The following is a 72,089-nucleotide window of genomic DNA, read 5'->3' as shown; positions in this document are numbered from 1 at the left end:
CTTATTTAACTTATATGCAGAATTCATCATGCAAGAGGCTGGACTGGATGAATCCCAAGCCGGAATTAAGATTGCCGGAAGAAATATCAACAACCTCAGATATGCTGATGACACAACGTTGATGGCAGAAAGCGAGGAGGAATTAAAGAACCTTTTATTGAGGGTGAAAGAGGAGAGCGCAAAATATGGTCTGAAGCTCAACATCAAAAAAACGAAGATCATGGCCACTGGTCCCATCACCTCCTGGCAAATAGAAGGGGAAGAAATGGAGATTTTACTTTCTTGGGCTCCATGATCACTACAGATGGTGACAGCAGTCATGAAATTAAAAGACGCCTGCTTCTTGGGAGAAAAGCAATGACAAACCTAGACAGCATCTTAAAAAGCAGAGACATCACCTTGCCAACAAAGGTCCGTATAGTTAAAGCTACGGTTTTCTCAGTAGTGATGTATGGAAGTGAGAAGTGGACCATAAAGAAGGCTGATCGCCGAAGAATTGATGCTTTTGAATTATGGTTCTGGAGGAGACTCTTGAGAGTCCCATGGACTGCAAGATGATCAAACCTATCCATTCTGAAGGAAATCAGCCCTGAGTGCTCACTGGAAGGACAGATCGTGAAGCTGAGGCTCCAATACTTTGGCCACTTCATGAGAAGAGAAGACTCCCTGGAAAAGACCCTGATGCTGGGAAAGATGGAGGGCACAAGGAGAAGGGGACAACAGAGGACGAGATGGTTGGACAGTGTTATTGAAGCTACGAACATGTGTTTGACCAAACTGCAGGAGGCAGTGGAAGACAGGAGTGCCTTGTGTGCTCTGGTCCATGGGGTCACAAAGAGTCGGACATGACTAAACGACTAAACAACAACAACAATCCCATATATTTTTCTCAATGTTTTATAAGCCAATTGCAGATGATCCTTATGGATTGTTTCCATAAGTGCAAACTGGCATCATGCATGTTCTTCTCCCTGTAAACCTGACACACACCAGGGAGCACAGCCCAAAGCCCTTGGATTTCAATTAAGATTCAGACATCACAATGATACAGTCCTCCTAATCCTTCAGCAAAGGTATGTGTGGTTAATCAAATGGCAGTGCCTCAGGCTCCCAGATGCTTTGTTTAACATCAGCTTAGTGCCAAATCTCCTGGGGCCATTGCTTACCTGTTCAGAATGGATGGCATGCCTCCTACTCTCATGGAGAGCACAGGCTAGAATCCTATTATTAGTGAAGGGAGGAAGAGAGAAAGCTGAGATGCACATATCTTGTGCCACCTAATGTAGGGCTTTGCCATTACATTTGGAATTCATGCTTCCCTGGCCTTCCCCGCATTAGTTTAGGAGAGAACTTAAGCCCTTAAATATATAGGCAGAATGGCTCAGGAAGCCTATCTATCTAATCCCTCCCTCTCTTTCCAATTCATCTTTCTTTTCTTTTCTTTTTGAAAATAGTTTTTATCTTATTTTACAAAACAAAGGATTATAACTGTACCAAATACATAACCATATATTGAAATTTCTCTGAATCTCCCAACTTCCCGCCACCCCCTCCGTGGGTCCAATTGTCAGCATCTTGAACTGCATATTAACTCTCCATATTATCCACAGTATTTGTTACATTACAAGTGTTATTAAAATCCTGCTAATGTTTTTATCTGCGTACAGTGGTCTCCTAAATAAACTGTAAATTTTCCCCATTCTTTCTTGAAGTATTTGTCTTCTTCGTTCCTGAGCTTTCCGGTCAGTTTTGCCATTTCGGTGTAATCTATCAACTTAGTTTGCCATTCCTCTCTGGTAGGGACTCTTTCTTCTTTCCATCTACAATTCATCTTTCCATCATCCTTCTTTCTATCTGTCATTGATCAAGTTTTCCAGTCTATTGATCTATCTTTCTAGAATTTTGTGGTTTTTGTATTGTATTTTTATGTTGTCAATTGCCCTGAGATCTTACAATGAAGGGCAGTATACAAATTTTAACAACAACAATTAAAAATTCATCTATCTATCTGCACTGGGATTCAATAAATAGGTAAAAAGTTGCCTATCTAAGCAGTAGGAAATACACAATGATTTATATGATCCATTTCCTCTGGATGCCTCTAGCATAAATAAAGCACAGCATCCTGAATCTATAGTTTCAAGAGGTCCCCCCACAACTGCCAAAGGGCTGATCCTGGAATTTTTCAGCACTTGGCAAAGAGGACATTTCAACCTGCCTGTATTGGCCTTGGTGTTGTTTTTCATTAAATTATTGGTCTAAAACCAGTTTGGTTTCATGTGTGTTTTAGTCTCTAATGTCAAATTCCCAGCCTAACCTTGTAGCCACTCTTTTTGGGTGGTGCTACAACTGCTCATTGAACAAAATTAGGGCTCTAGCAATTTCTAGATTGAGTTATGTTCCCCCCTCTCCATTATTCTGTATCTGCATATAATCTTGGGGAATATCTGTAGCAATTAATGTTAAATTGGTTCCTTAACAATAGAAGAACCTCGTTGTGTAATCATGACGGGTTTGTCAACAACGTAGCAGGGTGTTAAGTGTTGGGTTTTTCCCCTGCTGATAGCTGATAATGTCAACTTGTAAATGTTTTATAATTACCTCATGAATTATTCACTGCTGACTTAATAACCTTACATTTTATGGGATTATGGTTTTCCGGGGAAAGAAAAAAGTGTCAACCTGGGACTCAGCTGCTGGGATGAGAAAATGCTGAAGCCTGATTTATTTTCTGCTGGTGCTGGAGTTCTCCTTTTTTATTCATTATTTTTAGAGGCAATGCAAAAGAAAATATTTGCAATGGAATGAATGAAAAAGAGCAGAAAACAAGTGGGAAGTACTGCTTTCGCTATTCTTTTAAATCTGAGATCACAGCTCAGAATATGTCATCCATTGCTACGGAGGCTGAAATGTCTGTTGTTTTTATTTTATTTTATTATTTTATCCATTTAAAAATATTTCTTGGTTCACCTTTCTGAATAATACTCTTTCAAGGTGGCTTACAAAATTATAAAATGCAGCAAAAGATACCAAGATAAAAACTATTACAACTTCCCACAGTAAAAACCAGTAAGACCAATTCGATCTGCAGAAGCAGCAGACAAAAGAAGCCAAGCCAACATGAATATTAATCACCAAGGGGCCACCTGGAAAAGATGTGTTTTCACAGCCCTGAAATGAATGCAGCCTGCTGGACAGTTGCTGGAACTTGCTGGAGAGTAACTGGGAAAGAATTCCAGAGCCATGGGGCCACCACAGAAAAGGTCCTCTCATTTATGCTTTCCTGTCTCCTCACACAGGTAAAACAGCTGGAAATGGTGCCAGAATGTTGTTTTCCCTGAAGGGAGGACTGCTCTTTGTTTATATGAAGAGCACATATTTTGATTGCAAAAGGCCACAGATTCACTCTGTGGCATCTCCCAGTAGGGTTGAGAAACTCCCTTGTCTGGGACCCTGGAGAACTACTGCTCAGGAGAGACAATACTGAGCTAGATGGTCTGTCTTGGTTCAAGGCAGCTTCTTAGATTCCCATTATAGGTTGCCTGATCTGTGCTGGAGCTTTTGCTTCTGTGATGAGCTTCCATGTCTCTGGGAAACATTTCAGTGATCCAGTGAATCCCAGACACTGATGTTTAAAGGGGCTAGTGCAGACTGCTAATAATATGAGATTTTATTTTGATGCAATAGTGATGAGGATGGCTAAATAATTCATCTGAATTTATTTAAGATGATATAAAATACCAGTTATTATTGAGTTTTCTTTTCTTTTCTTTTTTTGGAGGGAAAGGAATGATTGGTTTTGTTGCAACTCTTCTCTTATCCCTTTCTTATTTAATAACCTGCTAAATGTTTTGGATGCATTTTCTGGGGGTTTTTTTGGGGGGGAGTAGTGTTTATTATTGCTTTGTGAGCCTTAAAATGGAAGCTGGAGTCAGTTTGATAAATGGATTGAAAGTGTGTCAAGTTTCACTAGGGTCCCTGTCAAAAAGTCTCTCTGCTGCTGAAATCCTTGGTTTTTTTTTCTAATAGTATACACAGCAATTGGGCATCAAGGGAAATAACTCTGTACTTCTCCTTGCATAGCACACAGCTTTCTAGTAGGGGGTATCAATGACCTTTTGGGGGAATCAATTTTCACATTATTTCTTTTCCTGCCTAGAGATTAGGCAGATTATTTCTTTTCCTGCTTGTTTACGGGGGTGGGGGTGGAGAAACATTGTGTAATGTTACACACAAGTGGGTGCATATGCTATATATTGACTCTGGTTCAAGTTATGGGGAGTAGAATAAAGTTTGTTTCACATGTTACAGCAGGGATACGGATTTTGGTCAACACTTTCCCTCATCACTGACTATTGGTCATGGTGCCTGGAGCTGATGGGAGTTGGAGTATTATGTTTTTATATATTGCAGAGGGAACCACCCTGTGGTTGCTATGTAATGAAGGATGGTCTATGAATTTGATTCATATACACCAGGAGGGTCACAGGTTCCCCACCTGTGTGCAAGAGAAAAAGGACCTCATATGTCTTCTTCTATGGTGGCTGATGCCCATTGGGACTGGAAGAGCAGCAAGCAGAGAAGGGCAACAGGAGGTGGAGCCAGAGCCAATGACAAGCAGAGCTGGTACCAATGGTACCAACACAATAAACAGCGACAATTTGTTGTTGGCAAAGGACAGCTGGACCTCATTACCTTCAGTAGAGTAGGGCCTCATCAAACTTAAATCCGGCCCTGAGGGGAACTGGAGAATCCAGAATTTGAAGCAATATACATTCAGTAACTCTCTGAATATACTCCCCCCCCCCCACAAGTCTTTATTTCTCCTAACCAGATTCTGCAAGGAAAGAGAGGCAAAGATTATGTGAATATTCAGATGAAAAATCCAGGTCCTGAGTGAAATACTATATTTGGCAGAGCCAGGCACACCATGAGCCGAGCAGGGGAACAGATAAGGAAGGGCCATAACCCTTGGATGCTTTGCATCAAAATGGTCATAGGTTCAATACCTTATGAGAGCCAGTGTGGTGTAGTGGTTAAGAGCGGTAGTCACGTAATCTGGGGAACCGGATTCGCATCTCTACTCCTCCACATGCAGCTGCTGGGTGACCTTGGGCCAGTCACACTTCTTTGAAGTCTCTCAGTCCCACTCACCTCACAGAGTGTTTGTTGTGGGGGAGGAAGGGAAAGGAGAATGTTAGCCGCTTTGAGACTCCTTAAAGTGAGTGAAAGGCGGGATATCAAATCCAAACTCCTCCTCCTACTCCTCTTCTTCTTCTTCTTTTTCTTCTTCTTCTGTCTCCTGGTTGATCTTCGTGAAAATTTCTGCCCAGTATCCAATGGACGTGGATAAAGAAAGCAACTGACATCTGAATGGTGCAGCTCAGACAGTACAGCATGAGATGCTTAATCTCAGGCTGTGGGTTCAAGCCCCACGTTGAACAAAAAGATTCCTAGATGACCCCCCCCATGGTACATTCCAACCCTTTGATTCTATGAGCAAGGCTTTTTAAAGGGTTGGTCCTTGCAGAGGTGGGGGTGCCATTTGGGTTCTGAATTGGGCTGCAAAACGTCTTCGGGTACACTGATATATGGTTGAATTAATAAGACTTGTGAAATGTTACTTTTTGCCTCAGAACTAAAGGTGTCAAGGTGGCCACACATCTGGATCCAGACTCAAGGTGCTGTGAATATAAAAGTTTCTTAGAGATCATGGCACCACAAAAGCCCTCTTCAGATGTTAGGAACTGTATGCTGTATGAGGTGTGGGGTCATGCACATCAAACAGGGTTCCTAATTGAGGAGAGGTTTGTAAGTGCGTTCAGACAAACATGCTTTAAAGGCACCCCTCAGACCTCACCACTTAATGTGGTAATGGTGTGGCTGAGGCTCCCCCCCCCCCAACACCATGTTTCTAGAGCATTTACACATTTATAATGCCTGGAGAAAGTAACAGATGCAACAAATAACGGGTGTCTTTTTTAAAAAAGCATTTCAGGTAGGGATTATGGCTGAAAGGGCACACAGAGTCCAGTTATTTGCAACAGAGTTTGAAAAAGTAATAGACTCATGCATAATGGGAAGCAGTAATCAGGAAATGTACAAATTCTGATTCACCCTATTATAGTGGCAAGTGACTCAGAAGTGATTGCACCCTTGAATTAAATTTCCAATCTCAATTATTTCTATAATTCAGCAATATTGGGCTAGAAAAATCTAATCTGTGACTCAGTGAAGGGCTGCTCATTAGAAAATCAGCTCCACAATTAATGCACGGCTCCTTGTTTGAAAATATTAGAATATATTAGATATAGCATCACCCACAAATGGAGCAGAGAATTGGAGGAATAAAAAAGGTTTGAATATATTGAGGACGTGTGTGTGTGTGTGTGTGTGTGTGTGTGTGTGTTGTGGGAAGGGAAGTTACTGATATTCTCATCTGATAAAGTTTATTTTGGAATTGAACATTGATGCTCCTTTGTTTGCCTTACATAGCTTGCCTCAAGCTATGAGCCAGTGTGGTGTAGTGGTTAAGAGCGGTAGACTCGTAATCTGGTGAACCGGGTCCGCGTCTCCGCTCCTCCACATGCAGCTGCTGGGTGACCTTGGGCTAGTCACACTTCTCTGAAGTCTCTCAGCCTCACTCACCTCACAGACTGTTTGTTGTGGGGGGAGGAAGGGAAAGGAAAATGTTAGCCGCTTTGAGACTCCTTAGGGGAGTGATAAAGCAGGATATCAAATCCAAACTCCTCTTCTTCAATAGCGAGAATAAGATTCAGTGGGCTTGATCCCATGTACAATTTTCACTGAATGGTTTGGGTTGATATTAAGGCCCAGCAACTGGTTTCCACTTTGTTATCAGTAAAATATCTTCTGCCCATCCCTACTAGCCGATTTGGTTAAGTCCTTTGGAGTGGATTGGAACTGTTCCGTAAATCCTCTTGGTGTGTTTCCTTCCTACTTTTCAGTTGCAACTGGAATCAGGAATAAAGAGGCGAGACACAAGTGGTGCATTGAACTAGGGTCACATTTCATTAAGAACACCTGCAGGAAAATGAGAAGTCTGGGAAGCGAACTTAAACCTCAGCACTGTGAGAGCTGAACCCTGGCTGTTGCAATGAGCATGACAAAGCATAGCCCCAAAGCCTGGGCCCCACCTTGTGGTGAGTAAGGAGACCTGCCTGTCCCATAACTCTTGAGACTGTGAAGCTGGAGAGCCTCAATAACATTTTATAGTCAAGCTAAAGGGCCCACAGCCTAGAACTGGAAACAGGCTTCACCTTCAGATGTGCCTAAGGGTGCTCGCCTGTTCCCTTATCTAACATTTTTTTCTTAACATTCCTGCCAAACAATGTGATTTAACAGCACTCATCCCTAGACCCCTACTGCCCCCTAGCACAGCGTAGGTAAAACAACAACCATAGGAGCCAACTCCCCGGGGCTGAGATCCCTTTGCCCCCTAATAAAATATTTGTTGGGGCTGCCCCACAAAGTTGAAAGGCATTGCCATTCAAATGGTGTGCATGCTCTGCTTCTCTGCTTCTTGTGATCGATTATGCAGGGTAGGGCCTAATTGCCCCCCTCACCATACATTATTCAAGTTGGCACTCCTGACAACAACGAATACCCAGCTTGGCCACTTGGTGGGCAGGCAAAAATTTACTACTTAGTTCTGAGGAGGAGGGTCGGCTGGGCAGGTGTAAAACTATGGTCAAAGAGGCCTCTAGGGGCACTGCCAAAGCTTGTTTAGGGTATGTTAATATATAGAGGCCGTTTTTCAGCCTTTTAATTTGAGGCATGAAGTTCTACTTAGCAGTTTCTGAGTGTATCCATGATGACTCAGTGAATTTTGGAGGAAGAAAAGCACCATTCAGAACATATTAGGGAAGAATAATCATGGTAAATAAAGGAATTCTGCTGGTTTTCAATATTTTTACCAAATCTCTTTTGGTAAGGGTACTTTAGATATTATTTTGTTAAAAACCCAGATGAGTCACCCCTGCTGCCCACAAGTTGGCATTCAGATGAAGAAACCTAATGAGAGAGGCAGGAGGTCGTGGGTCACTGCACACACCAACTTCTGAGATCTTAGAGACACATTTTCCAGAGTCTGAGATCAGAGATGTTGCTGCAGGCCAATAGCTATAAATGCCTGCCTTGTGCATTACCTTTGTTCATTTAAGCAGACAGTCAAGGGCTACTGGACAATTCATGTGAATAAAATACATTACATCTGAACTGCCTCTAAGGAGAAAAATATCACGTAGAAAGGGGCAAGGGGAATCAAAATGAAACCAATTAGCCTTTCAGTTTTGTGCATAGCACATGAGTGACCTCCAGTGGTGAAGATGTTGTAGTGATATTTGTACTCCACAGAGCTGGTGAAGACAATGCGGATAAAAAAAATCACTTGAGGAGATAATGGTTTGGTTTAAGACAAGTACTCAAACCTGGCAACTTGGCCAAAAGAAAATCAAAGGCTAACAATACATCAAATATGGTGTGTGTGTGTGTGTGTGTGTGTGTGTGTGTGTGTGTGTGTGTGTATATATATATATGTGTGTGTGTGTGTGTGTGTGTGTGTGTGTGTGTGTGCAGATATGTAGTAACAGACATAGCTACAGTGGTGCCCTGCAAGACGAATGCCTCGCAAGACGAAAAACTCTCTAGACGAAAGGGTTTTGCGGTTTTTGAGCTGCTTCGCAAGACAAATTTCCCTATGGGCTTGCTTCGCAAGACGGAAACGTCTTGCAAGTTTGTTTCCTTTTTCTTAACACCGTTAATACAGTTGCGACTTGACTTCGAGGAGCAACTCATAGAACGCGGTGTGGTAGCCTTTTTTGAGGTTTTTGGTGATTTTTGAAGCTTTTCCAAAACTTTTCCGACACCGTGCTTCGCAAGACGGAAAATTCGCTAGATGAAAAAGCTCGCGGAACGAATTAATTTCGTCTTGCGAGGCACCACTGTACTCCTCTGTAAGATCACCTGTACAAACTTTGGGGCTTTGTACCACAATCCTATGCCTTGTCTTACTTTTTACTGCATCTGACAAGTGAACCTCTGGGGTAAAGCTGATCACCACTGCCCCACAACTGATGCACCCCTGTCCTTTCCCCACCTCTCAGTTACAACTGCATGCACTCCAACATTTACCTGATGAAAACAGGGACATCCTATTCCATACCCTCCAATATTTCTCTGATGAAAATAGGGGATGTCCTATGGAAAAGTGGGACATTCCAGGATCAAATCAGAAACTGGGACGGCTTCTGTAAATCCGAGACTGTCCCTGGAAAATAAGGACAATTGGAGGGCCTGCAATTGGTGCAAGTTTATGTGGGCCTCCCATACGCTTGTGGGTCAAAATGGCTCATAGCATACTGTGCAGGCAGGAGGGGACAGGCAGTTAAACAGGAGAACAAGCTGGTTTCTCAAGTCCTTCCAGCTAGATTCATTGTCAAGGTTTCATACAGGCAAGGATTATGTGTTCATGGAAGGAAGAATCTTGCTACTTGGGCAGTGAATAGGCCTGGCAACTATTGTACCATGTCATAAAACCATAACAAGGTCAGTCTGGAAGATGCAATTGTCCTAAGGTGCCCCCCCCATGTTGTTGAACTACAGCGTCCATCCTCCATTGCTATTTGCAGTGTTGACTGGGCCGATGAGAGTCAGAGTTCACCTGCACCTAGAGCAAAAGAAACAACGCAGCAGCCGTGTAATTTAAAAGAATGAAGGGTCTGAGAGCTCATTCATAACAATAAAAATGGAAGGGTAGAACAGCAGCTACAGTATGAACTTGAAATGGATGGCATTTATCTTCTGAAATTCTTGACTTTCAGGAATGCTCAGAAGGAGGGGAAAGCAGGTTAAAAAGAAAACAGAAAGAAAGACTATTGATTGAGAGAGCATGATGCAGACACGCAAGTGGAGCTGAATTGCTTTTCTTTTTTGCCAAAGCAACTTAACATAGGCCAAGGCCCTCATTTTCTATTGACTGGAATAGTGTTTTACAAGTGCCCCTTCTGTCTGGGAGAGATATGAAATTTATCTGTAATTAACCTAATTTGGAGTTCAGCATGGGGAGAGATAATGAGCTGGAAATAACAAAAGGATACAAAGGAGGGGAGTTGCTAAGAAACGGATCCACTTGCCACAGCCGGGACAATCAGAGGAAGCAGTCTCCTTCCAAGCTAAATGGCTGAGTGACAGGACTCACATTGTAGTTGACCAGCATGGAAATGGCCTGGACCTGCCAGAGATGATTAGCTCTGATTGGTAAAGGGGAGAGGAGTAGGAAGAGAGGGAGGGTAGGGGGGAGGAGGAGGAGGGATGCTATGGAGAAGTCAAGACAAAAATGGACAAGTCTACTTCTAAAAAGAAATAGCTGAAATGAATACAGTTGATAGCTATGGAGGCTTAAGGAACCTGAAACCTCCCAATGGACTCCAGCTCCCATCAACCCTAGCCAACATGGCTAATGTTCAAAGATGATGTGAGTCTAAAGCACCTTGTCCTATCCTGTATCTGGCAATTGCATATCCAGAATAATTAGACAAGGCTCATGGCAACCAGGGCTACAACTCTCTAACTTTTAACACAACAGAACCTGCAGCAGCTGTAGCACTTTGCAGGATACTCCTAATGAAGGATCTGTCTTTCAAGCACTCCTGCTTTGAATTAGGGGGAGACTGTCAGGAGCTCATCCTACTCTCGAGTAGGACCCTGGCAGAGACACATGCCTGACTGGCATGTTCTCTCCCTCCTGGTCATTCGTTCAGGAGCTTCAAAAGCTTTTTTCAGCCCGAACATCACAGAGACCAATGCCAACAGACACCCGCACACTTAGGGATCTGCAGAGTCTTCACAGCTTGCATAACAGACCTCAGCAACTCAGTATTTTGGCTAATCTACTTTATTTACATATAAACACACACAGAGCACTGCAACATGACTCCCTCTCTCTCTAGCATCAGATAGCAAAGAGAACAAAGGACAATAGTCCCACTTCATGGAGCACAGTAACACAAACAGCCTGTCTCAGTCACTTCCCACTCTGTGGAGTCAAAACATACACCATCATGTGATAGACAACAATCCCATGACTGCAGTCATGGAGCAGGAATTCTAACATCGACAACCATTCCTGTGAATTGGAGGAAGACTGTCCCTCCCACTTGCCACATATTTGCAAGTGCAGATGGAGTCTTCCTGAGTCAATCCTCCCTCAAGCCACATGACTCTGGGTGAGTGAGTCATGGCGGCCCAAAGAGAGTTGCACATTCCTGAGTCCCACAGCTCTGAGTGACAAGCCTTGGGACACCCCCATGCCCTTAAAGGTGCTTCAGAGTGTACCTGTCTCTTTGTGTTACTTTTCCCACATAGCCCTCTCATTGTGACCAATTGACATGCTAAAAAGGATTTAACACCCACTCCACAAAGCACTAATTGCTATGACCCACCAGATGAACAGCGTAGAGCTGATAATAAAACAAAACAAATTTTCTCATCTTGTGCTAATTTGATTAAAAGGAAGAACTCCTACTCAGCCCATATGGGACCAGCTAATCCTACATCATAACCTTAGGCTGGGTGACTGAGTGTGGTGAAAGCTAGAGGCAGATTGGACTTAAATAGTCTGCCTTGGCTCTCTAAAAAGGTAAAGGTAAAGGACCCCTAGATGGCTGAGTCCAGTCAAAGGTGACTATGGGTTTACGGCACTCATCTGGCTTCAGGCCAAGGGAGCCGGCCGTTGTCCACAGACAGCTTTCCGGGTCATGTGGCCAGCATGACTAAACCGCTTTTGGTGCAACAAAACACCGTGACAGAAACCAGAGCACACGGAAGCACCGTTAACCTTCCCACCACAGTGGTACCTATTTATCTACTTGCGCTGGCTTGCTTTTGAACTGCTAGGTTGGCAGGAGCTGGGACAGAGCAACAGGAGCTTACTCCATCATGGGGATTCAAACCACTGACCTTCTCATTGGCAAGCCAAAGAGGCTCAGTAGTTTCGACCACAGCGCCACCTGCACGGCTCTCTACCTTCAGGCAGCATTGGGGTGCAGCATGCAATTAACACATTACTCCTGACATGTGCCTCATCTCCATCTAGGCTGGCTGCTGTTCTGCTCTAGCGTAAACCTATTGGGGCTGGGGGGAAAGAGTGGGTTTGGACTGACTTTCAGATGATGCCTGCACAGGGCTGTGACTACTACCTTGTCTGCAACAAGCTTGTTATTGATTGCTTGTCTAGCAGACCACATAAGACTGTTTTCATATGTACACACTATGTCTTTAAAGCACATTGTTTCCCTCTGAGAATTTTGGGCACTGCAGTTTACACTTCACAGATTTCAATTACCAGCAATGCTTAACATACTACAGTGCCCACCATTTTTTGAGGGAAAGAATGTGCTTTGAATGTGCTTTGGAAGTACGCTGTGTACACAGCCTTGCCAATGCCATGGCAGGAGAAGCGGCGCCTCTGTTTTCCCATTGGTTGCTTCTTAGGGGCTCAGTTCTGCTGCACAACATTGCAATGGAATATAAATGCAGACTAGCCAGCTGCCCCCATTCCTTTGAGTGGAGCATGGCTTGGGATGGGCTATAAGAACCCAAGTGAGAACTTTGTATCTGACTCATTTGCTATATTCTTTGCATAGGAAGCTCCAGCTGGAGGTGATTCTTTTATCCATTTATCAGTGAGCGGCTTTCCTTTTCACCCTGAGAAACGGTACACAAATGATCCAAGGAACTTACAAAACCTGTTTAAAATAAAATGAGTCAACAGTCATGAAAATTTAAGCAAATACATAAGTGATGATTATCACTGAGTTGTGTGAATTGTTGGAACTGCCTAGCAAACAGTGGCATGGCACTTTCCCTACCAGTCAGACCTCTTTAAAGGGGACTTGAGTATTTTTTCCTGCTATTTCTTGCTGATACAATAGAAAAGGTTATCCAGGTAATTGAAAATAGGACTTGAATACAAATGAAGTTTCTCTTATCGTTTGCCAAACCTAGTTGCTTGAAGTTGAAGGCAAGAGAGTAAAGTATTATGAGGCTTGGACAGAATCCCCTATATTTTATGCCATTCATCAGATGAAGGAATAAACTTGAGAAAATCAAACAGACTTAAGGGCAGACATTTTAAAGCTGTGGTCCCCAGCATGGTACCCGTGGGCACTGCCCTTGTTGCCAACAGAGGCCCACCGCTCTTTCCAGTTGTTGTTTTTAAGTGAGGGTTGCTGGGGGGTGGGGGTGGTGGTTATTGGCTGTGAAGGATTGCCTGTTTTGGGATGGGGATGTTTCTTTCATTTTTGTGTTTTATTTGTTATTTGGGGCTGTAGGGGTTTGGGGGTGGGGCACTGAGCATTGGCACTTTTTCTTCTGTGAAATGGCTATTATATGGTGCTCCAAACACTTTATTAGATTTCCAAATGTGCCCCTGGGCCTCAAAACAGTGGCATAGCATGGGGAGGGGCTAGAGGGGCCATGCCCCCAGGCCCCTTTTTGGGAGGGGGCTTAACCAGGTGCTCCCACAACAGGCTCCCATCGGAGCCTGGCTCCAGTGTGCAAGGGAGCTGCCAAGGCAGCTTTCTCGCACCCAGTCACAGCTCGTCTCCTGGGTCAGGTCTGACTCAAGGGAGCAGTGGAAGAGAGTTGGTAGTTGATTTGCCATCTACGTGAGTGAATTACCTCCTAATTCCTGCTAGCTAGCACCCCACACTCCATCTTTCCTTTTAGTCCAGTCCACTTTGGATAGCCCAGTTTCATGAGCTCCTGTAGTAAGGACTTGTTCATACAAAGGGTAGCCAGATGTTTTTCTTGGCCCTTTAGGTGAAGGGTTATCACAGGGCAATCATGTATTGGGAGTCCTCTGTTGGCTGCCTGGTCCAAATCCTAAGAAGACACCTAAGAAGAGAAAGCAAGGGGGCCTTGAGGTTGCCCATCGACTGTGAGAACTTGGACAACACACACAGGTCATCTGGTAACAGCCTTCCCTACTGTGGGAAGATTATTTCTAACACTTTTCACTATTGGTAGAAAGTTAACTTTAAGTAATTGTGTCCATGATTTTGTGATGTTGATTCCCAAATATTTATTATACTGTGGACAGTGTTTGTAATTTTGCTTGTACTTCTTTTTTTTTTTTAATAATAATTTTTTATTGCTTTTTTTCCAAGGTCAGAATACATCGTCAGTAACACAACAAAAGCGGTTTTACAAAGAAAAGAAGAAATTATAGAAGAAAATTCACTTTTTCAAATCAATTTTCATGATCAACCGGACTTCCCCACGTCCTCCATCCCCTGCTTTCTTTACAATAAAAATAAACAGCAAATTAATACCTTATTTCATATGTTTTTGTGTTTTCATTTAATTATATAGTCTGCAATTTATGCTTTTATAAATCATAACTTAGTTTCCATCATTTACCAATCTCAGTACTGAAGCATGTTTTTCCCAAAAGCTTAGCAAATTCTCAACATTCATATAACTTGTAGTATTTTTGTAAATAGTCCTTAAATTTTTTCCAGTCCTCTTCCACTACTTCTTCTCCCAGGTCTCGGATTCTGCTTGTCATTTCGGCTAATTCCATATAGTCCATCAGCTGCGAATGCCATTCTTCCAGCGTGGGTAACTCCTGTGCCTTCCAATATTTGGCTATAAGAATTCTTGCTGCTGTGGTTGCAGTAATTTTGCTTGTACTTCTGAGGGGACATTCAGAAGTTGTTTGGATTTTGTTTTATTGATGGTCAACCCAGCTATTTTCCCACATGGTGGCTTCTGACCACAACATCTCCAGATCCGAGACCATCAGGGCAATGTCATCAGCTAAGAGGTTCAATGGTATTCTATGTCCATTTCTTAATATTTCTTTTATTTTCTGATTAGGTTGAATAGCATTACCCAATGGTTCCATTGATAGTGCAAATAACGATGATAAGATGTGGTCCTTGTTTGATGCCTCTTTGTATGTTCATATTTTCTAAGTCTTGTCCATTCACCCAGACCACTTTGCTATTGCTATCTATCTATCTATCTATCTATCTATCTATCTATCTATCTACAGTCATACCTCGGGTTACAGTCACTTCAGGTTGCATTTTTTTGGGCTGCCGGGCTGCCGAAACATGGATGTACCAGAACAGGTTACTTCTGGGTTTCAGCGGTCGTGCTTGCACAGAAGCACTAAATCATGCTTTGCGCATGTGCAGAAGCGCCGAATCGCAACCTGTGAGTGCGCAGACGCAGGTTGTGAACACTGTGGGTTGTGAACATGCATCCCGCATGGATCACGTTCGCAACTCGAGCGTCCACTGTATATTTAAAAATAGTATAAAGTCATTTCCAAAGTTCAGTTTAGATAATAATTGGAATAAATATTCCCAGTTGTCTTTCCTGGAGCCGGAGCACATACATTTTCCCATTCTCTGTTATAAAGAATGGCAGCATGTTGAGACACAGCCTACAGCCTTTCAGCATTACGTCTGCGGCTCTGGAAATTTCCACGGTACATGTAAGCTTACTGGAAAGTGAGTCACTGATATTAGAAGGACCATTAACTTTTTGCTCTGATATAGCTCACCAAATTCTCCAAAGAGATTTTGCCTTCCACTTTAACCTGCTTAAGGGAAAGCCAGAGTGTAATTGCTACTTACGGTAAGTGATTGCACAGTTCATGGCTGTGAAGCTACTCACCGCTCTGTTCAAAGAAAGTTTCATTCCAGTGCTGTAGACAGAATCCTTTTGGTCACCACAGGGATCCATAGTGGAGAACAGTACAGGTTGTGTGTTGTTGTTTTTTTGGGTTTTTTTTAAAAAAACTTTCCAACAATGGATCTCGTTAAAGGTCAATGCAGTAGTATACCACATCATAGGAAATCTGCCTTATGAGTGTCACACCCAAAATTCTGTCTTAAATAGGAGCACTAACTAATGCAAAACACAGACACACAACACACAACTTTAGAATGTTAAGCCCATCTCCCTATTTATGAACCCAAGACAATATTTGATTGGTTGGTTGTTTACTTAATTTCTATACTGCTTAATATATTGAAAATATTTCTAAGCAGTGTACTGAAGACTGAAGCAACAACAGGCAACTTAAACAAAATATTGCAAAAACACAGTTGCATATAAAAATCTTACAATACAAAGCTACTATGAGTAGGAATAGCTCAATCTTTGTGGACGCCTCAGGATCCTTAGATGCCATTCAGGTGGAGGATTGAAAGACAGATACAGCGAGGGGACACCACGCCAGGGAAACAAAACTTACTAGGTTAGTACCTACTATAAATGATCTCAACAGCTCACTCCACCTTTACAAAAACCATTCATTCCATCATCCTAAAGAACAAACGGAGGAGTCTACCTTTGTTCCCCTCACCACCATATTTCCACATCTTATTGTGGAATGTGGCGGGCTGGCTGTCTAAGCAGGGCGATGCTGATTTTCTGGATTTCCTCTCAAAATTCCAGATTATTTGTTTACAAGAGACCTGGTGCCTAGACTCTCATCCCCCTTACTTACAGGGCTATGTGGCTTTTGCTAACCCTGCGAAAAAACTAAATAACCGTGGCCGACCTAGCGGAGGATTGGTCACTTTTATTCCTATAGAGCAAGGGTACAGGGTGCGACAACTGCAGTGGACGAAGAACAACAATTTTCAGATTTTACTTATCTCCAATAACAGAGGAGGAGATCTTCTATGTTTCAACGTTTATATTCCCCCCGTGTGTACTTCCTCTCAGACAGTACAAATCTGGGAAGATTTGGAGTCATGCTTAGAGAAGGCCAAAATAGAATTTCCTGACTGGAACATCCTGCTGGCAGGTGACTTTAATGCCAGGATAGGCAGCGACATCAATTCGTATAGCTCCAAAACCCAGTTTTTACCAGAGGCAGACTGGTTTATTCCTTGGAGTTCTGATGAAAAGGTCATGAATAAGGCAGGTAATACATTACTGGAGATTGCTTTTAAGCATAATTTGTATAACCTGCATGGTACTTATATGGATAGGTCAGGAGGTTTCTTCTCTTTTATCGGCCCTCGTGGTGCAAGTGTGATTGATCATATCCTGGTCTCTCCAACAATTTTGGAGAGGACACAGGGTCTCAGCACTTTTAACAGAACCGAGAGTGACCATCTTCCTACTAATATATATAAACCAATATCATCATCATCAACCTTTTATTCGACCGTCAGTCAGAAAAAAGTACAATTGTCAATACACAGTTAAAACATCCAAGAAGATTTTAGAGCTTAGCCAACACTAAAACCAATATCAATTCATTTTCCTTCTGACACATCCTCCCATTCAGCCTATGGGTTCTCCCCTAGAGTCCAGACAACAACTGCCACTAGTTTTACTCTGTAAGTTAGGTAAGTAAGTCATGGGCATGGTTGATGTCCAGCCTGGTACACTTCTGTGAGGTTGGAATTCCACAATTCAAGGATTGCCATTCCTTGCACTTCTGAGAATAGTGGAACTACCAAGAGAGTCCCCACTGCAGATTTTAGCACCTAAGGTTGGTAGAGATAGAGGTTATCTTTCAGCTATTTGGGGCCTAAACATATCAGGAACATCTTGGGATGCATTCACACTTCTGGTTTCCATTGACTTTCCAATGAAAAAAAATCACATGAGAGTTTTGGATATAGGCAGTGCTTTTTTTCTAAAGAAATATTAATGTTTAGGGGTACTCTCATTTTGACTCAAGAAAATCACCATTTTATAGTTCAGATTGGGGGGGAATAAATATAGTAAATGGGCAAAAGTACAAAGATTCACAAACTGTTTAGGGGTATGCCTGCCCCCAGAAAAAAAGTCCTGGATGTAGGAAAGCAGAAATATTACTCCAGAACAGCCAGAGTCAGCATCTTCAGCCTTAAGCATCTAGACTCTCCCAGTCATGGCATGACTGTGCCATTTTGCCCAAGCAGTCGAGGTTCAGAGAGGCCACCCCAGCTGTTTGAAGTAACCTGGTAGCCATTCCTCCCCTAGAGAAAAAAAGACAGACCTCTGGATCTACCATTTCCTCTGGTGGTGAGGCAAAAAAGGCAGAGAAGCAGTCGGCTGCATTAACAACTCCAAGCAGGGAGAAATGGGTACCAATTGGAATCATCAGAGTAGCCAGCTGCAGCTTACCAGTTTCCCCTCCTGATTATAATAGTAGACTTCACAGCTTGCACAATTTGAGCTTTCTTTCTTTCTTTCTTTCTTTCTTTCTTTCTTTCTTTCTTTCGTCTTTTTTTGGCAAATACCCACAGATGATCTAGGATGAATGTGATGATCAGAATTGTCATAGGTGACATACCAAAATTGTGTTATATTTTTAAATTGAGCCATTCCGGATGGGCAGTTTTGAAAATTACAGATGGTATGTGTTTCCGAAGCATTTTTCAAATAGGACTGTGAGCAGAGAAGCAAGGAAGCCACTTACTGAGAGGTACAAGGGAGCTTGTTTGGTAAAGGGAAAATAGCTTTTGACAAATTCAGTGAGTAATCTCGTTGCTAGTTCTGTAGGATATTATCTTGAATTCCTTATGGCTCAAAACATGCCAAACTTAAGAAGACTGGGATAAAGAATTGCCTTTGACATCACCATAAAGCAGGAGCTGCTCCATGTTATTGGTGAATCTCTTTTATCCTTAGTTTTAGTAATATGGATTTTTATCCTTGCAGCTTTTATTGTTTGTGAGCTGCTTTGGATGGGTTTCATGTGGGAAAATGGCAAATCATTGGTCACTCGCAAAAGTCTAGTGTCTGTAGAAATCCAAACTTTTGTTGATCTGAAAAGATTCCACCAAACCTGATACAAAGAGTGTGTTTCACAAAGAGTATGGCTGGGTTTACAAAGAAACAATGTGTTCAGGCAGTTGATTTCAGACTCAGAAAGACACCATTTTCCTTTCTCTATCTTTGATTACTCTAGGGCCAAGCTAGACATGACATTAATGATCTGAGTGTGATTAATGCTTACATTTTAAGAAATGAAAATAGCATGGGGAACTGAGAAACATCTGGACCGGGGTGTGTGAGGAAATGAACCTCCCTCCCTCCACTGTGGCCCCAACCAAAACTGTCCCCCTGAAGCTGTTATTTACATTGATAGGGAAACCTCTGTTGCCCTGTTTACACCAATAGCAGCTGGAGAAGGCAGTTCTGTTTCTTGCACTGAAACCAATGAATTTTGTGGCATTTTGCTAGGTTCTGAATAATGTAGACATTTTGGCTGCATACACATGCACCATTCTAACTCAGAGTAGTTGCAGAGTAGATGTAGGCAAAAGATCATAGGCAGGCTGTAGCAGCAAGAGGTAGGCTGGCATCCCCTAGCAGGCAGAAGCAGTAGCAGGAAGATAGATACCAGCAGGTGCCAGGAGCATGTAAATAGGTACTGGTGGGCAGCATAGGCAGAATGCTGCCAGTAGCAGTAATTGATGTACACAAACTCACTTACCGGTAAGTCTTTTGACACAAGGCCCTGCCATCATGGGAAGCGTGGTGCCAGCAGCAGCAATTCTTGGGTTGTGGTCGGGTGGGTACTTTTGACTCTAGGCCCCATCATCAGATGGGGGCAGTGTCATTTTGGCCAGATGCACATAACGTACTCAGTAGTACACCCCATTGAGTTTAGCAGGGAAGTATTCAGTGGTGGTGCTTGCCCACAGACTTTAAAAGTACTTAATTTATGTTGTTCTGCCAGAGAAACCATTGCCTCCCTGCTGCTCAGTATAGCTTTGATATGCTTTGACGAGCAAGCGGTTGGTGTTTCAGATAATTAGAAGTCCATTAGTTGTAACAAAGGAAATGCAACAGGAATTCAGAAGATGGGTAAGGTTGTCAAAACAAATGAATTTATTACATACCAATATAATTTACAATCAGATGTTAATGATATGTTTACATGGAAAACACACACTATTATTTATATATGCTAGTTATTTTGTATCTTTAATCAAAGTATGCAACATAGGGTGAAACTTTTTGGGAATATTACTTTTTTAAAAATCAAGTACTTCTATTTCTTTGGTCCCCACCCACAAGACATTTAGTTTAGAGATGACAAATAAAGTTGGATGGAAGAATTGCAGTAAGCAGCAGGGATGGCAAAGGAGTGAGTCATTGGCAGTGGAGCTACATTATGGCAATGGCACATAATAACATAATAGTAATGTTTCAGAAAGTAGACCGGGGGTATCCTTTATTTTTCAATTAAGTGGTAAATAAGCTGAGAACCTGTCTATTCTGTTTACTGTACCTGATGTCCACACATTAAGCTGAGCACATAAGAGCTTCAGAGATCCTACTGTTCTGACCTAGACATCATGCTTATCTTACAGCAGGGCTCTTCTGGCTTTCCTACTGATTCCACTGACTCTTGATGTCACTCAACTCTAATGGTAAAGGCACACATCTAATCATATTTGCAACCACATTTGTTTTGCCGCTGCTTTTCTCCACTAATTGATTGTAGTACAGAGAGTGTGGGGAAGAAAGAGGATGTCAAGGGATATATACACAGGTTTTTGTTTTTTTTCTGAGGGGGATTTTTCTTGTTTATTTGCTTTCCATTCCATTTTATGCATCAAGGCTGCCTTGCAAATTTGCCACTTTTTTGAAATGGCAAGACCAACACTACTGCAAAACTCTGCCCTTTATAAGGTGCCAGCACCAAGAAAACGATGGGAAATGAGTGCTCTTGAAAGTCTCCCTTTATTTATTTACTAAATTTCTATCCTGCCTTTCATCCTAAAGGAGCCCATGGCAGCAATCAACAAGCAATAAAACAACTAAAACATCTTTAAAAGAATTCCAACACAGATGCAGACTGGGAAATATATCTTTTTTTTAAAAAAAAAAAAAAGCTTGTTGAAGAAGGTATTTTATTGTTGTTAGCTGCCCTGAGCCCGCCTTCGTCTGGGGAAGGCGGGATATAAATATTTATTATTATTATTATTATTGTTATTATTATTATTATTATTATTATTATTATTATTATTATTATTATTATTATTCAGTAGCTGTTCTGTTGGGAGCCACCCAGAGTGGCTGGGGTATTAATAATAATAGGTACCCAAAAGATGACAGAGACAGCCCCAGTATAATATTTAATGTGAAGGAAGTCACATTAAATATTATAAAATATTGTAAGAGGTGCACAACCTGGATCCAACCCATTGTGTATGGAAAAGACAAACTGTATTGTTTATAACTCTTGATGCACTGATTTCATATTCTGAGCCTGATTTTGTGCATTTAGTTTTTCCCTTTTTCTTTTTAAGAAAAAGTCTTCATGGCAGATTCTTGTGACCACTTGACTTTTTAAAATATATTATTGTTGACAAAGAATTGCTCCTGAACATTGCACCTTTTATCTAAAATTTCAAGAGCTGAACTGAAATGGCGTAGAAGAGATTTTTCTGAGAAAACTATTAGGGAGCCCAGCAATTGCACCACACTGATCTCCCCACTCTCTTCCTCTCAGTAACAGGCAGCAATGCACAGCGTTGGGAAGCCAGATTAGCAGTGCACCCCCCCCCACCTGTGCTACCCTGCTGGCTACTACAGAGTCCCCTAAACTAGTTTTTGAGCTTGGCTCAGGAGAAATCCATCAGCTCCTCTATGCTGAATCCCTTTCTTCCACTATGACACTACAGAGCCAAGCCATTCTCTTTCTTTCCCAGTAGAACATTCCCAACCATGGTGTGCTTAGGTTCGCCAGAGATTTGCTATGAAAGAAAAGAAAAACAAAAGAAATCCAACTTTCCATTACATCTTTCCATAACCGACTGGACTTCCCCACGTCTCCCTCACCCTGCTTTCTTTACAATAAAAATATCAGCAAATTAATGTCTTGTTTCATGTGTTATTGATACTTTCAAATAATTCTCTTTTGGGTTCAAAATACTTATTATCAATTTACTTTTGCCCTAAAATAAACACAATATTATTTTAAACTTTAGTCCTTTCATAGTCATATCTTAATTTCCAATATACAAAATCTTATTGCTGGAGCTTAATTTTTCAATTCATGCAAATTATTGGCATTCATATAACTTATAATGTTTTTGTAAATAGTCCTTAAATTTTTTCCAGTCCTCCTCCATTGTTTCTTCTCCCAAATCCCGGATTCTGCCAGTCATTTCGGCCAGTTCCATATAGTCCATCAATTGCATATGCCACTCCTCCAGTGTGGGCAAATCTTGTGTCTTCCAGTGCTTTGCGATAAGTATTCTTGCTGCTGTTGTTGCATACATAAAAAATGTTCTATCCTTCTTTAACACATTCTGGCCGACAATGCCCAAAAGGAAGGCCTCTGGTTTCTTGGGAAAGGTATACTTAAATACCTTTTTTAACTCGTTGTAGATCATTTCCCAGAAGGCCTTCACCCTTGGACATGTCCACCAGAGGTGAAAGAATGTCCCTTCAGCCTCCTTACATTTCCAACATTTATTATCAGACAAATGGTATATTTTAGCAAGCTTGACTGGGGTCATGTACCACCTATATATCATTTTCATAATATTTTCTTTCAAGGCATTACATGCCGTGAATTTCATACCGGTGGTCCATAACCTTTCCCAGTCTTCAAACATGATGTTGTACCCAATGTCCTGAGCCCATTTTATCATGGCTGATTTAACAGTCTCATCCTGAGTGTTCCATTTAAGCAGCAAGTTGTACATTGAAAGGTGCTGTCAGATCAAATAGAGACTGAACTGTTGAACTGCTATAGGTTTCTTGACATTTCCATCTACCTGTTGTTTTCATGCTCCTGCACAGGCCAGACAGTTCAAAAACCACAGTGGCTTATGATCAATCACACAGAAAAAAAGCAGTATTTTACAATGTTGAACTCTGGCAGGAGGGGGAGGGGAAAATATTTTAGGCACTGGAAGATCTGTGATGCTGCCAACTCCTTAAAGCAGCTGACTTTTGATGAAACACTAAGGTGGGGTCTGATGCCTGGATGGGTGCCATTTCGCTTGCCAGCTGGCTTCTTTGCCAGCCATAGACTACTACACTGAGTAATTTCCAAAAGAAGGAGCCTATCAGAACTATGCTCAAAGGTCTATCACAGATGTCTCAGGTTCCCATTGCAGAATGTGTTGTACTGAAGCAGTTGGCTGGTTGATGCTACTGGCTGTGTGAATTGTGTGTCATTTTCAAACCAGTGGGTGGGTTCCACGTTTGCATTCTGTGGGGCTCTGCAACTTGTTGTGTATGCCTGCCATCCCTCAGATTTCTTTGCTATGAATCTGTCAGTTTCACTTCTCTCTGTTTCTCCTTTTTCCAAACTTAGCTTCAATTCTCCACATTTCTGCAGGGATTTGCATTAAAAAAAAATAATCTTCAGGAAACTTAGGCAGAATTTTAAAACATTCCCATTCACCAAGGCATTGGGTGGGTGAAAAACATTGTTTCGGGCAACTTTGAAATTAATAGTTGAGAGGATACTTGGTTTCTTATTTATTTATTTGAAAATAAAATGATTTTTAAAACAATCTTCTTGTGGCTTGTTGTCCTTTGTTTCTTTGGGAGGGAGAGATAAAAATTATAAGGGAGATGGAAAATAGAACTGGGGCACCTAACCCTGCTCCCTCCTTTTTAATCCTGTGGTGTTAACCTTTAGAATGTACTTTGTATAACTAAGCATTTAGCTCTATCCTCAGTACATTGTATTTTATTTTACTGCTGTGGCTAGTGACTGATGCAAATAAAGATTCTATCTACCCTGTGATCCTAGCATAGCTAAAGTACCAGTGGGTATCCATTGTGATGAATGCTGGACTGCTGTTTGGCGAGATTTTATGCATGCAATCAGTCATACATTATTTTTAAATATTCCACTAGATATGTACAAAGAGCTGTAGAAGTCTGGAACTCATAGCAACTGTTCTTCTCCTGCTACTCAGAAAATAATGAGCATCGTTTTTCCCAGTGAAACCCAAAGTGTAGCCCTTACTGGTAAACTGTATCCATTTGACTGCTTAGGATGGAAGGGTCCATTCACGAGTTATCATTCAAAATGTTGCCAGTGCTCCCAAGTCACTGGGATAGTGTAATTTTTAGAAGCCTTGGTGTCTGCAACTCCAAATCGCCTATCAGATCACGAGTTAGCAAAACATTTAAAGGTATAAAAAGTCACATAAATAGTAATTCACAATGAAATTGTGATTTTAAAAAAGAGAATGTTAATGATTGAAGGAAGGAATAGGTTAAAATGGATATAAATGTAAATAACTGAACATATATATTTCTCCACTTGGGGGTAGTAAAGGATTTGCCAGTGTCTGCAGGGAGAAGTAAAGTGTCCAGTGATTATTAGGATCTATGTTTATCTCAAGAGGTATTTTAATAGTGCACTGTGATTTTGTGTGAATTGGAAGTAGAGTTTCACATTTGTTTGAACTTGTTGCCGTTTAGCTGAACTGGTGAAGCAGCATTTCTGAATGCATAAGTTTAATCTTTTCTCTGATAAACACTGAGCTATGTATTAGTAAGATATATGCCTATGTGTAGATACTATGGAAATCTCAACATTCAAATATATGTATATGTATGGGTTAATATGTGGCAATTTGACCATTTCAAGAGTATACTTCAATTCCATTTGATTTTCCTTGTGAATAACCTAGAAATTATGGGATGCATATGATAGAGGGATCACTGTAATTTGAACAAGATGTTCTTCCTTCTCTGAACAGTAGAGAAGAAAGAGAAGGAACACAACCTCTGAGTTTTGTTTTGATGCATCCAATTTATCTACATGTACCAGGACTCTGTTCAGTGAGAAAAACACCTTACACATGACTAGTGAGAAGATCTTCCATTCCTTACCACATGTTGGTGTTTGACACGTCACAGATTTGCCTGTTGACCTGTACATTACACACATAAATGCCACACTTGTATCTGGACTGGTACTATGCTATCAGAACCACAAGAACAAACAATACCAAAGAACTACGGTAATTATGCTCATTCCACAATAGATAAAATAGGTGAATATACAATACCAGAATTTGTAGAGCCAGTGATAGTCTCATCTCTCAATTGACACAGTAGACCCAAATCTAAAAGTGCGCAAACTTATGTACATGTTATGTACCTTGGAGAAAGTCCCAATGAATACAGTGGGAAAACATGCTTCAGATTGCATTGTAAGTATGGGACTCTGTGCTCTGTATTCACATGACTTCTCCCTACTCTGCCTGACTGAAAAAAATAATATTAATGGGAATGCATTTTACTGTAGCAAATATGCAAATCAGAACAAATTCTTTCTGTCCATCTAATGCTACTTTTTCCACGGGGAGTTGTAGCATGTTGTTTATTCATTTAGGCAAACCAAACCTGAGTTTTAACTAATCCAGATACCTGAAGGAGCACCCCTTCCCACCTCAGTCTGAATTTCCCTTTAGATCTTCAGCTGAGGCTCTTCGCCAGGCACCTCCTATACTACATATACTATTCTACCCCAAAGGAGAGAGGGCTCTTTTAGCTCTGGTGTCTCAGTTATGGAGATTTCTAAAGAGCTTTCTTAAAGAGATTTTTTCCAGTCAGGGGCCTAGAAAGGTGGGGGCGGTTCGCCCCGGGTGCCATCCATGAGAGGGGTGACAAAAAGGCACACCGCAGGGGGCTTGCCCCGCCACCCCCGTGCTCGGCAGATCGCCCTGCTGCCAATTCCCCTGTGCGGTGGATCGCCCCACCCAGCGGATTGTGGTGGATTGCCCCGCCCGCCGAATCACCCCGCCGCCACTGCCAATCGCCCCATGAATCACCCTGTGTGGCGGATCCCCCCTCCACCGCAGCTCACCCCCCCCCGGGTGCATGGCATGGCCACCGTTCCAGGCACCCATGCAGCTAACTCTGCCACTGTTAGCAGTATCTACCCTGCAATATTTTAGGCACCAGACAAAGAAGATTTTTATTTACCCAGGCAAATGAACTCATCATAAATTTTAATTGATCACGTGACCTTATCAGTTGCTTTATTATTGTTGTATTGGAACATGGTGTACCCCAACCTTGGTTTCCTGACAGGATGGTGGACAGTTTAGGAATGTTTTAAATTTTTAAAAAAATAAGCAAGGGATAGATTTTAATCACAATAATTACTGAATATGGATAAGGGAATGAGACAGTCATTGTAGTGCAATGAATAAAGTTTCATACAGTTCTCAAAAATGTCCTCTGATCTCTTGAAATGTTTGTTTTCTCCCATGAAAGAAGCTTCTGTCCCATTTTCAGGGTGCTTTAGAAAGTCTTTAGTTTGTATTTATAACACTGGTGAATGCAGGACTGAGCTTACCTTACTGTTGCAAGCTGGCTGAAGGTGCTGTGCATATATATTTATTTCTATTCAATAGGGACATGGGTAGCACTGTGGTCTACTTTGTGGTCTACCACTGTGGTTGGCATTTCAAATCCCCGTCATAGGGTGAGCTCCCATTGCTCTGTCCCAGCTCCTGCCAACCTAGCAGTCTGAAAGCATGCCAGTGCAAGTAGATAAATAGGTACTGTTGCGGCAGGAAGGTAAACAGCATTTCCATGTGCTCTGGTTTCCGTCACGGTGTCCCATTGTGCCAGTAGCAGTTTAGTCATGCTGGCCACATGACCCAGAAAGCTGTCTGTGGACAAACGCCGGCTCCCTTGGCCTGAAGGCGAGATGAGTGCCCCAACCCCATAGTTGCCTTTGACTGGACTTAACCGTCCAGGGGGGTCTTTTATCTTTTTACCTTTTTTCTATTCAATCTTTCTTCCAGCAGTCTCTAACCTCTCTGGATGCTGGTGCTACTTGATCTTAATAGCTCCATGGCATGAGTTACCTCATGATGCCTTTCCCCTGGGGATTAACTGAAGCAGCAGAAGTTGCAGAGAGTGGCTACCAGGTGTCTGAGACTGTTGCTCTTGCTGGTTTTGTTTTTAAGGGAACAGCTTCCTTTTATTTATTCATTCCTTTCTTAAAAAACACTCTCATTTTCTGTACTGATTTCTTTAAAAGGAAAAATAATAGCGAACAGCTGTCAAAGACTTGGTAGGTGCCTCCTCTAGCTTCTTACACTTACAGGAAAGCCCAGATGAGGCCATAAGAGGACTTTCTGGAAGTATAGATACCCGGGAAGGCTGTAAAATGAACACCAACAGAAAGACAATTTGTAGGCTGAAAGGGTGCTCCCCAAAGCCCCCAGTTTCCTCAAAAGGAAGTGTAATTTCTATTTCTCCTCACATCTCTCACGTGGGCCTCATCCTTCAGCATCCAACAAGGTGCCCTTATGCACAAACATCTCCTGCACAGCTGGGAAACCATGTGGATGGGGCCTGATTGTGTAGCCTCTCCCACGGAACAAGCCCTGCTCCTCCTGGTACTGAGGAAAGAAACACACGCTTGGGTCATTCATATGATCTTTCAGCTGTGCAAGAGCTGGTCATGGATAAGTAGCTCCCGTGCGGCTGGGAGGACATCCAAAGGTCACATTAGTCACAGACCGCCAGACAGGTGAGAGCTGCAGACAGACGACCTCTGCGGATATGGATGGCTTCTTTCTTCTGCGGACCCTGCAACATTGAGTTCCCCAAGCATGAAGATGCTCCGCTGGGATGGGAGGCGACTGGTAGTGTGTCTGGGGTGCCAGTGTTTGCACTGAGGAAAGATGACACTCAGGAAAGCCATCCTAAAACGCCTGGACAGCAAATTGTAGATTATAGGGTTAACAGCAGAACTCAGATAGAAGAAAATGCCTAGGAGAGGGGAAACAGCAGAAAGAAACAGGGAGACAACTTGTGAGCTATAGTTCCTCTGCTCAGCTTAACTGGCTGACAGGAACAAGGCTAGTCTTATCAGGTGGTGCATTTACAGGCCCCGTTTCTGCCTAATTAAAGGCAATGTTTTTTAGATATATTAGCTGCACTTGTTCTCCAAGACAAAAATTATTGCAGTGCTGTCAAAGAGATTACAGTGCTCCAGTCTGAATACAAAGCAGTTAAGGGAAAGGAGCTGTTATGTTCAAAGCTTGTAAGAAAATGATCTGCTACACCTTGGGACCAACCTAAATTACCACATGACAGCTGATAGCAAACCTGTGTCTTTCAAAGACAGGTCTGCCTAATTATATATAAATTAAGCAGTATGTGTGTGTGATTTAAAGCTGGAGTGGGGAAGCTTCAAGAGCCGCATTTCCTTCTGAGCAACCTTTCCTGCCCCCCTCTTCTCATATGCCAGCAATGACTGGGGCCAGAGGCAAAAGTGCAAGGAGCAATGAATGCTTTGTTACACACAGCACTCTATCCTCCATTCAGACAAGCAAGAAGCACGGACAGGGTTCATCTGTCATGGTTGTGGTGTATCTGGTATTCAGCCATCATAATGGACTTCCACTAAATACCAGAGTTGCTCGGCTGGTGGTTATTGCACCCTATGTATTTGCATTGTGTCTGCAGCAGTAATATAATTAGGTGCTTATAAACCCTTGGACCTACAACAAGAATTTCTATCATCTATCTATCTATCATCTATCTATCTATCTATCTATCTATCTATCTATCTATCTATCTATCATCTATCTATCTATCTATCTATCTATCATCTATCATCTATCATCTATCATCTATCATCTATCATCTATCATCTATCATCTATCATCTATCATCTATCATCTATCTATCTATCTATCTATCTATCTATCTATATCTATCATCTATGATCTATCTATCAATGATCTATCTATTTCTTCCTTGTACTTTCTAATGAGATTCCTTGCTTGGCTGAGAAATCAGCAAAGAGAACATTTTGTTTATTATCCCATCTATATTAGAGATGGTCTAGTAGCAATAATAATGGGTTTTGCTTATTTTTACGAGTAAAAATGCTGAGTGTGGGTCACAATGGCCTTAAGAAGTCATGCCATTGTGGCACCTTTGCACCTTCTCTGTTTTGTTAACCTTAGCACAGATTTATATTATGGGTCTTTAAGTCACATCTAAGCTATCAAGGACGGAGGGAGAGGGAGAGTATTTGTATTGATCTGCAATATAATGCTACCCCCACCTACAATAGCACAGGAGCACAGACTTTGGAGGAAGAAAGGCTAGAACCTTCATCCAGTAGTGGACAGTGGAGTGGTGGCAATCATCTGACCTTCAGCAGAGGGGGGTTTAGGGCAGCATGACCGGTTCTGCTGCACTGAGCATGGAGCCTGAGCAATGGATAGAGCAAAATGGAAAACAAGAGATGGGGCAAACACTGAATTTTGACCTTGCACAGGGCGCTGCTGAAATTTGAAAGACCAAAGTACGCCCTGACTTCAGTCACCTGCATCACTGCTGCATACCAGGATAACCCATTGCAAATGTACCAGAGGAGCCAATTCTGTGCTCCGGTTAGTGCATTTGCACTGCACCAACCCTGCCACCACACCACCTCTCTGCCCTGGTATGCAGCAGCAACACGGGTGACCAGAGGTCAGGTGAGCACCCCACTTCACCCCACTGTCTGCTACTGCCTTTTGCCTGACCCACGGCCCTTTGTAGTGTGGAAGGGAGGAAGAAAACACATTTTCATTCAGCAGTTGATGTTCACTGGAGAACATTCTTTCCAAGTCTCAGTTTATTGAATGATGGTTTTCATTGGTTTATCAGAGGGTCATTTTATGTCATTCTGACTGAACATAACCATCAGAGTTTTCTTTTGGGACACTTTGCTTGTGCTGAACAAACTGTGAGACAAAGAGAAAGTTACCTGACACCACATGGATTAAGTTGAACATATTGGCAAGAGGTTCTGTCCAGTTTACGACAAAGCTGTAGAAGAGTCGGTCTGTGTGGAACGGAGCCCAGCATATGCCGAAAACGATTACTAGGACAACTGTCAGAGAGAGAAGAATGAAGGAAGAGCAAGACATATAGGCTGTTATTTTACTGCATCAAACCAGGTGATTCAAGAAAGCAAATGAATACTTCAGATAGCTTCCCACTTTAATCAAACAGAAATATCTTTTTTCCCATTTGTAACATTTACATTCCTCTTTTCTGTTTTGCTCATACAAGATGAAGTTAGCTTACAAGAAAAGTTTGATTCTACACTGATATCAGGCTTCAGTATTTCATTGATATATATTTTAAATCAGTGTGTTATTTTACAAGTGGAAATAAATACTTTACTGGTTCTTATTGAACATTCTACTTAGAATAAGTGAACTCTAGACAAGCCATTGCCAGTGCAAATTTGGATGGGGCTGTATAAACTGAAGGTCTGGCACTGCTTCTCATGGGACATTTTATTATTCTATCAGAGGAATGGGCAAATCTGTCAATTTTGGTCTCTCAGCGTTCTTCTTCTTCTCTTTTTATTAATATTAAGTTCAGTTATCCACATTCCCACATCAGCTTGTGATTTAAAAAGAACTCATCATGAAAATTCATCAGCATGTTATGCAAATTTATCTTAGTATGAACATTTTCCCTAACATAATACACTTTGGATATTGTTTTCACAAATATATGCCTTTTATGCACACTTTACCATGCTGCGTGCTTTTATGTACATATTACTTAGCCGCAGGATGACAGCATATTGTTTTGGGAAGTGTGAATCACATTTAAGTGGAAACTGAATTAAGATTCTCCACCATCCCTATTTTAGCACCTGCCGCATAATGTAACTACGAGATGCAAGACTCTCTCAGGACTCCTGTATCTGTGGGTGAGCTTGGCCTACATGTAGATTTGGAAAAAATCAGTCCTGTGCCTGCATGGACACCAGATCTATCTCACCCACAGGTGCAAGAGTCCTAAAGGAGTCTTGCACCTAATGGTATCAAGAGAGACACATGCATAATGCTTTCCAGATGTATTCATTGGTTGTAAGTCACTTTGGGTTGCCTTGGGCAAGATATAGTGACACTATTGCTGCTGTTGCTAAAGTAATAATTATTCATGTATGAAAGAGATTCATGTATAAAATTGCTTCGTACAGTTCTTTGTGTCTGTAATTGCATGGAAGCTTCCGAGTCCTTTTTCCAAAGTAATCACAAGCAGAAGTGGAAAGTCCTGGTTCAGGGCAACCCAATGCACATCTACTAAACCAGGGATTGCCAACCTGGTCCCTCCCGCCCACTAGTGGGCATTTCAGGATTCTAGGTGGGTGGTAGGGGGTTCTACGGCACAAGCTGAATCTTCCTTCCATCGAGCACTGGTGGGCGGTAAGGAAATTTTACCATCAAGAAAGATACATTAGTTGGTGGTAGGTATAAAAAGGTTGACTACCCTTGTACTAAACAATGAACCTCATTGAATTAGATGGGACTTACTCCTTGGTTAGTAGTACAGGGTTGCAGACTCGATTCCTGAAATACACTGCACATACATACTCTGCAACTCTGATTAAAATTGCAGGGAGGCAATGCAAATAGGGATTGCCACGTTTGACTGCCATCTGGGAAATGTCCCCGGGAAATAGGGACGTCTGGTAACCTTATCCTAAAATACATTATCGTACATTGGCCTGCCTCACATTCATTCATAATGCAAAGCACAAATTTGTTACTTACATAACATCTTAGTGACAGACTTTCTGGATGGTCTTTTAACATTAATTCCCATTTCATCTACTTCCAAAGAACAGTCTCCTCTCAGCTGGTAATTGGAGGAGAAAAAGTCAGGAAACATTGCTGTAGGAATGGATCTAACAACATCAGTGAAAATCAGTCTGTCCTGGAAAAACTGGTGGAAAGTATTGTTAAAGATAAAACAACATATAGAAAAACAAGCATGACCACATTTGGAATACTGTGTAGTGTACAGTTAAAATCGCCTGTAGTGTACAGTTAAGGATATTGCAGAGATAATCAGACATTCTTGGACTTCAGTTTCCATTATTCCTGACTATTGGTCATGCTAGCAGGGGCTGATTGGACTTACAGTGCAGCAACATCTGGAGGCACTAAGTTAGCAACTCCTAGAATTGTAGAGTTGGAAGGGACCCTAAGCTTCATCTTCTAGCCCAACCCTCTGCAATGCAGGCATCTCAGTTAAATCATGCATGACAGATGGCCATTCAACCTCTGCTTAAAAACCTTCATGGAAGGAGAGTCCACCACCTCTCATGGGAGTCTGTTCCACTGTTGAACAGCTCTTGCTATCAGAAAGTTCTTCCGATGGAATCTTGTCCAGTCCATAACATGCACAAATGTCCAGTTCTGCAACATGTACAACCAAGAAAATAGGGGTGTTACGCCCATATAGGTAACCAGACAAAGCAAGCATGCTGAAGGCTCATAGCAAGATTAAATTTTAACTCCTTTGCTTGCCAGAACCACTGGTGTTATATATATGAAGTTTTGTTTGTTTGTTTTTAATCCATGGACATCAGCTTGGCACCAGAAATGGAGAGTGGGTGGGTTCTTTGGTAACCCTGTGTGTGTATTCATCAGCTCTGCAGCTTTCAAAAGAAAGGACATCATGTATTGATGTAAGCTATACTATTTCTTGCTTAGGCTACCATTGATTTGCAGTGAAATAAGGCTTATTAAGAAAGCTACCCTTTTAATTACTAAAGTGCTGTCAAAAAGTCTTAGAAAGAGAGAGAACTCTGAACGCCAGGAGAAACAGAGAGAAGCCAAGAAAGCCATTTTCTGGTACTTTGAAAATGACTGTCAGCGAACTGGGATCTTCACCTCCTCCAGCAGTCCATTAGCTCAGAAAGAACCAGAGGTTTATTGTGCCAATTTGTGCTCCACACTCCTAGTATCACACAGAATCTTATTAACAGGATAAAGTCAATGAACTCAGGGAAAGGGGCATCACATGTGTAGAATGTGCAAAAGTATTCAAAATCACTCAGACCAACAGCTGAAAGCCAAGTAAAGCAGAAACAACAACCCCCCAAATTGATAAGGAATAGAAGAAGGGAGAGCGATAAGAAGCACCATATCAAATATATTCTAAAACTGCATGTATGAAGAATGACAATGTTCCATGAACATTGTCCTACCAAGGATGTGAGCTCTAATTCCATTGGGGTGCTCCAATCCCACACGTGATCAGAATCATTTGAGAGAGATGAGGGCAGAGCAGACTAGCTCTGTCCTGCCCATTACCATCTTCATCACCTTACTGAGTCATAAGCAATCATCTTGAGTCGGAAGCCCATTCCTCTCAAGGTTCTAAATCATGCAAGGTTCTAAGTCTACAGGACTGGGGGGGGGGGCTCCCCAATTCAGGAGTTATGCCTCTGGTTCATGAAGGGTGCTGGCAATAGGGGGCAGAAATAGCAAACTCATCCCTGCAAGATGGATTCCAATGTCTGAATGGAGGTTTAGTTTCAGTAGTTAGCTAAATGCAATAAAATTTACAGAACCAGAAAAACTAATATCCCCTGCTTCCCATAATCCTCTTATTGATGTGGTGGCAAGTAATTTTTGAAAATGAAAATAAAATTCACTTTATACTGCCACAATGGGTTGGGTCCAGACTATGTTACTTGGACTGAGGGTTCTACTGAAGTTATTGTGAAGTTAGTCATAACTAATAGGAACCGAATGCTATTAAATTAGCCTGGATTCAACTCCAGCCAAAGAAAAGCAAAAAATGAAAAGGTTTAGCTCAATTCTGAATTTAATGGCAAGAGATTATGGTTTGAACAAGTTCAGATTGCTGTTTAAATTATTATTTCTTTAGCTGAATGAGATGCATTATAAGAAAGTGTGAAAATCCCTGTCCAAGATCCTGTATGCATTTTATTTTCTGGTGAATGGATTGCGGAGGCATCTGTTCTGTGCTTTTAAAACTTCATTTCTTTCCAATACAGAAAGATGTAGTTACACTTAACCTTTTCCATGGTGCTTGAAAAAATTAGTGTATAGCAGGGGGTGGTGGAGGACACAAAGGAGATCTGAGTGGGGAAAAATCCATCCTAGAATATCTTGCCTCTATGAAACCCAGTGGCGTAGCGTGGGGGGTGCAGTGGGGGGCCGGCTGCACCGGGCGCAACATCTGGGGGGGGGCGCACTCCATGGGTTAGGGGGGCGCAAAATCCACAGGTTAGGGGGCGCAAATTACTTGCCTTGCCCCGGGTGCTGACAACCCACGCTACGCCACTGATGAAACCTCTGGTGAAAAGTGGGGTACAAACATGCATGGGCAAATAGAATTTATTTATTCTTATTGTTCATTTGTTATTTTAATTTCTATCCTGTCTCTTTTATGTATATCACCAACAAAAGCTGCTAAGAACAGCAACACTGCAATACAGAAGTTTGGTTTGATTTTAAATCAGTTTTATATTTCCAATGGGCCTTAAAACCTGGTCCTAACCATGTTTCTATGCACCATTGACTGTGGGTTGTAGCTAGACTCAGTTTAACTAATGAAGATGGTAATCTAGAACGGGAGAGAGGAAAACCAAAGGAAAACAAACCATCATTTGCCAATGCCTTGCTGGGCTCATGCTACTTCCTGGTACAGTTGTATCATGTGCACCCTGATATCCACCACTTATAGAGTCTAACCCCCCCCCAATGGATCTCAGACATTGGCAAGGGAAGGGTGACTGAGGTTTCTGCCACAGCAGAGAGAAGGCCACATATCTTCTTCCAAGGTCAGACCAAGGTGTCTACCCTCAGAAGTTGTATTCTAAAACATTCTTCAGGACACCTTCCCAGGGACCATTGTAGGACCAGTCTTGACCCAACCCTATGACTGGTATAAGATCCATATCAGCGCTCCACAATTGCAATATTAATCACAACTACAGTGGTGCCTTGCAAGACGAAAAGAATCCGTTCTGTGATTCTCTTCGTCTAGCGGTTTTTTCGTCTTGCGAAGCAAGCCCATTGACGGATTAGCGGATTAGCGCTATTAGTGGCTTTTAGCGGCTTATCTGCTGATCGGATCAGCTGATAAGCGGATTAGCGGTTTAGAAAAAGGGGGGGAAGGGGGAAAAAACCAGCAGGAACTCGCAAGACATTTTCGTCTTGCGAAGCAAGACCATAGGAAATTCGCTTTGCCAAGCACCTCCAAAACAGAAAACTCTTTCGTCTAGCGAGTTTTCCGTCTTGTGAGGCATTCGTCTTGCGGGGCACCACTGTAGTTTTATTCTGAATCACACCCACCATGTAGCTGTGATCTATTATAAAACCAAATCAAATTTAAACATATGCTCAAATCCTACTTAATACCTACGAGAATAACTGAGCAAAAACAAGGTGCAATAGAAAGACATTTATTTGCTATTACTAATGGTGCTTAATTACTAATCAGATGGCAAGGCATTCTTATTGAGTTTTGTAACGATAAGTGCTTTTAATTAATAGCTTGGAAAGCAAAACGTTCTGTAGCTTTTAGCAAGCAGGCAGCTGGATCTAATAGGCAGAATACTGTAAAGTAAAGCTGCATTTTAAAAAAAATGGCTAAAAAGAAGTGTAGATAAGCCTCTTGTCTGGAAGCACAATATAGGTTTCCCATGATTTCTGTGGGCTCTGTCTTTGTCTCCACCTGCTTTATGCTTTAGGATTTATTGCTCATAAAAGCTCTTTTATGAGCTTTGAAGCTGTGGTCAATATGAAATCATTTCTGTCATTTATCAACTCATCACAGTCTTCCAGTGTTTAATATACTCAAAATTCATTTCTGTTTGGTAATATATTTTTACTGCTTTAACATGCAAAGCAACTAATGGCTGCTATTTTTGCTACATGATTCAGTGGCTGGCCTTTCCTGCCTGAAAGTTTTTTCCCCACCCCAGAAAAAGCCATGGAGTATTTATTGTGGTAGCATGGCAATAAACTTGAAAAATGCTCCATAGGAAAATTTATATTTTTGCCTACATATTTATTAAATAAAAACATAGTCCCATATTGCAATTAACCTTCAGGCATTTGCAAATACTATATGACTTTTTTATTATTACTCTGCATTCCTTGCAGCAAAACTCTTGGGATTTATAATATTCACAGTTTAAAACTGCTATCATGCCACTAGCTGAATAAAGTCGCATGAAGCTGGTGGGATTCCAAGATTGCACACTTACACTTAAGGGTGCAATCTTAAAAATACCTACTGCTATGAACACATTGGGACTTCCATGGAATTGCAGTGTAAATTGACTATTTCTGAGGTCTGAAACAAATTGACTTGGATTTCAGTTTCACGAATTGCATCAGAAATATATTTGTAGTAACAATGTGTACGATCTCATGGAAATCACTAATGCACTTAGGGATCATCCAGATGACCTATTTACTGGGCAAAGCTTATGTAAGGGTTAGAATTAATCTGGTAGTGATTGGCAGAGCAGAATGGGGTAGGGCAGTGTTGCTCACCTGGTTTCCCAGTGTGGGGGTCACTGTTGGTAACTGAGAGGGAGAGGGGTCAGGGCTAGGTGAGGAAGCAGGGATGCAATGGAGGCACAGCAGAATAAGTACTGGATTGGCTCTGCCACTGTGCCAGCACCAAACTGACCTCTCTGCTGTCGCACCCCTTCCCATATCCCTATCAGATACCAATAAAAAGGTAAAGGGACCCCTGACCATTAGGTCCAGTCATGGACGACTCTGGGGTTGTGGCGCTCATCTCGCAGTAGCAACCTCTATTTTGGGAAGCCAGGTGAGCAACGCCACACCACCCTGCTGTGCCCCACTGACTGCTTCTGGTTATATTCTGATTTCTTTGCCAGGAGGATATTAAAAAATGAGCACGCATCTTGATTTGCTTTTACGGTGTTTATACATGTTTCTGTTAGTCATTTGTTCACCTCACACTTTTCATTGCATTTTCCCATTGGTAGCAAATGGCATGAGTGTACTGATCAATAACGGAATAATCAAGGAAATGGCAACCAGCCCTAATCCTGTTACATAATGTCCTGGGATATCAATGTTGCTGATTAGCAAAAGTTCTAAATACATAACTCATGCCTTCTTCCTTCCCTATAAGTTTACTGAGATTGTCAGCATCACTTTGTTTTTCTGCCAGTGGAGGAAAATAACTCATTTGCAATTAGTTTCTAAATGATTGAGAGCTGTATGTTGAGAGCTTTCTGTCCTTCTGCCCCCCCCAACCTCTGCTAATTAATGGAAGCATTGTGTGTTGAATGCTAGAGCATGCTGGTGGGGAATGAGTGATTACTGGGATAGACAAATCTGTCCATTTTGGTTTCTCTCAGTTTCTCATTTTTCAAATCTTAAGTTCAGTTCTCCACATTTACACATCAGTGTGAGGTTGGGGTTTTTTTTTTTTAAAGTCCTCATGAAAATCAGTCAGCATTTTATTGCCAGTTTCTCTGAATATACACAATTTTGCATGATTTTTTTGCCTAATATGCACATTTTATCCAAATTTTCCCACATAGAAAGTTTTATTTGTGCATTATATTCACTAATAAATGCATTTTTATGGACACTTTACCTCAGCACAGTGTTTCTCAAACTTTGGTCTCCACCTGTTGTTGGTCTACAGCTCTGACCACTGGTTCTGCTAGCTAAGGATGCCTTAGTATATGCATTTTCATACACATTATTTTGTGTACAATCATGATTCTATGATTCATTGGAGTCCTCATGACTACTATTTAAAGAACAAAAATCAGGCTGACACATGTCATCTCATTTAGCTTGGCTCTCTCCAAATCACCAAAGGGGAAAACCCCCAGCCCTAACTTCTAGTGGACATGGGTGAAGAAAGTTGTGTAAGGTTACTTCATTTCCCCCTCAACCTGGAATACAAATTGCTGCGCCTACAACAAATATTCCCTGTTTTTTTTCCTGGACATAACTGTAAAATCAGGTAGCTCGGGTCAGAATCTTCCATAACTCAACTAGAGCATGACTATCACAGAAGAGGCTGGGTCAACAAGGGGAAATCTGTCACTTTCAGTTTCTTGTTTTCCCATTCTTCAACTCAGTTCTCCATATTCCCATATGACTTTGCATTTTTGCTTTAACCCAATATCCTCATGTGAATTCGCACACAGATCGTGTTATCTGTGTGCCGTCTTTCCACAGTTCAAACCATGCTCAAGGTGGCTTGCAACATGGAAAAAAAAATCACAAAATTGCAAAGTAACAAAAGTAGTCATAAACAATAAACAAAACACCAAAAATATACAACGAAACTGAACAATTTCCATATAAATCACAAGATCCAAAAATAAAGATACAAGAAAACCAACAGCAACAACCCTCCCCTCAGTAACCCCCCCAAACAATACCTCAACCCAAGAGTCTGAACAGCAGCCTCAGATCTTACAGCCTTACAGAAAGCCTTACAGCCTTACAGTCTTACAGAAATGGTATGCACATTTCTGCACACCAGTTTTCTGTAACATGATGCATTTTTGCATGCTATTTAGAATCATAGAATTATAGAATTAGAAGGGGCCTGGAGCACCATTCACTAATATATGCATTTTTGTGCACATTGCTTGCCTGGAGAATCTGCATTGCAAAATTAAGAGAAGTGCATTTCCCCCCCTGCTTCACTTCATGTATTGTTTTAGAAAGTGTGAATCAGATAAGTTCACCTTAAATGCAAACTGAACTGAACTTCTAACCCATCCCTACTCTCAGCCTAGCTTTTAAAGCTTTCAGGGTTCTTGCAGGTTAAAGAAATCCTACTTTCCCATTAAGGTTTCAGGATTTCTTGTCTTCTTTGCATTCAAATCCTCACAACTAGAGAGAAAGAGAGAAGCTTGTTGTGAAACAGAACATAATAGACACAAATATGGTGCTAGGGTGTGTGTGTGTGTGTGTGTGTGTGTGAGAGAGAGAGAGAGAGAGAGAGAGAGAGAGAGAGAGAGAAACGTCGCTCTCTATGTGATTATCTCAGTCCACAATCAAAGTGTTATCTTTTCTTTCTGAATGAAATGGCATATTTTCCTGTTCCACACAGAACAGGTTAGGATGAAAGCCTGTGCAGAATGAATTTGATGCTGGACATGCAAGGAAAACAATACTTTCATACATAATAGGATTAATCCCTACTTACGTGCACCTTAATCTTACAGAACCAGCACCAACACAAAAGGTGACGTTTAGATCAATGATTCCACTGCTGTTGCCTTTTGTGAATGAAGCCAGAAGAATATATCATAATGGAAGAGCATACGCCATAAAGAATAAAGCATCTGTATATAAAAGGCTGAAATGGTAAGCAAAATCCTTTTCAAATCATCCGAAAAGCTCCTAACTGTGGATTTGGTGTAAGGTTTGACCTAGTGGGTTTTTCCTGTAACACAAGAAGTGACTTCATTTCAAATGGATTATTATCTGAAAAGTGTCTGATGCTGTTATAAAACACCAAGACAGCCTTATGGTGGGTTTTGATTAAGCAATTTCTTTAGGATCCCTTTGAAATAATAACTTCCTGCCTGTATGAGGGCAGAGGGAATCATTTTGTGGCAATAATCAAACAGTAAAGAAGGAGAGTAATTGATAATGCAAACTTAGCAGAACCATTCTGGTTTGTTTATTCAGCTCAGGTATTCCTTTTTCTAGCATCCATGCCAGTTGTTTTATTATTAGCCCATAGATGCTCTTCTTTCTACCTTCTTGAAAAGTGCACATGTGAAATTGTATCGTACAGTGATGTGGTATGCTTGGGTGATCTCATTCATAGGCAGTATTGAGTTCAGTGGGACTTATTTCTGAATAAACCTGTTTAAGATTAAGAAAAAAGAGGAAAAGTACTAAATATTCTTAGACTGATTGCACTTTTATTCTTAATCAGCATGCACTGGCTAAATGTTGATTAAAAAAGCAAACTAACACGTGGATCCTTTTGCAAATGTGAAATAGGAGTTGCAAGAGTGCTGGAAGAAGATATGTTTGTGCTTTTTAAAAGTCATAAATAGGTCAGGTAAATGGGTTTCCATTAATTATTGGGCAATGAATGGTTATGGGAAGCGAATGCCCGAAGCATTGCTTCCACATGGCAGAATCTAAACTTCTGTTGCATTGCCAGAAAGATAATGGTAAGCCAGTAGAGGCTCAATTTTAAACAGTTTAAAGTACAGGATGAGATGATTTAAGATGAGATGGACCATTAAAGAAAGTTACACAAAAAGAGGATGCAGGACTCACTTTCATCCCCATCAGGCAGTAGAGCACACTGATGACACTCATTGGCAGCACGTAAAAGAGGAAGGAGCTTAACTGGATGATACAGTTGTAGATCCACATGGGCTGAACCACAGCACATGTTGCTGAGCCAGGGACTTCTGTGTGATTTGGGAAATACTGCAGTACGATGCCATGGATGCTGGTGTTGGGAAGAGAGAAGAGGACAGACAGGAGCCACAGGGCAATGATGATCCTCAAAGCGCGCCGCCTGGTGCTCTTCAGCTTGGCTCGGAAGGGGTGCATGATGGCCACGTATCGCTCTATGCTGACTGTGGTGACGTTCAGGATGGAGGCGAAGCACACCGTCTCAAAGAGAGCCGTCTTGAAATAGCACCCAGCCAATCCAAACAAGAAGGGGTAGTTGCTCCACATTTCATAGACTTCCAAGGGCATCCCACAGAGCAGGACCAGCAGGTCGGAAATGGCAAGGCTGAAGAGATAGTAGTTAGTGGGCGTTTTCATGTTGCGGTGCCTGAGAATCACCAGGCACACTAAAAGGTTGCCCGACACTCCAACTAGGAAAATCGAAGCATATATCCAAGTCATAGGCAGGAACAAATGGCTCCGTCTGGGTCCATATAAAAAGGTAAGGTAGTCCTCAGTGCTGTTTAGGTATCTTCTAATCATTGGCTCCACTTCATCCTCTGTTTGGTAGACACCTGAAGATATGTTTGTGATCCAATCCATTGCGGGTATAGTGGATGAAGAATCTCTTTCCCGGCTCCAGTCTGACCTAGATTGTCCAAGATTTTCTTGTTTCAGATGGCTCACTTTTCCAAGTAAAAATGGGACAGAACAGAACAGAGAGATAGAGCAATAGAGAGAGAGAAATTATGGGGAGAAAGTGCTGGGGGGAGGAGAGAAAGAGAGAGAGAATGTCCTTTCAGACTCAAAAGCATAAAGGCACTGAGAGAAAAGAAGTGTGTGTGTGTGTGTGTGTGTGTGTGTGTATACACAGATATGTGTATATGTCTGCCTTGGCTATTTTAACTGTTCACTTGTGAAGAGTCCCTTCAATAGCAAGCTCCTCCCTTCTTCCAGATACTCATTGGCTGGCTACGTGAATCAAATGACATGTTGATCGAGCTGGTCTTTGCTTTCCTGACAGTTACAGTCACTGAGCTGGGAGTAAAGGTGGAGGGAAAGAAGATAAGAAGACTAGAGCATTGAATCTGAAAGCTTTGGTGTAAGGCCACCTGTAAAATTCTTCACCTTGTTAGAGGCTAAGAGTCCCTGTGGGAGGGGGTGCAGGCTGTGTGCTGCAATCAGAAGTTCTGTTAAAGTGAATTATTTTGGCTGGAAGTTGGCGTGGTGGTGTTACAACACTGCAGTTTATAGGTTTATTCCCTTTATAGATTTGAGTGTTCCACGTTAAGCAAAGAGGAATAAACCATGGCAATAGGTTGGCTTTTCATTGTAGAGATCTATTCAGAGAGCAGTCCTCTGCATTAGTCAGTTTCAACGGTATTAACATAACACCAGTGCACGCCTGGAGGTGGAAATTCACCGCATGAGAGCACTATATCAGTGCAGATCTGGGGAAGTAGAAACCCTGGAATGTATTTTAAGGCAATCAGCAAAATGCCAAGAATTGCATGCTGCATATAATGCGGTGTCAATTTTTTATAACAGCAACAACATTATCCTTGAGGATAGTTCTGAGACCTGGTGATCCAGAGTGTGGGATCTCACACCTTCAGTTCATCTCTGACCAAAGGGAATAAATGTTGCTCATTAAAAAAAAATAAAAAAAAAAAATTCTAAGCAAAGCAAACAAAAACACCCCACCAACTAGCAAGGTAGATTAGAAAGTTGCTTTCCAAAGTGATTGGCATGCAGAACATTTTGTGGGGAGTATTTCAAATTGTCATTTTTTTGTCAAGTGGTTTGAGTAATGGAAATGAGCATTAAGATAGGCATGCATCAGAATAACTCCAAGCAGTTTCATATGATTAGTCCTGTTTTGTTTAACAATAATCCATGGTTTTCTGTTGTGTGTCAAGGCCCCCCAAGCCACCCCCGGAGAATAAAGACACAAGGACACATAATTGTAGGTTAAATGTTAATGGGCAAAATTTAGGCCACAGCTTTATTGGTTACAGAATGTGAGCGGTATTGGCTTAGGCACTGGCATCAACAGACTATATCTGACTCCTGCCCGCCTTGCAGGAAGTCTGGTAAGGGTAAACCTCCAGTAGGGGGAGCCCCGATGATGTGGATCAACTCAAGCCCCCCTGGGTTCCTGCTGGGGTCATGGCATGGCCCTAGCTGCTTTCCGGGGCTTCAGACGAAAACCACGCCCCCAGATTCCTTTAACGGAATACCCTAGAGCATGGAGGGGCAGGTGATGGCTGCACCTCCCCTCCCCCCCCACACCGCTAGTCCAATGCCTAACCGCCAAACCTTACAAAGTTGTGATGATTGCTATGAGGTAGGTGGAAACCAAGTGGTGCGAGGCTGCCTCAGAATCGTGCCAAGGCGTAAATCGTCCCCGGCCATGGCACCAAGCAACCTGATTGGCCACCTGGCATCCTGACATGGCCGGTGTCTCCCCCAGCGTGACGCGGAAACCGTCCCACCCCAACACTGTGGGGAGTGGCTAGGTGGCTGACCACAACCCAGCCCCACCAGGAAGTGGACCCAATCTATATGCATACTAATTCCCATAGGCTTGTGTGCTTCCCTCACCTTGTTTCTTCACTGTGCCAAAAAAGAGATCAAAGGTTCTGCTTTTCCTGCTAAATAAACTTCGTTTCTCTCTAAGATAGAAACTCTGCGAACTGTAGTTTGTTTAAACCATGATTAGTGAGAACATGCCTTGGTGTCGTAAGTTGGCTTGTTCTGATTGTGCTCTGGGCTGCTGGAAAGAAAGGATGCTGTATCAAATAGTCTGGCAGTGTAGTTTATAGCAATCAGTGAGAGCAAGGACTTAACATTTTTTAAAATGAAAACTTTGTGGCTCATACAGTTTCTCAGCTATCGGCAATAATTTCCCCAAGAATAAAAGGCTTGATGTTACACAGCTTTTGCCTATTCACCTACAGTGAATAGTGCTTGATCTGATTAATGCCTGATCTGATAAGCTAAAAACATTTTACATTGAAAGCCAGAGAGCAATTCCTCAAGGAAAAGGAACTTGATTCAGAATGCTTCTGAGAGCATTATGAGCTGGGCAAATCCTTTTTCTGAGCCAGATAATTATGACCTTTAGAGACATCACTTCTCCTGGATATCAGCTTAGGTATTCTGTTAAAAATCAGAACGGTCTCTCCCTCCCCCCCGCCCCACTACAGGGGGAGAGATGCATGTGTTTAGCAGAGACAAAAATCTGGGTACACTTTCTGACAGTTTCTGGCAATCAAAAAGAAGCTTGGCATTTATTAGAAGTTCAGACAAATGCTTCTGCATTTGTAATCATTGGATTACAAAAGCAACTGAAAAGTTCAGACCGTGAATATCATAAACGAGATGCAAGGAATCTTGTGCTTCCAAAGTTCTTTCAGTCGCAAGAGACCAACTAAAAACTAATTAAATAAAATATGGTGGGAAGGAAAAATGTGTCACAGAAAATTTAGGCATTTTGATTGGAGCATTCCAGAGAATGGAGAATAGCAAGCGTAGCCGAAGTGAATATTGTAACCTGTTTGGGGATGCCTTGCGCGCTTCATTTCATGGAGCTAATATGATTTTAGACCCTAGATTTTTAAAACAGTATTTTTTTTAAATACAGCTATAGTGATAAGATAACAGAGTCTTCATGTTTAATGATGATGGATAAAATAATAATTTCATAAAACTGTATCTCTCAAAAATATTTTATAACCTGTTAAGCTCAAAGGCTGAGAGAACAGAAAGTGGGGTGACTGCCCAGAATATTTGTTTTCTTCATTCCCTGCCTGATTTTTTTATTTTATTTTTACATAAATTTGTAAAAGAGAAATGCTGTTCTGTTGGTATTCTTGTTTGAAGGCTGACAGGGAAACTTTTGCTGTTCATTTACTCTATACTGGCTAGGATTAACATTTGACAATAGACAGTGACTAAATTTCTGAAAGAAGGACAATAACATCTGCATTTATTATAAGTGATCAGGACATTAAAATGTTAGCTGTCAAATAATTTGCTCTCACCATTCTTCAGTGAAAACGGGCCCAAATGTAAAAAAAAATCCTTAAAAGGCTATAATGAGCCATTATTGAGCTACCTATTGACTATATTCAAAGAGGAAATGGATGGATAATTCCTCAGTTCATCATTCACCTGGCAATCTGTTTAAGATTCTTTAATTTATGAAAATGGCTTCCATTATAAGAAGAAGCTTTTATACACCTGTTGGGAAGACAGTTGTTGTAAAATTTGGATATTGTCATTTAATGGGGCTTTTATATAAAAATATTTTCCTTAGAATTTGGCTCTAACATTTCCCCCCCTGCTTATTACAGATCAGAAACCTGACTGTTCCAAGGAAACACCCTCTTATTAGAACTGTGTGATGTTCTTGAATCTTTGTCCTTAGTTTGAAACGTAATAAATGGGTGACTAGTGGCAGACATAGTTAAAACCAGTTATAAATGCAGCAAACATTCTCCAACAGTATTACAGTGTTTTCTGCCCTGGATTGCAGGAAAGCAATGCTTGTGTAGCAACTTGCCCCGGAACAGAAAAATATTAGTTAAAAATCCAATCCAGTACATCTGTATTCCTCCAATATCGCAAGTTGCTGAGCTCATCACTCCTATCTATGCCCACACCCTGACTGGAGAATTGTTTGTCTTTGTTTATCTCCTGTGATATTGCACCATTCTGTGTGACAAAATATGGGGTGGAGGGATTTTCTTGTTTCTGAGGATCTTTCTATGTTTATTGGTTCCTCATTGATGCCCTTTTTCTATATCTAAAATTGATTCTGTCCTTTTGCTTTTAGGAAATAGGAGAGCCAAACATACTTCTGCTCTTGGTTTTCTGACATGGTTCCTGGCTGTTGCGTGAATTTTCTTTTATAACTTCTAACTAAAAAGATGTATGTTTTTCAGCGATTGCATTTTTATCCTCCAAACGAAAATAATAAAGAAAATGGAACTTGTAGCTTTATTCCTGGTGACATTTATAATATTCCTGATTCTGGTTCATAATCATGCTTGGGTGTCTTATAGGCCACATGAGTATGAAAAAGGGAAATACTGAAATATTGTTATGCATTATGTTTATCATTGATAATAAGTGCTTATCATAAAGTATGAACACCTCTGATTAAGTGTACGTATAGGATCTGATGGTTTTGTTGGTATTCCCTTGAGTTGTGCGCTTAAATGATTTTCAGGTAAACATCAGAATGCCAGTACCCTGACTTTATAGTTGAAACAAGAAAGAAAAGTTTCCAAGGCTTTGCACACAGACCTGATCAAGTGTTGCTGGTAGTTTTTTCTTTTCCCCAGAAAGAATCTGTCCCATTGGCCATTCCAGCCAGCCTGACAGAGAGTCAAAGTGAAAAGAACCCTTCCAGGTGCTGTTTGCAACTGTCAGGGGCTCAGGAACAGAGGCACAGGGGAGAGAGGAAATGGAGAGCGAAGGGGAAGAATCTGAGGGCAGCGTAGGGGAGTATGGCAGTGACCCGAGAGATTCCATGAGCTTCTCCAGCGAATCAGAAGATTCCCAGAAGGAGACGCCGATGGTCAGGGCGAGGGGGGTCCCAGGGGGGACACACCAGAAACAAGGGGCCAGCGGGGACTCCCAAAGCAGCAGCTGGAAATCAGGACCAGCTTCCCCACCAGAGCGTGGTGGGGGGAAAGAGTCCCATGTGTCAGGGAGAGAAGATGAGTCAGGGCTGACCACGCCTCCATCGGAGAGTGGGGGAACGGAGGGGAGGTCGGGTCCAGCTAGCCTCCCCGAAGGGGGAAGCAGTGACAGGAGCAGTGTAACGGTCAGGAGGAAGGTTGCCGGCTGGGCGCGCGCTCCAAGTTCGAATGTACAGGCGCGTGGGACAGCAGAAAACCCGGATTGGGAACCAGGTCCTAAAGCCCGCCGGAGGCAGGGAGAAGACTCAGGGGATTCAGCGTCAGAAGAGTCTAGGAAGGGCGAGACCCCAGCTGACAGGCGGAGCCAGAGGAGGAAAGAGCAAAGGAAGAGGTGAAGTAAGGCTAGAGTCTTAAACTGGTGTCTGGGGGGAGGAGATTCAGACGGAGCTTCAGCGGTCTAGAGTTTCAGACGTAGAGCTGCACGCTGCGACTGTGAAAGCAAAACTGAACTTCAATAAAGACTTTTGTATATAAGAACGAACCGGCGTTGGTCCTTTGTGAGCTGGGACCTCGGGCGGCTCTGACAGCAACCAAGACCAAATTCCAGGCCAAGGAAAGATGTTCCTGGTTCCACACAGCTCACATGCACTGGATGGCAAATCCCACAGAATTAGAGGATTTGATTGCAGAGCTGCGGGAGGGGTATCTCCAGTCTAGGAACCCCCGTTAAACTTCCATCAATGTTACAAAATATAAAATGAAGTGTGAGGCTGCTCAGTGTTGTAGCATCAGATCAAACTAGCAGTACATTCCAGTCAGAAACACCCATTTGATTATGATTGTATTATTATTATTATTACAGTGGTACCTTGGTTCTTGAACTTAATGCATTCCGGGAGTCCATTTGACTCCCGAAACTATTTCAAAACCAAGGTGCAGCTTCCGATTAGCTGCAGGAGCTTCCTGCACTCAATCAGAAGCCACAGAAGCCGTGCCAGACATTCAGCTTCCGAAAAACGTTCACAAACCGGAACACTAACTTCCAGGTTTGCGGCATTCGGGAGCCATTTGTTCGACAACTAAGTTTTTCGGGAACCAAAGTACCACTGTATTATTTGCCATACTTCAGCCAAAGATCACAGGGGATTTTCACAACATACTAATTATTATGTTGGCTGCAAGGAATATATAAACCTGACAATGAGCAGGTGTGAAACAAAATGTCCACAAGGCAAAATAGTCCCCCCCCCCGCCATCTCGCTTAGGCTAAGCTTGGTTTATATAAGTTTGAATCATGAGGGCTGTTATTCCTTCCAATATTTGGAAGACAACAACACACCCATAAAGACAACATTATTTATTTATTTGTTTTTGGTGAGCAGCCATTCCATACCAGGTGCTTTCAGACTACCTGGTGCCATATATCTGCCCATGGCACAGAAGCCAGCAGAGAATTTCTAAGGGAAGTGTCAGATGAGAAAACAAGGGCAGATAAAACAAAGAGAATAAATGCATTTGTCAATGTCAAAGCACATGATTTGAGAAGGAAGCATCCAGGCTCTCATCAACAGCTGCACCTAATCACTGTACAACCTCATCTGGCTACTGCAGTCATTGGAGCATCTTTGTATGAATCATGTATTCCAGATGATACCAGAAGTTGCAGAACTGCATGAAAGTCCAAGCTTCAATACTCCTTTTTGTGAAATCAGCCTATCTGACTTTCTCTTAACATTCTTAAGAATGTAAGAAGAACCTGCTGGACCAAGCAGGTGAACCATCTGGTCCAGCTCCTCACAGGAGGAGCACTCACCCCCCCCCCCCGTGGTTCCCAACAACTGGTGTTCAAGGGATCTGACAGCTGCCCATGCATCCAAGCAAAACCAAAATTATGGAATCTTATGCTCCTTTGTGTTCTCTCATGTGTACTCCATGGCCCCTTGACGTTTTGACTGTTCTTCACCTCCTGGCATTGCTTAGTTTACCTGCTTGCCTCTAGGCTTCTTTATCTGGCCTTTTCTGCTATCGCTGCACATGCAAATCAATGTGCCCAGTATTCTTACCTGTCAACCAGGTACACCAGCAATCCTGCTGTTTTTTTTTTCCTGTGTGTACAGGTGTTTGGGGAGTGAGCCCAGCATAATTTACTAGTGTTGAGAGTCACCAATTGGATTTCTGTGGGTCACAGTTGGTCGTCCCGTCCCCCCCCCTCCGATGCTTGCAGCCGGTGATCCAGTTGTCAGCCTAGAAGCAAAACAAATGTGAAGGAAGCAGCACCTATGGAAACAACTTGACAGTCTATTTTTGAGATGGGGTTAGGCAAAAACAAACCCATATTTGAACATTTTCCAAAGTGACTAGCTGGGAAACCTTGTTGCTGGCAGAAGCAGTGATGATGCTTACATTTTGAAACACCCATACCCCACCAACACTCTCTTACTTCCTTTGCTTACCGTATTTTTTGCACCATAACACTCACTTTTTTCCTCCTAGAAAGTAAGGGGAAATGTCTGTGCGTGTTATGGAGCGAATGCCTGCGGGTAGCGGGGGGGATCTGCTGCAGTCGTGAGCAGAGGATCCATGGTTCCCCTTCCTTCCCTCCTCCGTAGTTACAAAGCATGGATCCACATGGATCCTCAGGATTTTTGCATTGGGCTACTCCAAACTCACTGTCAGATCACATGTCTGTGGCCACAGCATGAACCACAAAAATCATATATCCACTATTTCGTTTAGAAATTTTTTTTCCTTGTTTTCCTCCTCTAAAAACTACGTGCGTGTTATGGTCTGGTGCGTGTTATAGAGTGAAAAATACTGTATTCAGTTGCTTACTATACTTACCGATCTCATTTCAGCTACAGTGGCACCCAAAGTCATTTGCAATAATACAAAAATATTAAAACTTTTTGCAGCCTGAACAATTCAAATCTAGAAATATATCTGAAAATGAATAGCCCCACAGGCTAACTTGAGAGTTGGAACAGCAGAATAATTGAAACAAAAAAAAAATGTGAGTAAATGCAAAACAGGACCAACAAAACCAAATCTTGCTAAACCTAACTACTGAAGGCACAGAAATATTATTTATTTTCATTCCTCTTTGGGAAGAGAGAAGAGACTGTGTCGGCCAATTGTCCAGAGAGAGGGAGTTCAAAATGACAGGGTCCACCACAGCAAAAGTTCTGCCCCTTGAAGCTAGTCTAGCATTCCATATGTGATGGTTCTTGGAACAGGGTTTCATTGGCAGATTGTAATGCTGTGTGGGGTGGGTTTCATATGGAAGGAAGCACTGATACAGACTCAGACTCAGCCATGTTTGAAACAGGAGATTCCTAGAACATGTTTGGTGGCTTACATATTTCATAGTTTTCCTGGTTGGTTGGTTTTTAATTTTTTTTTCCATATTTATGCAACTCTGCAGTCCTGGTTCTTTTCCTGCTCTTTAGATACGGCACCTATTTTGCGCTATGACACTCCCCCCCTCCCCGCATGGCAGTCATTTTGTGACTGGTAACCACATCCTTAGAATGCCAAATATATCCAAGAGCCCTCAAGCACATCTATAAAGCCCAGGGAAGAATTTGGTTTTGGGGCCATGAAACCATGATTGTGGAAGCTTTTCATGTCTTCATTTCATATTCAAATAAATAGTCATTGTCAAAACAGAGAATTGAATTATAAATCTGCTGCCCATATGAGAATTGCAAGTATACGATTCCACTACTTGAATTTTTTCCTCTCATTAAAGAGAAATAGCTGGGGAAAGTTGGGCTGCATATCAATCAGATCAAATCTTGGTGTATATGGTGTGTGTGTGTGTTTTAAACATCAGATGAAAAGAAAAGAACCAGGTGAACTTGCTGGAGTTATTCGTTAAACTGGACCCCAAACTTTAAATAGTGCAGAACAGTGTTCTATATTACAAGGTAAATTGTGTGTGGGAGGTGGGTGGGTAATAGAATTTTTCAACTTCACAAATTGGTGGACTTGCTTCTTCTTTGTGTTTCCTTGTAGTGTTTAAACATCCAACTGAATATGCCTCTTAACAGGCAACTGTGAGAGTAAGGTTTAAAAAAAAGGTAAAGGACCCCTGGATGCTTTAAGTCCAGTCAAAGGCGACTATGGAGTTCCGGCGCTCATCTCGTTTTCAGGCTGATGGAGCTGGCGTTTGTCCACAGACAACTTTCCAAGTCATGTGACCAGCATGACTAAACTGCTTCTGGCACAATGGAACACCGTGACAGAAACCAGAGAGCACGGAAATGCCATTTACCTTCCCGCTGCAGCGGTACCTATTTATCTATTTGCACTAGCACGCTTTCGAACTGCTAGGTTGGCAGGGGCTGGGACAGAGCAACGGGAACTCACCCTGTTCTGGGGATTCGAGAGCTGTGCAAGGCCTCTCCCTGATCCAGTTCTGGGCCCAATTTGACTGGATTCAGCACCAAGACAAGTATAATCACACTAGTTATTCAAATTTTAAAGAGGTGCAGGCCCATCATAATATAATTGACTATAATATACTTCTTCTGGTCTTCAAAGTATATCTTGTAAAAGTACAAGTATACAGGGAAATCAACTAGCAGTTTACCATTCTAGCTTAACATGCTATACTTTACCATATAGCATGTAATTTTCAGTGTCACTGCTTATATCTTGCGCTACACTCCCTGAATACCTCACACTCCTCCTGAATGCAGTCTTGGATTTATACCCACCACTGCACATAGACACATTCCTTAGAGAAATCATGCTCCAGGAATTTATTCTTGGACTATTTCTAACCACCCTGTGCAGCTGGATCTTTCTCTAAGCAGAATCCAGGCATGGGGGATGGGCTGCTCAAGACATGGCAGCATAGTGGGATTTCACCAATTTATCCAGATTACACCAACATTCACCAAACTTGCTGATGCACACACCAAAGTACTAATGAAATTAGACACAGGGTTGTATCTCATGCTGGTCCTGTGGTTGGCTAATGGGGCAGAGGCAGCTGCTTTGATCCCCTGGAATTGCAACACACCTCCTGGAAAACCTGAACATAATGATGGACTAGCATGCTTTCTTTTCTTTTTCTGAGCTGTGCCTTCTCACCCATTCTTTACGTCCAAGATCATAGGACAAATACACTTGCATTTACACAAGTACTGTAAAGAGCTGTTTTCTCTCACTCCTGAGGTGAAAATTGTGTGTTTTCTGTTGCCGATAAGTGTCCTGGGCAAACAACAGGTTTGCAAATAATATGGTTGGGCCCGCGTGGGAAGCTGGCAACTTGATGAGAAAGGCTATTGCTCAAGTGTACCAACTTCAGAACAGCAAAACAAATTGGCTTTGTAATAGCAAACAATGTACAGCTCAGCTCAGCTGCTTTTGAATGGGAATGACACCAATTTAACCCGATTGTGCATGCAATACACCAAGACAAGTCCTGCATGTGTCTACTCAGAAGTAAGTCTTATTGAGTTTAGCAGTGCTTACTTACTCTTGTCTGATGTCTTGCTTAAATAACTGATTGCTTTTTCTCCCAAAGGGAAAAAAAATATATTTTTGGTTACATCCAACTTGATTTCCAGAGGGATGGTGAGACTAGCCTCATGGCAATTAGAATGTTCCCAAACATATATCAAAGGCAAATGAAGTGAATTAAAATGCCCCATGGATAAGTTAGGAACATAGGAAGCTGCCTTATATTAATTCAGACTACTGGTCCAGCTAGCTCAGTATCACCTACACTGATGGGCAATGACTATACAGGATTTTATACAGCAATCTCTCCCAGCCCTGTCTAGAATTGATGGGGATTGGAACTTTTTGTATGCAAGGCAGATGCTACACCACTGCTTTTGTAGAGAACACAACAGCAATGGGGAAAGCTCAATACCTAAACATATGCACCAGTGTGCCTTTCAATAGATTGGTTCTCATTTTAATTTCTTCTTCTTCTAGATTCCAAGAAGTGCTGTGCCAAATGTCCTTTAAAAAGAGGGAGTGGGGGGAATCAATAGGAAATATTTATCTGAAATTAAATAAGCAATAAGCAATGATAGTTAATAATGTTCTCATTCCATCCAAAAGCACTGTCACGTCTTCCCTCATCTGACTGCTTCCTTTTAGCAGAAGTTGATGTTGTGGTCATGCAGGAAGACAGAGGGAAATTAACTGACATTATTATCTGAAATTTCCCTCCTAAGGTCTGTGAACAATGCTCCTTGTGAGAAGGCCCCTGTATAAGGACAGTTAATTCAGAAACCAGTGTCCAAATTAGGCCCTTGTTGAAAAGTCCAGATGTTACACAGCCAAGGTCTATTTTTCTTCTTTTAAAAAATTTCTAACTTGACATCCTTGACTGTTCACCTTCCTTTCCAAGAACCCACTTCCATTTAGAAATGAATGCTGCTTGTTACATATGTAAAAGGAGATTAGGTCTTGCATGCTGGTTTTCAATGAGCATGTAACAAAATTGTGGGAGACCTTTATTTAGCGCCATTAAAGCACACTGCAGCTTTTCAAATGCTGTCATTTTTGTGCAAGTCACACATTTTCAACAAGATCTTAATGATAAAAAATTATTATTGCAGTAAGACATGAGAGCAGAGCATGTATATCTCAAGTGAAGTGCATAGTGGGGTGAGATTGAAAAATGTGTATGTAACCTTCGTAAAGGAGGACACCATGCAAAGCCCTTGAAATTCTATAAGCAACAATGAAAGTACTTTATCTGCACATGGACTCTTGGAACTCATAATACGATTAGAAGCTCTGCAGAGGCATCAGCAAATCTGTTAGTAGCAAATAGGTTATAGACTGAACAACAATATGAATGGATCTCCGAAATCCACTGGAAGGGTACCTCTTAAAGGACCAAATATGCGTGGTATTAAATGCATCTTTGTATTTAATGTGCAGGTTTCAAACAATACAAATAGCACCAGCTGCTGGGGAACAAAAGAAGCTCCCTTATATCAAGTCTGACCACTGATCCATCAAGCTCAGAATTGTCCACAGTGACTTGTAGTTGCTCTCCATGGTTTCAGGCAGGGGGCAGTCCCAGACCTAACTGGGGATGCTAAGGATTACCGTATTTTTTGCACCATAACACTCACTTTTTTCCTCCTAGAAAGTAAGTGGCCCCCGCCACTTAATGGATCCAAATGGTTTCCAGAGAGTGGTAGGGGATGCTTTATCCCATGTTGATGGCCTTTCAGCTGATTCCCTGGTGGCCCGCTGGAATGTGGAGTTAACCAGGGCTATTGACTGTTTGGCTCCGAAGCGCCCTCTCCGATTGCATGGAGCCCGGACAGCCCCGTGGTTTTCCACGGATCTGAGGGCAATGAAACAATCGTTGAGACGGCTAGAGCGCCGGTGGCGGATAACTCATTCCGAATCTGACCAGACACAGGTTAGAGCTCAACGTCGAGCCTACCAAGTGGCGATAGCGACGGCGAAGAAGAATTTCTTCACCGCCTCTATTGCATCTGCAGAAAACAGCAGCAGGAGACTTTTTCAGGTGGTTCACAATTTAGCGGAACCACCTGAAACATCGGGGCCCAGTACGGGCCACATGTTCTCCTGCAATGATTTTGCAAAGTTTTTTGCAGATAAAATCGCCCAGATTCGGGAAGAAGTAGACTCCACCGTGGGAGCAGGGCCGGGGCGGGAGAGTGCTAGAGTTCTGTCTAGTCAAGTTGAGTGGGATCAATTCCAATCTGTTACCTCCGAGGATGTGGACAGGCTGCTTGGACGAGTGAAACCAACCACCTGTCTCCTGGATCCTTGCCCATCCTGGCTTATAAAAGCTAGCCGGGAAGGACTGGGCGATGGGCTTCGTGGGGTGGTGAATGCTTCCCTCCGTGAGGGAGCCTTCCCAGACCCGCTGAAAGAGGCGGTTATTAAACCGCTTCTTAAAAAACCATCTTTAGATGCGGCCACGATGGCCAACTATCGCCCAGTCTCAAATCTTCCATTCCTGGGCAAGGTGACTGAGCGAGTGGTTGCTGAACAACTCCAGGCACGCCTGGAAGAAGCGGACCATTTGGATCCCTTCCAGTCGGGATTCAGGCCTCATCATGGGACTGAAACTGCCTTGGTCGCACTGGTTGATGATCTCCGGCGGGCTAGGGACAAAGGTGAGAGCTGTTTCCTAGTTCTGCTGGATCTCTCAGCGGCGTTTGATACCATCGACCATAGCATCCTTCTGGACCGTCTTGAGGGGCTGGGAGCTGGGGGCACTGTTATACAGTGGTTCCGCTCCTTCCTCCTGGGCCGTGTTCAGAAAGTGGTGGTGGGGGATGAGTGTTCAGACCCTTGGGCCCTCACTTGTGGGGTGCCTCAGGGTTCTGTCCTCTCCTCCATGCTTTTTAACATCTATATGAAGCCGCTGGGAGAGATCATCAGGAGGTTTGGGCTGGGTGTTCATCAGTATGCGGATGACACCCAGCTCTACCTCTCTTTTAAATCAGAACCAGTGAAGGCGGTGAAGGTCCTGTGTGAGTGTCTGGAGGCGGTTGGAGGATGGATGGCGGCTAACAGATTGAGGTTGAATCCTGACAAGACAGAAGTACTGTTTTTGGGGGACAGGAGGCGGGCAGGTGTGGAGGATTCCCTGGTCCTGAATGGGGTAACTGTGCCCCTGAAGGACCAGGTGCGCAGCCTGGGAGTCATTTTGGACTCACAGCTGTCCATGGAGGCACAGGTCAAATCTGTGTCCAGGGCAGCTGTTTACCAGCTCCATCTGGTACGTAGGCTGAGACCCTATCTGCCTGCGGACTGTCTCGCCAGAGTGGTGCATGCTCTTGTTATCTCCCGCTTGGACTACTGCAATGCGCTCTACGTGGGGCTACCTTTGAAGGTGACGCGGAAACTACAACTAATCCAGAATGCGGCAGCTAGACTGGTGACTGGGAGCGGCCGCCGAGACCATATAACACCGGTCTTGAAAGATCTGCATTGGCTCCCAGTACGTTTCCGAGCACAATTCAAAGTGTTGGTGCTGACCTTTAAAGCCCTAAACGGCCTCGGTCCAGTATACCTGAAGGAGCGTCTCCACCCCCATCAGTCTGCCCGGACGCTGAGGTCCAGCGCCGAGGGCCTTCTGGCGGTTCCCTCACTGCGAGAAGCAAAGCTACAGGGAACCAGGCAGAGGGCCTTCTCGGTAGTGGCGCCCGCCCTGTGGAACGCCCTTCCAGCAGATGTCAAAGCGATGAACAACTACCTGACATTCAGGAGACATCTTAAGGCAGCCCTGTTCAGGGAAGTTTTTAACGTGTGACATTTTACTGTATTTTTGGTTTTTATGGAAGCCGCCCAGAGTGGCTGGGGAGGCCCAGCCAGATGGGCGGGGTATAAATAATAAATTATTATTATTATTATTATTATTATAAGGGGAAATGTCTGTGCGTGTTATGGAGGGAATGCCTACGGGTGGCATGCCTACGGATTTTCCTCCTCTAAAAACTACGTGCGTGTTATGGTCGGGTGCGTGTTATAGAGCGAAAAATACGGTAAATCAGAGACTTTCTGCATGTAAAGCAGATGTTTTGCCACTGATCTATCTCTGGTGATGATAATTGTGGACAATGGTTACCATAAAGATGTTACAGGAACTGCCACATTTTTAACATGGGGGGGGGGGAAATGCAGGTACTGAATACAAGGGAGTAGCCCCAGAAAAAAGCACTGATTGTGGGGATCCCTGTATGGTTGGTTCAGCAAGGAAAACAAACATGAAGAATGCATGCAAGCCTTTCGTTCTCTGCTAGGGTCCTGAAGATACTATATACATTGGGAGGAAATTCCCTATTGGTGTCACAGTCCCCACCCCCAATGCAGAGCAAAAACCTGTTGTGAGAAGCCTGCCCTGTTAATATTCTGGCAGCCTCCTGGTTAATATTCTGGATACAACTGTTTTTGTAATGGTAATAAATCACAATTTTAAAGCACCCTTCACAAAGCAAGTCCACATAGGCCACATTACGGCAGTCTAGTCTGAATGTCACCAGGTCATAAACCTCTGTGACCAGGTCATTTATCTCTAGGAAATGGTGCAGGTAACATGTCAGCCTGAGCTGAAAAAAAGCAGACTGTTGGTCACTGAGTCACTTGAATGGCCAAACATTGTGCTGGATTTGAAGGGGACAGCATACACACACACCCCCGTACCTCTGGGTATAGGGTGGTATATAAAATCAATCAATCAATCAATCAATCAATCAATCAACTCCATCCACAACAGGATTTACAATACACCTAGTTTCACAAGAACATAAAAAGCCCTGTTGGATTCGGCCAATGGCCCATGTGCATACATACATACATAACTGCATATTTGTATGCTGCCTTTCCACAGTTTAAACCATGCTCAAGGCAGCTTACAATATGAAAAAATACATAACTACAACATAAAAAGTAGTCATAAACAATACATAAAATATTAAACAAATACTCAACCAAACTGAACAATTTCCACATAAATCACAATAAGATCTATACTAAAGATACATAAAACCAACAATAAATACGTCTAAGACACAGAGGTCTGCAGCTTCTGCTCTGCAGCCACACATTGTGAAGTTTTTATTCCCAGGGATAAAAGAGTCTCCATTTTCTCTGCTGGATGAGCCTCTTCCACTCTTCTTGTGCCTCTGATGACCTGGGAAGCAGAGGTCAATTTCCTAAGCAGCAAAGTTAAATTGGGTTTTCTTCTCTTTAGTTTTTGATAGATTTTGCAACACAGCAGCCAAACAATAACAATCCCTAGTGTGATGTAGACCCAGATATGTGTGCGTCCTGAACCTGAAACAGGGATATTAAAGGAAGAATTGAAGCACACAGGATTCATTTTGCTGATAAAAAAGCTGGTACTCTCCAGAAAGTCCTTCATAAACATTCTTGATAGCGAGGCTGCTGTCAGATACATAGACATGTAGTCCAGCATCCTGTTCTCACAGTGGCAAGCCGTAATAGCCATTGTTAGCCTTAACCTATGTGAAGTTTATTTCCCCCCCAAAACCAGGTCGGGGAAACCAAACCAGGTCGGGGAACAGCAGGATGGCGGCGCTCCGCCTCCCAGCTGTCCCCCAAGCTTGCGGGGCTGGCGCTGGGGAGAAGCGCACTTCTCCCCCGGGGCCAGCCTCCAAACCAGGTCGAGGAACAGTGGGATGGCAGCGCTGAGCCTCCCCGCTGTCCCCTGAGCTTGTGGGGCTGGCCAATGTCTTCCCGAAGCACGGGGCGCTCTGCTTCAGGGCGCCCACGCGCCGGACAGCAGGCTGCTATCCCCAGGCTGCGGATATCTGCCCGGCGTGAGGGGCGCTCTGCTTCAGGGCGCCCACGCGCCGGACAGCAGGCTGCTATCCCCAGGCTGCGGATATCTGCCCGGCGTGAGGGGCGCTCTGCTTCAGGGTGCCCGTGCGCCGGACAGCAGGCTGCTATCCGCAGCCTAGGGAGCCCTGCAGGAACTCCTGCGGGCTCCCCAGGCTTGCTGATAGCTTCCTGAAGCCTGGAGAGCGAGAGGGGTTGGTGCGCACCCCAAGCTTCAGCGAAAGCCTGTATTCGCCCCATAGGACGCACACAGATTTCCCCTTCATTTTTGGAGGGGAAAAAGTGTGTCCTATAGGGCGAAAAATACAGTAATTCTGAAGCTTTATGGTGCCATAATTATTTCCAGCTTTTCTGAATGTGAGATTGGAATCAGCTCTCTCACACTGTTGCTGGTATTCCTGTGTCCTGCCTGTCAGATACTTTATTAGCATTCTGTCCAAGGCATGATGAGGATGGAACATGACAGGTGGGTAACGTAAGCAATTCTGCTGCTCCTTGATCCGCAATATCCTTTCCCGGTATCAATATAATTTGTTTTTGCACATCTCAGCATTATTCATAAGCAGTGCATATGTTCCTGATTTATATCTAATTTACTCAGGATATCAAGTCACAAGCTCTTGCGTTTGTTATTAGTTTCTTTTCACACTAACTGCTGCTGGAATGTTCTGGTTTTCAAAATATGCAAGGTCCACACTTGCCCCAAGAGGCTTCCTATATGGAACACAGAAATCATATTGAGTTTCTGAGAAATTCAAGCTCTATTGCTATAGCAAGAGTGTAATAAATTATTCCTGCTCCTGAAGAAAGTGACACATTAAAATGTTTGTGAATATGACAGTGTACGATAAATGTTCCACTTTGAGCATCCATTTGAGGCTTCCCCTTCCTTTTTTGGCAAGTTTAAATTGTTAAGGCATGCCATTTTCTTTAAAAAATATTCATCTACCTCTGTGATGGGCAATATAACTTCTATACTCATTTAAATATATTTGCATCCACAAATATTTTGCTTTTCTGAAAAGCCCACAAACATTGACAAATGTAGAGAGCAGGGAAACTCTTTTTCAGAAAACAAAAAGTTTCTTATTACAGTGGTGCCCCGCAAGACGAATGCCTCGCAAGATGGAAAACCCGCTAGACGAAAGGGTTTTCCGTTTTGGAGGTGCTTCGCAAAATGAATTTCCTATGGGCTTGCTTCGCAAAACGACAATGTCTTGCGAGTTCCTGCTGGTTTTTTTCCCTCCCCCCTTTTTCTAAACCGCTAAGCCGCTTATCAGCTGATCCGATCAACAGATAAGCCGCTAATAGCGCTAACCCGCTAATCCGTCAATGGGCTTGCTTCGCAAGACGAAAAAACCGCTAGACGAAGAGAATCACAGAACGGATTCTTTTCTTCTTGCGAGGCACCACTGTATTATTATTTATTATTTTTCATTTCATTTCTATACTGCTTTATATTTATAAGGAAAGAAAATCTCAAAGCAGTTTATAGCCTGCATTAAAACATCAACTAAAACAATCTAGAATAAAACATTACTTAAGAAAGTCAAATATAAAGCAGTAACATAAATAAGAGAAAACTAAAATACAGTGGTACCTCAGGTTAAGTACTTAATTCGTTCCGGAGGTCCGTACTTAACCTGAAACTGTTAACCTGAAGCACCACTTTAGCTAATGGGGCCTCCTGCTGCTGCCGCACTGCTGGAGCACAATTTCTGTTCTCATCCTGAAGCAAAGTTCTTAACCTGAGGTACTATTTCTGGGTTAGCGGAGTCTGTAACCTGAAGCGTATGCAACCTGAAGCGTATGTAACCCAAGGTACCAAAGTATTATCTTATTTCAAAATAAAACATTATAAAGGTCAACTATAGAATGCAAATTTAACACAGCAAAGTTAACCCAAAAATCATCTTAAACATTTTGAAATAAAACATTTCTAAGGGAAGTCAAATATAAAATGCACATTAAAAATAGCATAATTAGCAAGAGAACAAGATAGAACATATCTGCTGCTGTTGCTGCCAATGGTGGTTCAAGGAGGGCGATAGCAATGACAGCTCAGGCTTGATGACAGCCAGGTTTAAAAACAGTGAACCAGTTTTAGAAAAGATGTTAAAATTGGATTTTTAATTTCTATTTCTGTTAAATAGTACCAGTCTACACAGTTCTGGGAGGATAGCTTTGGGATGCTGGGCTACTTCAAATGCAATGGGAAACTCTGAATGAACTGCAGCTAGCCATAATCTTGTGTACTCCTCCTAGAGTTGCCATAGTCCCCAAAGTGAAAATCCAGACATAGTGGCCTTTTTTGAATTTTTAAATGATTCTTTTAATAATATTAACACCCCTTGCCATATGTCCTGGTTTTCCTGGACATTTTGCTGATGTGCCCAAAATCCACCTGGACATCATTTTCCTGCCCAATTCCTGGAGGTGTCCAGGATAACCCGGATATAACGCTAACTCCTCCATTAGGCACATGCTTGGAAGTATCTATCTTTACTTTTAAACAAACTACAGTTTCCGAATGCAGGAAATTGTGGTTTATCTAGTTCAAGGATGGGGAAGCAAGGAGCCATGCAGATGATGTTGAACTACAAGTCCTATCATTACTGATACTGGGGCTGATAGGAGTTGGAGATCAACAACATTTGGAGAACCGCATAGGAACAAGACAGAATTTGAAACCATGTTCTGAGCCTGAATTGTTTGCACTGATTAATGCTTAAACAAAGCACACTCCTCCAAGTTACATAACCTGGAATACAGTAGTACCTTGGTTCTCAAACTCAATCTGTTCTGCAAGTCCGTCCAACTTCCAAAACATTCGAAAACCAACGTGCGGCTTCTGATTGGCTGATTGGCCCCAGAAACAATGCCGACAGCCAAACTGGACATTCAGCATCTGAAAAACATTCGCAAACCAGAACACTTACTTCCGAGTTTGTGGCATTCAGGAGCCGATTTGTTCATCAACTAAGCCGTTCGGGAACCAAGGTACCACTGTAGTGGTTTTCTTAAAAGAGAAAGCAGCTGTTTATCAGGGCAAGTGTATGAGCCCAAGGAATATTATCTATTGCCCACTGGCAACTTTACCACATTAAAAACACATCAGGGATTTCTTCTTCCCCCACCACAAGTAAGAGCCTAGATGGATGGGAGCTGTGGTTTTTCATTACATCTAAATGGGCCCTCTGTATTTCTCAGTGATAAATATGCCAATAATCACAGGCAATATACAAAAGTTCATCAGAAAAAAAGCATCACAGATCACTGATAGCACTAAAAACAAATAGCCAAATTTACTGGCATTTGGGTTTCTTAATAGCCATTTTTCAGCACTGCATAACCCTTTAACCACATTTCCATTTAAAAAACCTAAAACCCCATACCTTCATTAGAAATTATGTTAGCAAAATGTTTGAGAGTGACCATGCTATTCTTGGCCTTCCATCAACACACATGTGTCTTTATTTTAGGTGAAATGAAATGCTTGGGACAGATTTTCTTACTACCTATTTAGAGTTGCTTTATGATTATGATATAGTGTTTCACAGCACTGCTTTTCACAGCTTGTGGACCAGTGTAGATTAAGATTCATTATATCAAAATGGATCTAGGATGCGTAATATTTTCCCCACTCTATGGCAGAATTTATACATTTCTGTTACATTTATTCATTTTTATGCTAGGGACAGAAATGGATAGGTGGATAATGTAATGGTCACTGTATAAGGAGTCACCTTACAGTGTTTAGGGATCTAGCAGGGCTGCAGCAGCCTATACACCTCGGGGGAATGCTTGCCTTGAATACAAAAGAAAATAACAAATGCAGAGAAGAGGGAAGGGAAGGGAAGGGAAGGGGAAGAGGAGGCATAGAAGGAATCTAGAAAAGGCTGGAGAAATCCGTTCTCATAAAGTAATCTGGGTGTCAAAAAGGACAGTGGAACAGCTTGGGTAGGAAAGACCAAAAATGGGCTCTGATAGGCACAGGACTTTCTAAAGAAAAGGAGCCCCTAAAATAAAAGATTATGGAAAATGAAGATAGATGGAATAGGCTCTGAATGACAATAGACACAGGCACTGAATCAAATTCGGTAAAAAAATATAATTTTCCACCTAAGCCACATTGGGCTGCTTCAGGGGTTTCCTAAACATATCAGACCAAATGACCAGGAGTCCAGGTTGTTCTATGTGGGATCTAGAGGTGGTTTATTCCCAATAAATGCAAATAACAACCTGATTAAATTGCTGGTGAACCACGTTGGTTGGAAGGAGGCCTTGGTTCTCACTGGGACTAATTACTGACCAGCTGGAGTTGTATGCTTGCATTAGGAATGACAAATGGTGTGGGTGGTTAATTAGGCGTCCAGAGCCTGTGGTCTTCTCAGTCTCCTACATACTGCTGTTGAGGGTAGTATGAGCCAATGTGTATGTTTGCAAGAACCCATGCTAACTGCACACAGAAAAAAGCTGAAGGTGTCTGGTAGTTTCAGAGTACAGTGGTACCTCGGGTTAAGTACTTAATTCATTCCGGAGGTCCGTACTTAACCTGAAACTGTTCTTAACCTGAAACACCACTTTAGCTAATGGGGCCTCCCACTGCTGCCATGCCGCCGGAGCCCAATTTCTGTTCTCATCCTGAAGCAAAGTTCTTAACCTGAAGCACTATTTCTGGGTTAGTGGAGTATGTAACCTAAAGCGTATGTAACCTGAAGCATATGTAACCCGAGGTACCACTGTATGTACAGAATAGTGGCAAAATTAAGCTGCTTAGTAATAGTGCATGATCAGCATGTTTAGGATCAAAAACTGGCAGATGCAACAATGAATAAGATGGTCATCCCCACCAGTCTTACATCTCTGCTGATCTTCATACAGCTGCACCAATGGAACTGGGCTAGCAAAGCTGCATGTCATAAATGGCTGCTCACCGTGTGTGTGTGTGTGTGTGTGTGAGAGAGAGAGAGAGAGAGAGAGAGAGAGAGAGAGAGAGTTGCAGCCCCTTTGTGTTCCACCTTCATCCCCAGCAACCAGGCTGCTCTCGCTCACCAGCTGTTCCTGGGGGAATTCCCCTGGGCCGCCAGTATTGGGGGCGGTCTTCCCACCAAAGAGGGCAAATTTGAATGAGCCAATTGTAGGCCATGCTTGGAGGGTGGTGTCTTGCTGGTTGGCTGGGCACTGGCTGTTTAAGCATTTGTGTACAACATAATGGTGATTAGTGTTGGTTTCTGCTCTCTTCACTGTGCAGCGAAGTGCTTGTCACAAGACAGTGTTTACATTCCACAGTCAGAGTACTGTTGGGTTTTCCCACGGGAATGGGAAGCTGGATGTGACGTACACTGGTTTCCTGTTTTTCACTGTGTTCTCTCGGTGTTCTTCGTTCCGAGGAGAAGGACGGTTGCTTCTCTGCTCCCGCAGAGGCAAGATGCATGTTTGTAATTTCTCAATACTGAACTGAAAATAAAGCAACTTTAAGCATGTGGCACGTACTGCTCATCATTCCGTTGTGCACAGGACTCTGCAATTACAACATTTTTGGTTTCGGGCCCAGAAAGACACAATCAAACTGAAGAATGGAGACTCCAGAAGCCGAGTCGGAATGCCGGCAGAGGTACAGAGAAACAGATCGCGTTATCTGCTCTGCGCGTCGAGTTTGATTGATGAAGGTATGTGCTCATGCTCCGGGCAGCCTGCCAGCTTCTAATTTATGGCTTTATGGCTGGACTTTGTACTTTTAAAGCCGTTTTGCCGCGATACAGGCAAAGGCACAAGCTCACAGGCTTGGTGGCTGGGAAAGCGAAAGTACTTTTTACAAGTGCTTTTGGAAGCTGCTGCACAGTGACGCAGCTTGATTAAAGTAGCAGAGATGGCTAATGAAAAGCTGGTTGACGCTTTTGGGATTCCTAAGCTCCATAAGAAAAATTATACGGACTGGGTGCTTTATGCAGAGGCTGTTCTGCGGAAAGAGGGTCTGTTTAATGTTATTACCCCCCAGCTCCAATTACAGCTCAATGGACTGCTAAGGATTCCAAAGCACGGGGAACGCTTACGTTGATAGTATCCCCAGAAGAGCTCTGTCTGTTGCGTGCAAAGACAACAGCCAGAGAAATTTGGGACACTTTAAGAGAGGCTCACTTGAGGACAGAGGCTGGTTCCTCAATGCACTACTATGCCAAGCTGCATGGTATGGCTCTTGCTGAAGGTGGAGATGTGCGTACACACCTGATGGAGATGCAAAATCTGAGACACGAGCTGCAACAGAGAGGACTCAACTTTCCAGAGGCTGTGTATTCCTTCATGATACTACATTCTTTGGGTCCAAGTTGGGAGTCCGTTGCCACTCAGATTGCTGTTCAACCAACTGCTCAGCTCACAGTAGCCTATGTTACTGCCGTGATCCAGAATGAAGCAGATCGCCGAGGTGCTAGCTGCATGGGTAAGGGGGAGTCTTCACAGACGTCATCCCAGAGTGCAGTGGAACCACCAGAGGGCGCCAAAGCTTTGAAGGCAGTGAAATGCTACTCGTGTGGACGTCTAGGCCATATGAAGAGGGAATGCAGATATCCCAAGGCCAAGACAGAGCAGCGCAGCGGAAGTTCATCGCGTGGAAAAGGCCAAAGCAAAGGCAAAGGTCCGGTGTCCAGGACAACGCAGCACAAGGCAATGGTCTCACGCTTCACTCCAAAGGTTGCAAAGGTCCAGAAGACGTCTAGATCTTTCTTCGTTGTTGATTCAGCAGCTACCCACCATATGTGCAACGATAAGCGACTGTTCGTGTCTTTTACACCGCAGGAAGGTGCGATTCACCAGGCGGATGACCACACGATCCCCAGTCAAGGCTACGGAACTGTAGTTCTTCACAGTTTGGACTTAGAGATACAGGATGTACTTTATGTTCCAGATGCCACACACAATCTTCTAAGTGTGATGCAGCTAAATGAACGGAACATTGACGTTTCCTTCAAGAACAAGAAATGCACCATCACAAAGAAAGACGATTATGTATTGCATGCTGAAAATGTTGATCGTTTGTTTGTTTTGTATTATGATGATGTTGTGCAGAATGATACTTGTTGCATTGCAGGTTCTAACAAAAGTTTGCATGCAGGATGTATTCATGATTTTCACAGGAAATTTGGTCATTTGCATTTTGAGGCAGTATCTAAAATGCCTGCCTTGGTTGAAGGTATGACTATTAAACCCTGCAGGTACCACATGAAGTGCAAAGCATGCGCAGCAAACAAGGTGAAAATGGCTGCGAAAGGTAAGGTGTCTAGTAGGCAAGCTACAGAACCATACCAGATTGTTCATGCTGATTTAGTTGGTCCACTATCGCCCTCTTTGGGTGGAAATAGGTTCTTCATGGTTCTCATTGACGCATTTTCCAGGTATATTTATGTGTACAATCTCAAGCAGAAATCAGAGGCTTTTCCAAGGTTCAAGGAATTCTGTGCTTGGTTGGAAAATGTGCATGGAAAGAAGATAAAGACTCTTTTCACTGATCGCGGGGGAGAATTCACTTCTCAGCAGTTTGAAGCTTTTCTGACTGAGAAAGGAATTCAACACGATTTGTCCAGTCCTCGTTCGCCATGGCAGAATGGGCTTTGCGAAAGGGCAAATCAGACGTTGCTTCAAGGGTTAAAAACCTTGCTGCATGATGCCAATCTTCCAGAGAGTTATTGGGCCGAATCTCTCTCATGTTTTGTTTACAGTTACAATCGCAGGTTATCTTCAGCGATTGGTTGTACCCCGTATGAGAAGATATTTGGCAAGAAACCATACATCAAACACATGAAAATTTTTGGTTCTGACATGTGGGTTCATTCACCACAAAGCTCCAAGTTAGGCAAACGTGGATTGCATGGTATCTTTCTAGGTTATCAGAAAGGTTCTTACAGAATAATGATGACTGACTCTAAGACAATTAGGCTCACAAGAAGTGTTGAGTACAATGCCAAGTGGGGGGAGAATGTGGGAATTTTCCAATGTTATCCTGATGACAGTGATGAGACTGAGGATAAGCAACAACAACCCACACCCACTGATGAAGGTTCTGATTCTGAGTCTGAAACTGAATCGGATAATTCAGAGGATTTCATTTTTTTTAAATAAAATTTTTATTGGTTTTACAAGATTTTTTGAAAGACAAACAAACACTTAAAAAGACAAACATACACGTATAATATCATAACATATTTTCATAAACCTCTTTTCTAGGACTTCCCCATACCCCCCCTTTCTGCATCCCAATGTCCAAAATTTTTAGCAACTCCCAATTGTTACTTTCAACCTCTGTCATACTAATCCTCTCTATATTCTGATCTTATATCGCCGTATCCCTTTGTTTCTAGGAACCACAACACTTTAACATTCATTAAGTTTATGATAGTCCTTAAGATAACTTTTAAATTTTCGCCATTCTTCTTCCACCGTCTCTTTGCGTTGGTCACGGATTCTGCCTGTCATCTCGGCCAATGTCATATAGTCCATCACTTTCATCTGCCATTCTTCCAGAGTGGGTAGATCTTGTGTCTTCCAATACTTTGCGATGAGTATTCTTGCTGCTGTCGTAGCATACATAAAAAAAGTTCTATCCCTCTTTGTCACCAATTGGCCGACAATGCCCAAGAGAAAGGCCTCTGGTTTTTTAGGGAACGTACATTTAAGTACCTTTTTCATTTCATTATAGATCATTTCCCAAAAAGCCTTAATCTTCGGGCACGTCCACCAAAGGTGATAGAAGGTACCTTCAGTCTCTTTACATTTCCAACATTTGTTGTCGGGCAAATGATAAATTTTTGCCAGCTTGACTGGGGTCATGTACCACCTATAGACCATTTTCATAATGTTTTCCTTTAAGGCATTACATGCCGTAAATTTGATACCGGTGTTCCATAACCATTCCCAGTCAGCAGACATAATGTTATGACCAATATCTTGTGCCCACTTAATCATAACCGATTTGACTGTTTCGTCCTGTGTATTCCATTTCAGCAACAAGTTGTACATTCTAGATAGATTCTTAGTATTGGGTTCTAGCAATTCAGTTTCTAGTTTTGATTTTTCCACCTGGAAGCCAATTTTCCTGTCCTGTTTGAAAAACTCCATTATTTGGTGATATTGAAACCAATTTTGTACTTTATGTTTCAATTTCTCATGACTTTGTAATTTGAACTTATCTCCATCCTGTTCCAGAATTTCCCAATACTTCGGCCATCCGACCTCCATATTGAGTTTCTTCACTGCCTTGGCCTCCACTGGTGACACCCATCTAGGGGTTTTGTTTTCCAACAGATCTTTATATCTTATCCAAACATTAAACAATGCTTTCCTAACAATGTGATTTTTGAAGGCACTATTCAGCTTGATTTTGTCATACCATAGATATGCATGCCAACCAAAAGCATTATTAAAACCTTCCAGATCTAAAATGTCTGTGTTCTCGAGGAGCATCCATTCTTTCAGCCAGCAAAATGCTGCTGCCTCATAATACAGTTTTCAGTCCGGCAGGGCAAACCCCCCTCTTTCTTTGGCATCTGTCAGTATTTTAAATTTGATTCTGGGCTTTTTGCCCTGCCAGACAAATTTCGAAATATCTTTCTGCCACCTCTTGAAGCATTCCATCTTATCAAGAATCTGCAAGGTTTGAAACAAAAATAGCATTCTAGGCAATATATTCATTTTAATCACTGCAATTCGGCCTAACATTGACAATTTCAAATTTGACCATATTTCTAGATCTTTTTTAATCTCTGACCAACATTTTTCGTAGTTATCCTTATACAAATTCACATTTTTGGATGTCAAGTAAACCCCTAGGTATTTAACCTTCTTGACCACCGTCAGCCCTGTCTCCTCTTGGAACTCCTCTTTTTCCATATCTGTTAAGTTTTTTCCTAAAACTTTGGTTTTTTGTTTATTCAACTTAAATCCAGCTACCTGGCCAAACAGTTGGATTATTTCTAAGACCCTTTTCGTACTAGTGTTTGGCTCTTGCAAAGTCAATACTAGGTCATCTGCAAATGCTCTTAACTTATACTGTTTAGCTCCGACCTGCACTCCTTTAACCTCCTGATCATTCCTAATCATGTTCAGCAACACCTCCAGAACTGAAATGAAGAGTAATGGGGAAATTGGGCACCCCTGTCGTGTTCCTTTTTCTATCTTAAGTTCCTCAGTTATTACATTATTTACAATCAATTTAGCTTTTTGTTCAGAATATATTGCAGCCATACCATTCTCAAAACCTTGACCTACCCCCATCCCATGAAGATTCTTTATCATAAAACTCCAAGAAATATTGTCAAAGGCTTTCTCCGCATCCACAAAAATCAGTACTGCTTTAGTATTTATATTCACCTCTAGTCTCCCACGGGAACTATTCCCCGCTGGAAATTTCCACTTTCTTAGACCGTGCCAACCTCACAGGAAGAAGTCGGTTCAGTGTCCTATTGTCTTAGAAGGCAGACCATTTCATACTCTTAAATAACTGAGGCAGCGGAAGGTTTTTCTTTTAAATAAATCATGCAGATATCAAAGTCTCTTTCGCCTCCCCTCTGCCCTGCTAGCTAGAGGGGAGATCTAAGTTCCAAATGTCAGGTTTAATCAATTAAAAAACAAAGTTTCAACGGATGCAGCTTTAAAGTTCCGTTGCTTTCGCTTTCATGCAGTCGGGGGGAGGCAGACTTCCTTGATTTTAACCTCCCCGCTTTCAGCCTAATTTTCAAATTTTAAGGGGTCCCGATTCTTTTTCTGCTCTTACTCACGGGAATTCAGTCCAGATTTTCTTTTCAGGAAGGAATCGGCACTCTCCGCTTATGGCGACGCGGCTTCACTCCGCAGGCTGGGTAACGACTCTCAGCACCGCGCTCACTCCCGATGCCGCTCCGGAGCCTTTAAAAAGGCTCTTTCACAGTATCGGGGGGCGCAAAGGTGCCCACCGAATCTCCTTGCTCTCAGGCTTCCGCGCCTGAGAATATAGGGGTCCCCCGCTCGCCGTAGCGGGTAAGACCCGAACTTGCGGAGCAGTCCTTCTCCGGAGCTCGGAGGTAGGACCGCCATTAAGCGCTGGCACCGACCGGAAGTCCCTCGGATAATTCAGAGGATTTCAAGAGTGCGAAAGCCTCTATGCGACCCTCTGAAAGCTCTGATCAGGAATTGGAAGAACCATTGTTCACAATAGGTCACTTTTCTCCTAAGAAGGAAGAGGAAAGTGTTGAAGACCAAAGGCTAATTCGCAGGTCACAGAGAGCCACAAAAGGCAGACCTCCAAAGAGATTTGCTGATGAATTTGCCAAAACAGCAGTAGCAGCTGTTAAAAGCTCCAAGAAGGTATTTGAACCTTCAAGTTTCCAAGAAATCCAGGATTTGGATTCTAAGGAAGCTGAGCCATGGTTAAACGCTATGAAGGCTGAGCTTGATTCCTTAGAAAGGAACAAAACTTGGGAGCTAGTTCCAGTAGTTCCAGGAATGAAACTGCTTGGAAGCAAATGGATCTTCAAAGCGAAGACTGATCAGAATGGCAAGATAGTCAGACACAAAGCCAGATTGGTAGCCAGAGGTTTTGCACAGGTACCAGGTGAAGACTATCACGAGACCTACTCACCCACTGTGAGATATGAGAGCATTAGGCTTATGCTCAAGCTAGCTGCAGAGGAGAATCTACACATTAGTCACCACGATGTGAATACAGCATTTTTGTACGGATCTCTAGGTGAATCACTTTATATGCTTCCACCTGATGGCGTACAGGTAAAACAGGGATTTGTTTGTGCTCTGAAGAAGTCCCTTTATGGTCTCAAACAAAGTGCACAGTGTTGGCACACAAAACTCACTGAAGCATTGTTTTCTCTAGGTTTTCAACAAGGGAAAGCTGATCCATGTGTATTTGTCAAAGAGGAGGGGCAAAAGAAGCTGTATTGTTTGTTTTATGTTGATGATATTTTATTCTTTTGGAAAGATGTCACAATGTACAATAACGCCCTAGCTCAACTGAAAGAGCACTTTGACATGAAAGATCTTGGTGAGGTAAACAACTACCTATCTCTGGAAATAGAGAAAGATCAAAGTGGTAACATTCTAGTACACCAGTCACGGAAAATTGCTGATGTGTTAAGCAAACTAAACCTGATGGATGCTAACCCTGTAGACACACCGATGACAACAGGTTATCAGGTAGAAGACACTGAAGAAGCATTTTCTGACACTACACTGTACAGAAGTGTGCTAGGTAAGCTAAACTTCATTGCCAGATGTTCAAGACCTGACATTGCTGTTAGCTGTAATTTGCTAAGCAGACAAGTTAACAATCCTACTGTTAAGGATTGGAAAGCTCTGAAACGCATAGCACGCTATTTGAAAGGCACTATGCATTACAGACTGAGATTTAACAATCAGAAGTCTGGTGGTCTTGAGATTTTTGCAGATGCAAGTTTTGGAAGTGACACTACAGACAGGAAAAGTACGTCTGGAGTTTGCTACATGTACAATCAGGGTCTATTTGATTGGTCATGCAAGAAGCAAACAACAATTAGCTTAAGTACTTGTGAAGCTGAACTGAATGCACTGTCTTATTCACTTAAGGATTGTGAATGGTTGTTACAATTGTGCAAAGACATGAAAATTCCTGTCAAATGTCCAATCCAGGTTTATCAGGACAACAAAGCATGTTTGGCTTTGCTGAATTCAGAAGGTTGTAAGCAAAGCACGAAGCACTTGCAATTGAAGTTGCAACATGCTAGGGAACATATTCAGAAGGGACTCGTAACGGTGTCCTATATGCCAGGTAATGAAATTCCTGCTGATGTATTGTCCAAGATTGTATCAAGGGATCAACACTGTACCTATGTACAGAAGTTGGGTTTGTACTGATATTGTACGAACGCTGCCCAGTGATGTTCACAGAAAGGGGGAGGATGTTGGTTTCTGCTCTCTTCACTGTACAGCGAAGTGCTTGTCACAAGACAGTGTTTACATTCCACAGTCAGAGTACTGTTGGGTTTTCCCACGGGAATGGGAAGCTGGATGTGACGTACACTGGTTTCCTGTTTTTCACTGTGTTCTCTCGGTGTTCTTCGTTCCGAGGAGAAGGACGGTTGCTTCTCTGCTCCCGCAGAGGCAAGATGCATGTTTGTAATTTCTCAATACTGAACTGAAAATAAAGCAACTTTAAGCATGTGGCACGTACTGCTCATCATTCCGTTGTGCACAGGACTCTGCAATTACAACAATTAGTAGCTACATTGCAATAACACAGAGTTCAAGTGTGATGTGATCTACTCTGTGAAGTAGTTGGTAGAATGGCGGATCGTATTAAATCTATGTAAAACTCCAGGCTTCTGGAAGTAATACTAAGCAAATTTACTAGGCCGCGAGCACCATTGGAATTGGTGGGGCTTGCTTTGGAGTAAACATGGTTAGGGGTACACTGCAGAAACACCAAATGAATAGAACTCGGCCCTGAATGGGAAGCCTGGACTTTGAAAGTCATCTAATCTTCCTTGCTGTTTTATACTGTATTGTTTTAATTAGTGTTTTTATAGTTGATTTGATTTTGTGTGGAGTGCCCTACCTGGGTGGATGGAGCAGCCAAGTAATTTCGTTGTCCCCGAGAGGGGGCAATGACAATAAAGATATTATTGTTATTGTTATTATTATTATTATTATTATTATTATTATTATTATTATTATTATTATTATTATTATTATAACTGGGGGGAAACAACAGTTGTATAGAAAAAGCATTCAAAAATTTGATGTACAATGAAGACTACAAAGAAGAGAGTCATATTTATGTATTGCAGAGGAGTTGCAGAAAAAGTAAATGTGAGACAATGATGACAAAAAATTATAGAATCAACAAAAAGCACCTAGAAACAAAGAAAACAACAGAAGCCTTGAAGAGGGTGGAAGGAGTATTTTTTAAAAACCTATAATGAAAAGAGGGGGCAGTGCTCAAAAGGTAAAATGAAAAAGAAAATTAAAGTAAGTTTGAGACTGGGAACACAGACTGTTAAGGAAGAAGCAAGATTAGTGCATATTTACTTTAAATGTGAAACTGAAATAAGCTTTTTTGTCATAAAATAGAACATTGCTTCTGTTTAATCTTGGGTTTCATATTTGATGTCAGCTTTGGCTGAATAATAAGGGATGCATCATTCTGTTCACATTATCAGGGCATCCAAAAGATATTTTTTTTGTCATTTTTGTTCCCTTTTCCTTTTCCTTTTGGACTTGCATTACACTGAGATCCCAATATTTTTATTCACAGTTATCAGACATATCCATGGATTCAATTCAGTGCTAAAAGGCTATTTCCACCAGTAGCGTATATCTTCTGATTTAAACAAGGAGCAGTGACAACTGGACATTAACATGCTGTCAAGGATGCCAGTGCGGACTGTAAATTTAGGAGAAACATAGGGAGGATTGGCTCCTCCCGCGCCTGTGTTCACGAATGCAATGATAACCTCCAGTGGTGCATATCATGTTTCAAAGAGGTTGTAAATTTATATGTGCAGCTTCACATTTTTGCTTCCTTGGGTTACAAAAATCAATAAGGAAGTGAGGAATTTCATGAATCTAACACTTCCACACTGTTTTTATATGGTCTAATTCAGCTTTGTTGACTGTATTGCAGATATGTCTTGTCAGTTAGTGGAGCTGCATACCCTCCAACATTCCTTAGATGAAAATAGGGATATTTCTCACTCCCCCCCCCCAAACTGGTCCTCCTTGACTGCCCCCCATTCCCTGCCCCCCCTGCAGAGCATTTCCTATCAGAAGAAGAGCAAGTGTCACCACCACTACACCAATGGGACACAGCACACATGCCTTCCACTGCCCTGAGAAAACCCCTTTATCCCTATTTTTTATTTTTTTATTTTTATTC

General features: G+C 42.4%; 1 protein-coding gene across 1 annotated transcript; it reads right to left on the bottom strand.

Moving 5' to 3' along the window:
• Positions 1-26,032: 26,032 nt before the first annotated feature.
• On the bottom strand, positions 26,033-41,053 carry NMUR2 (neuromedin U receptor 2). The gene is made up of 4 exons (XM_081181137.1): positions 40,101-41,053; positions 31,575-31,659; positions 29,765-29,890; positions 26,033-27,768 (listed from the first exon to the last, which is right to left on the bottom strand). The coding sequence occupies exons 1-4, from the start codon at positions 40,824-40,826 to the stop codon at positions 27,509-27,511; spliced, it is 1,197 nt and encodes a 398-aa protein (XP_081037263.1). The 5' UTR covers positions 40,827-41,053; the 3' UTR covers positions 26,033-27,508.
• Positions 41,054-72,089: the final 31,036 nt, after the last annotated feature.

This window comes from Podarcis bocagei (genome assembly GCF_964188305.1).
Source record: "Podarcis bocagei genome assembly, chromosome: 2".
NCBI classification, from domain to species: Eukaryota; Metazoa; Chordata; class Lepidosauria; order Squamata; family Lacertidae; genus Podarcis; species Podarcis bocagei.
Note: the sequence above shows the minus strand (reverse complement) of the source record. Positions and strands in the feature narration are given on the sequence as shown.

What these genes read in the sequence shown, in the direction of transcription:
- NMUR2 (XM_081181137.1), bottom strand. Translation starts at nt 40,826, where the DNA reads ATGGATTGGATCACAAACATATCTTCAGGTGTCTACCAAACAGAGGAT. An exon ending in ACTGCCTGATGGGGATGAAA is followed by an intron (nt 31,660 to 40,100) that starts GTGAGTCCTGCA and finishes TCCAATTACCAG; the next exon opens with CTGAGAGGAGACTGTTCTTT. An exon ending in GTCTGTCACTAAGATGTTAT is followed by an intron (nt 29,891 to 31,574) that starts GTAAGTAACAAA and finishes TCTCTCTGACAG; the next exon opens with TTGTCCTAGTAATCGTTTTC.